Source organism: Scomber japonicus, chromosome 1 (genome assembly GCF_027409825.1).
Source record: "Scomber japonicus isolate fScoJap1 chromosome 1, fScoJap1.pri, whole genome shotgun sequence".
Lineage (NCBI taxonomy): Eukaryota > Metazoa > Chordata > Actinopteri > Scombriformes > Scombridae > Scomber > Scomber japonicus.
In genome coordinates this window covers 28,532,430-28,600,073 of record NC_070578.1, presented here as the reverse complement: position 1 = coordinate 28,600,073, position 67,644 = coordinate 28,532,430, and the positions used below count along the sequence as shown (strand labels likewise).

At 37.6% G+C, this 67,644-nt stretch overlaps 5 protein-coding genes across 5 annotated transcripts in view; 3 read left to right on the top strand and 2 right to left on the bottom strand.

Moving 5' to 3' along the window:
* Positions 1–4,712, bottom strand: part of LOC128360635 (uncharacterized) — a 5,009-nt gene extending 297 nt beyond the window's left edge. Inside the window, exons 1-7 of the mRNA XM_053321108.1 lie at positions 4,692–4,712; positions 4,431–4,549; positions 2,852–2,945; positions 1,501–1,852; positions 932–1,051; positions 585–718; positions 1–231 (exon numbers count right to left, since the gene is read on the bottom strand). The exon at positions 1–231 is cut by the window's left edge and continues 297 nt beyond it. Of these exons, the coding sequence (XP_053177083.1) occupies positions 16–231; positions 585–718; positions 932–1,051; positions 1,501–1,852; positions 2,852–2,945; positions 4,431–4,549; positions 4,692–4,703 (1,047 nt within the window). The 5' untranslated portion in view covers positions 4,704–4,712 and the 3' untranslated portion in view covers positions 1–15. The remainder of the gene's footprint in view (positions 232–584; positions 719–931; positions 1,052–1,500; positions 1,853–2,851; positions 2,946–4,430; positions 4,550–4,691) is intronic.
* A 3,526-nt stretch (positions 4,713–8,238) lies between these two features.
* On the top strand, positions 8,239–15,415 carry zgc:113276 (uncharacterized protein LOC553748 homolog). The gene is made up of 10 exons (XM_053320738.1): positions 8,239–8,244; positions 10,733–10,940; positions 11,666–11,850; positions 11,941–12,156; positions 13,112–13,496; positions 13,663–13,784; positions 13,890–14,129; positions 14,319–14,480; positions 14,936–15,025; positions 15,116–15,415. Exons 1-10 carry the CDS (start codon positions 8,239–8,241, stop codon positions 15,284–15,286), a joined length of 1,785 nt encoding a protein of 594 aa, XP_053176713.1. The 3' UTR covers positions 15,287–15,415.
* A 1,224-nt stretch (positions 15,416–16,639) lies between these two features.
* pir (pirin) lies at positions 16,640–37,165 on the top strand. The gene is made up of 10 exons (XM_053320419.1): positions 16,640–16,737; positions 18,576–18,672; positions 18,788–18,880; positions 22,153–22,233; positions 25,219–25,425; positions 29,046–29,130; positions 29,796–29,840; positions 35,964–36,046; positions 36,861–36,927; positions 37,047–37,165. Exons 2-10 carry the CDS (start codon positions 18,577–18,579, stop codon positions 37,163–37,165), a joined length of 876 nt encoding a protein of 291 aa, XP_053176394.1. The 5' UTR covers positions 16,640–16,737; position 18,576.
* A 1,657-nt stretch (positions 37,166–38,822) lies between these two features.
* On the top strand, positions 38,823–45,409 carry vegfd (vascular endothelial growth factor D). The gene is made up of 8 exons (XM_053321036.1): positions 38,823–38,981; positions 41,350–41,563; positions 41,652–41,772; positions 42,952–43,021; positions 43,145–43,272; positions 43,369–43,484; positions 44,635–44,800; positions 45,247–45,409. Exons 1-8 carry the CDS (start codon positions 38,868–38,870, stop codon positions 45,263–45,265), a joined length of 948 nt encoding a protein of 315 aa, XP_053177011.1. The 5' UTR covers positions 38,823–38,867; the 3' UTR covers positions 45,266–45,409.
* A 6,583-nt stretch (positions 45,410–51,992) lies between these two features.
* On the bottom strand, positions 51,993–60,571 carry LOC128360208 (gastrin-releasing peptide receptor-like). Its single transcript, XM_053320624.1, has 5 exons — positions 60,264–60,571; positions 54,780–55,131; positions 53,888–54,001; positions 53,663–53,665; positions 51,993–52,274 (listed from the first exon to the last, which is right to left on the bottom strand). Exons 1-5 carry the CDS (start codon positions 60,569–60,571, stop codon positions 51,993–51,995), a joined length of 1,059 nt encoding a protein of 352 aa, XP_053176599.1.
* Positions 60,572–67,644: the final 7,073 nt, after the last annotated feature.

The following is a 67,644-nucleotide window of genomic DNA, read 5'->3' as shown; positions in this document are numbered from 1 at the left end:
GATGCCAACTCTCCATCACTTCTGAATGATGAATAGGAATGATTGATCTATTTTCCGTCCATCCAGGGTTGCCATTTCCACTTCATCTGTGTTAACTATCTGGATGAACCAGCCACGGTGCAGCACTGACTCAAACGTCAGCTCTGACCGGGGACCCTTCATATAGAAGACGAACGAAAGGGTGCTCTTGTCATCCTCGGAGATCTTCTTCAGCATCTTTTTGTCACATGTCTACAACATAAAATGTGCAGATATTGTTCATCAGAGAGAGCACAGGTGGCTGGTTAAATACTCTAACTGTAAGATAATTATGTTGGCAAAATCAGGATCCTAATAATATGTTACACTAAAAATAAAATTTAAAAAAGATAGAGCGGTTATTAGAGCGACATGCATTATTAAACTAATGTAAACTGTCTGCTTTAGTTCAACCTGTTTAAATTTCAATGAGTATGTTTTCATGCCCTGCCTCCACTGTATAGTCCCCTTAACTGGAAGCAGAATGAACATACAGTACCTCAAAATCTTGTTTACCTCATGATGCTCATTAAATTTCACTATGTACACATGAACTCAATTAATACCTCGACTTGTAGGAGCACTTTCGGTCCTTCTTTGCAGCACCTGAGGAAGCAGTTGGACCCTGTGAAGTTCAGGACCACTGGTATCCCTGTGAATAATCTGCTGGTTGACCTGTAGTAGTAGATGGTGATATTCTCTAAACACAAAAGAAATAAAATCATATAAATAAGAAACATTTTCCTTGTTAGAGAAAACGTTTTATTGTAAATTTTAGTAGGATAATAAATGATTAATTAAGCATGACAATGGATGAAGAGAGTGTCTGAAATTAAAAACTGAATGTGATTGTTGTAATTTAAGTTTTTCAGATGTTTCGTTTGTGTCATTTTGCTGCATGTGACTGACAGACCTGGGTTCGGTGAAACATAGACTGTCTTCTGTGAACAGATGCCTCTCAGGTATTGCTGGGAAGCCACACATTCGACCATAACATTTTGCGTCCTGTCTTGTCTGAAAGTTCCCCTTGGAACTTAAAGTGAAACAGAACAATCAAACATTGAGTAGAAATGACAGATCTTTTGTATGAAAAAAAGGAACATGGATCACTGGTGTGTTCAAATATTTATCTCAATACCTACTATATGTACTGGTGATTGTGATTAATTCCTCACACATCATTTTATTTGTTTATGACTAGGATGGTCCTCTATTACCAACAGATCTGATCTGATGTGTTATATTTGTATTAATTTATAGAGACTCAAACCTAACTTCATATAACTAACTAACTACTAGCTATGTTAAAGAAAGACAAGAAAAAAGGCAAGACAAGAAAATGGAAGAGAACAGAGACATGAACAGACAATAGTAGAGAACAAATGAAGACAAAGGAAAAGAGGAGATGACAAGAAAATGAAGTCGGATACAACAGAAGGGAAGACAAGACAAGAATAGTTAAAACAAATAATATTTACTCACCAAGCGTCACCGTGCTGGATTCTGCCACCACCACTACGTCATGACAGGTGCTCCCATCGTCACATCCCCTCCCTTTCACAACAGAGATACTAGTTTTCGTCAGAGAAATGACAAGCAGATGCTCCTCCTGTCCGTTCTGCTTATCTTCAGGCTGGCAAACATCCTCCTCTATTGCTCCGTCCTCCCCTCCTTCTTCCTCCTTCCTCCCGTCACTCTGCTCCGGGACTTCCTCTCTCATCATTTCCATGTTGAAATTTAAAACTCTGGTCTCCTTGGAGACTGGATATAAAAAGTCCTCACCTGGGTCGGGCAGATTATTGGGCTCCTTTATCTTGGCCCTATTGTGCACCGTCTGAAGACAGGAAGGAGGAGAGGGGAGATAAGTGATGGACTTTGTGTCTCTCTATGTTTGTACTTATTTAAAGGTTTAGAAATCAGGGACAATGCAATTAATAAAACATTTTAACAAAATGTGAACATGCCAGAATTAGCCAAAAGGCTACTTGACAACTGCTGTGTGGAAATTCCACCTTAAATTCCTAAATACAAAGCTACTGTGAAAGTTATGTATTTTCTTCCTTTGGTGGATACCTTAGACAGTACAATGTCATGTCACATTGTGCTATTTCCACTGCAATTACAGTGTAATATGATAAAGCAACAGTGTTACTAGCAGCTTTTTAGTGTAACATTAACACTTTACATTAACCCTTTTTCAACAACTATAACTCCTTCTGTTGGTGCCTGTAAGTGGGTGCTGGTATAGAAACAGATAATGAATGACTATGCATTACTACGTTGATGCCCTAGGTGAGTTTTCAGATTGAAGCCCCAAAAGATTCTGATCAAAGTCCCCCGAAAAGTGCAACCTCCAGTCCAAGAACTTCAGATATGAATACACACAATGGTACCTCCAGCTCAGACACAGTCCTTCCCAGTCCTCCAGACAAAAAGGCAAGTAGGGGTCAAGTTGCAATTTAAAGAGTGCTTAGTGAGATTGCTTGAGGTAGTACTTGAAGTTTGGTGGCTGTCGTGCGAGAACTAACTGAACAGTAAGCTTTGGAAAATCATACCAGATGAAAACTCATGCAAGTTAACAGACACACTATTTGACCTAGTTCACATTGTATATTCTTACATTCATTACCTGAAAACTTACCTTAACCCTAACCACAGACCACAAAAAACATTTGTCTAAATGGAGGGCACAGCTTTTCTCATACAGAAACACACCATGCCAGAAATAAGTCACTCAGCACATTTTACTGGATGAAAATTACGGTAAATCATTATCAGACAAGTAAACCTAAATACAATATGGAAAAAAATAAATTCTGAAAGAGAAACTCACCAGCATTGGATTACCCTCAGCTAATGTCTGTGCCAACTCCTCAGGTGTGAGATCCTGCAAGTCTTTGCCATTTATCTGCATCAGCTTGTCTCCTCTCAAATTTAGAAAACACACCACAGTGAGGGTTGAATTTCTGAGTGAATAATGAATGAATTTCCAGTAGAACAAATACGTTTGAAATTGGTTCACAATTTTTCAACTCAGTCTTTAAAAAACAGTCAGGTGTCCACATAAACACTCGAAGAGATTCATACTGGCTATTTATTGAAAGATGCCTTTCAAATGCATTTTCAGTGTAAGTGATGGGGGGCAAAATCCACAATGTCCATAATCATTAAATACATTAAAAGTTAATCTGAAGCTTATATGAATCAGTTATATTGAAAATGATGGGAGCCCCCTCTGTATTTAGTTAGTTAGTAACTTTATGTGATCATAACATTTAAAACTAACTAAATAACTAAATAACTAAACTAAACCATCAATAAGGATCATCCTTGAGTGCAACAGATCTCTCTGTGTTTGCTCTGCAATTCCAGATTTAATGGCTGAGTTGTGCTTTTAGCATTTTATGCCTCCATGTCCTATTTATTATTTAATAATGTAAAACCTGCCTTACAGTAACCCAGAGTAGACACAATGTCTGAAGTGCAAACAACAAAACAGAAAAATCTGGCATCACTTTACTTTTTTTTCTTCTGTCTTATCCTTATCCAGCTCTTTAGTTTTACCACTTCTTTTGGTTCTTTACAACTGCATACCTGATGGCTTGTTAAACAGTAAGTAAATCATTAATAAAGCCTCTATAATAAGCCAATATGTCTGCAGCTGTAAATGTTAATCAATTATTATTATTAGAGCTCCATTGTTTTCATTATCGATTATTTGTTAAATCTAGGAAGTCTTAAATATATGTGGGAAATTGCTCAGCTTCCCAGTGTCGAAGATCATGTCTTTAAACGCCTTGTTTTGTCAGACCCTTTTGAATTTACAGTCATACAGGACAAAGAAAAGCAGAAAATCCTCACATTTGAGATGCTGAAAAATGACTGAAACGATTAATCGATTATCAAAACAATTCATTTTCAGTGGCCTTACTTTAATGAAGTTTCAGGTCTAATTGACATGAATTAAACTTCTGCTCACCATTTACAAACCCACTTGTGCTTTATTAGAGAGCAGCAGTTCAGAACCAGTAAATCTCAGCTTCTATAAATCTGCTTTCTGCAGTCACTTTCTCAGTAGTTAGATCACATCTGCACTAACTTTCTTTTTTGACCACTTGATGTATTATCTGCACATTGCAGCTCTATTATAATATTCTGTTTGATCTGGTTTTTGAAGTTGTGTGTCTATTTAACTATTTTCAAACCTGATTTTTTTGTAGGTATTAAAAAATGTTCTTTCTAATATCTGATTCCAAGATCATAATTTATTGTTGTCTTTATATACTGTTTATGGTGTTTATTTTTTTATTTAGGAAATACTAATAAGCACTGAATAATTATTCCATTTTGTTATATGTGAGAAAACTAAGAAACTTAATTTGTGTCTGTCCAACAGTGTCTCTGGTTTATACCTGACAAACGGTTTTCCTCCACTTGCTTTTTTGTCCTTGACAACATTGTCCACTTCATACCGGTGTTTTCCATCTTGGATCTGGTGGATGATCAGCACGCTTCCGTTTACCAGAGAATCCTGTCATGTGGAGATGAATCAACAAAATTTCTCTTAACAAGAAACATCAACCAACATAAACATTCATATCATCACAAATTCATACATTTTTTTCATAGACAGCAGTGTTAAGTGTTAAAATCAGTGCAACTTCATCACTGACCTTCTGATCCATGATGCTGACAGTGTCCACTGCTGATAATGCCAAAGATTGAAGCCAGCGCTAGTGGTAGTGATTTTAAAGCCTGCCAGTATGTTTCCCCTTCCGCTTTTATGAACAGAAGGGGAAGTAGGAATGAGGGGGCCACTCACACAGTCATGAAAGCGGAACTGATGTCAGAAGAGGAACAGAATGAAAATTAGTAAATCTTTAATAAAAAGGGACACTGTATGATTGAGATAACAACTTGTGTCCAAACATGGAACTATTATAAATAGTACACTTTATTTAGTATAGCACACTTCACAGAGCAAGGCCATAAAGAGTAAAATTGTTAATGAAAATAAGACCATAAAAATGGTAAAAAAGAAACAAACAAGAAAACATAATCAACAACAAATTACAGTTAAAGGTGCTAACAGAGGCTGCAAATTGTATCATATGAAATGTTTGGAAGTACCTGATGATGCAGGGATCTGTATGTGAAAACAAGAAATTCAATGTAAAGAAGACAAGTTGGTTTTGATGTGAGTCATCCTGCTGTAGAGCAGTGTATAGGCTCTGTGGTATACCTGGCACAGTGCACACACACACACACACACACACACACACACACACACAGACCTACACATTGACCTAGTTCACCTTTGGGAACGTTAATATAGACAATGATTGGAAACTTAACCTAACCCTAACCACTGATCACAAACTCATACTTTTACTTTCTTTCTTTCTACAAATTAGGGACACAGCTTTTGTCACAGAGACAATTGTGATTTACCAAATACATTTTATTTTAAATTAAAGCTCATATGTTATAAACGTTTCTTTTTCCTATATGTGGACAATATAGACCCATAACACAACTGACATAACAATAATTGCTAATACAAACTGATTATTTTGGGAATTACTTTGTCTATAATTTGCGTCCCATGGTCTTATAATTTGCCTGCTCTCTTCATCATGAGCAGTAAAATAGATACATTGTGTTTTAATCTAAAAACTATTTATACATTGTAAATTAAATGTGGTCTAAGGTAGAAAAATGACAAAGACAGGTTGAACAAAATACATTCATAGTGTAAAAACAAGATCCAAGGTATTTCCTCTGATGTTTGTGGGACCAGATACATGTTGAATACAATTAAAAGACTCAATGACATTAAGAAAATCAGCAGAAAAGCTACAAGAAATTCCATTTACATGAATATTAATAACAACCTTAATAACTCTGTCCAACCTAATGATAGAGGATATCATTCAAAATAATGAATTCAGACATAAAAGAACTATTAGAAACAGGGGGGTCAGTAAATTTATATACAATAAAATGGATTTGAATGACCAACATTGGTCATCTGCAGTGCTCATCATCCAGGACTAGCAGTGAAAACTGAGATGAAATTGGGAAGAAAGAGGGAGATTCCATGGAGTGTGTATTTAAATAGTCAGTCATCATGTGGAGATGACAGCACCACATGCAGCTAGCAATTGTGAGCCCAGTTTGGGTAAATTCCATCCCTCTGAAAAAGAGACAATCAGTCCCAAAAGAGATTAAAAATTCCAATGAAACCCACATTGTGAGCCCATAAGTGGACTGATGTCAGTTGTGAAAGCTAAGCAGTCTGCTGGAACAATCAGTACCGTGGCCTATTGTGAGAATGGCACCTGATTTAAAAACTGAGTCTCTACAATATTAGTAGGACATTTAAAAAATGATTACAATTAGATTTGGTCAACTTGAACTGTTGAAGAACTGTGTAATTTGTTCCCATGTGGGCTACTACTCCGGAGGACAAGAGAGATGGCAGTAAAACCTGAAGCTTTTTTCAAATTTGAGGCAGTGGCACTGAGGAAAGACTTTGTGACTGCATTAAAGACATGCACCATGTGCATTCCTAGTGATGGGATCACCGACTTAGGGGGAGGGGGAGAAGAGCAGCTGAGGAGGTGACGGCTAAACTCGATCAGAAGTATGTTCAGCATTGATAGTGTGTGCCACATTCACCGACTGTGGATGGATGGTCGTAGATACTTTCTGTATCTCAGTAAATTATCATCTACTCTAGAGCAGCATTGTGTCCTACCTGCAGTGCCTCCCAGCGGAGGGTGTCAGCATGCTAAGTAACATATGGTCTTATCCTAAAGTTTAGCCGTGTGGGGGTGGTTCTTCAATATAACGTGCCGTGTTCAAATGTGTGCCTTAAAAGCTAGTGAGACTAGCCCTGTGTGCAGTGAATTAAATGTGTGTTCGGTGCAAGCCTTTTGTGTGCTGTGTTCAATGTAAAGGAAGCTGTGTTCCTCCATGACTGTCACCTCATCTGGCTGAAGCCCTCCACCCATTTTTATACATTTCTTTATGTTGTACTAATAGAGATTGTTCCTTTTGTACGCCATCTCTTCCCTCCGTGTGTTATTCAAGGATTCTGACATTTTCAGCATTTATAGCTAGAGTAAACCCACCTTTGTTACAATAATGAAAGTCTGCTGATAGACCTGGGCTTTATTCTTGGGAGCTGGCAACGTAAAGTCCAACTAATGTGCAGTCCAACTGATTCAGACATTTGTGTTCTCACATACAGCCCCTCTGGGTAATGTCCAGATAACTTCTGGATTGCGGTGTAAGTGTGAAAGGGACACATTCACATACACCTTAGAAACCACATGCACCACGTCCTCCTTTTTCCACACCTCATATAAAACACTCAAACTGTAAAAATCTCCTTTTATTTGTTTACAGAATGTTCTCTTTGTTTTTTAGCACTACCAGTAACAGCTTGGTTGCTGTAAAAATGACCATCAGAACAACAAAATCCTGAACAGAGTGAAGAGGAATTGACAACGCACTGATATACAGTATGCCACTGTAGACATGGGAACTACTGGATGAATATGACTTCCTCTGTGACAATAAATCACTCTGTAGTGATATTATTCTATTGTAGAAACAGAAGAGACAGATTACTGAAGTTACAACGGTCATTTTGCCACATACTGTACCACATAATAGCGTCCTTGGTTGGATTTCAGCAGGGGACTTATGGTCATTTCTCTCTCTCTCTGTTTCCTGTCAGCCTCTTTGCTTTCTACTGTCAAAATAAAAGCAAAAAGCCCAAAATGATGAGTCCACGATGTCCTCTTTATCGCTAACGAATTTAACTGACTTGTTTTTATTAATGCACCTGTATTTCAAGACTGCCCACTAGAAAACAACACAATCATACACAGTAAAAAATATGGATGTAGTCACCATGATAACACTGATTGACTTTGGATAGCTAGTATTACATTGTCTGTCTTTAAAGGACAAAAAATGCATTTAGACTGTCATCTATATTTTGAGGCGTTGCACCCTTGTTCCATTTTATCCTACAGGTTTGATATAATAATAACATAAAAAAAACTGAGTCACCCTTTATAGTTAGCTTTATATTACCTAAAGCATTCATTACGCTTATTCATTTTATCTCTCATATACACACTGTGGATCATTGGTGACAGTTATGTCTGGCCTGGTGCCCAGAGAGCCGTAAAGACTGTGGGAAGCATGGAGGTGCTGGGTGACCCTCACAGTAGACATGACTGTCCTGGGCTATTTTTGAAAGATGGAATCCATTTCACACTTAGGGGAATTGATACGTTAAAAGTACATTAGCTAATTGCCATAAAAACCATCTCCACAATCAGTGAACTGCTTACAGTTGGCAGTGTGGAAACTTTTGCACTTGGCATTTAGGACCAATTTTGTTTGGCGTTAACATAGCCCCGACTGTCATCGCTAATGTTGAGATTATTTTTTCAGTTTTAAAAATTGTCCACCTTTTTGTGTTTTATTCTATTTTTATTTAAAAAATGTACGAGTTAATCTATGATAACGTCTAGCTCACATTTCAATGAATTCAGTTTATATTTGCACTCCTTTTGTCTTTAATACTGACAGGAAATGTTAGATTTCACATTCAAATCTGACTGTCAACTGAAAGTACAACCAAATCATACAATACAGATCACACATCAAGCATTAAAGCTGATCTCTTTTGCTGAGGGATAGAAGTCTAGTTTAACTTGGAAGTGAAAATACGCCCACACAACATTTCAATCTTCTGACCTTTCACAAGACATTGTCTTGAAATGCCTTAAGAAAGGTCTGAAGACTGAAGTGTTGGCAAATAACTAGAGTCCATTTCTTTGTGTGTGGGAGTATTTTCACTTTCTACTTGAAGATAACCAAGGAGCATGACACCCAGCAGTTTTGGTGAGTGTCTTTTGTTTTCTGCTCTGATAGAAGTCCAGAAACATTTAAAACAAACCAGTGGGTCAGGTGCAGGGTGCAGAGTTTTCAAGCCCCGCAGAAGCTATCATTTATTTGTGATATTGGAAACTGTAAGAAGGTGTCCCTCAGGAAAATACTCAGGCACAGGTATTGTGAGGCTTGTATGCAAAAAGAAACATAATCAGCTGATCAAATGCACCTATAGCTAATAATAGCTAGGTACATTAGCCTCAACTGTACTTTTTTGTGTAAATAATGATACAATTTTAATATGCTATCATGGTAAAATTCAGTCACTTTAAAAGAAAGAAGTATTGACCATCAATGCCTTTGGTTCTTTTATGATAACTTTGAATATATGTGTTTTTCTTAAACATCTTAAATCAATATCATTTATATTATTTTATGACCTTAAACAGCCTGAATATTGCTTGAATTATATTCATTGTTTTACTATTCAAATTCAAATTATTATTTCTGGTTAAACAAAGGACAAGACAAGAAAGAAGAGTAGTGTCTCTGTGTGCATTATTGCTACAAAACTATCTGTCGCTGTTTTGATAATGGGATGAGTTGTGTTACTAAATTTATACATGCAAACACACACACATACACACATACACACATGTACACACACACACACACACACACACACACACACAGAAGCTATTTACAGCATTCCCCCTTTCGAGCCAGTGAAGTCCAGCTAAATCTGTAGATGCTGAGGTGGATTGAGTTACATGAGAGGCACACGCCACTGTCGCAAACTTTCAGGTCTACAACCTTACACTGCAGTACACGTTGTTGAGATACGGACCGCGTTTCCACTGTTTACTACTCCTTCATTCAGACAGTGGACAGTTCAAACTCAACCAGGTACAGTGAGATTGTGTGTTTCTGACTGCTGAGAAACGTTTTTATCATTGTGGCAGCTAAAGGTATTGGTGTGGGTGTTGGATAAAGTTACTGTAACACATTATTTAACACTTATCAGAGGAAGCATGGTCAGATTTTGGTTTTGAGGTATGAGGTATTTCTTTTTTTTAGCTGCTTCACAACACAAATGGATCTTACAGAGTTCAAAAGGCTTTTAAGGTTTGGCCAGATATGTATGAATGAATGGTGTTCCCAAGATTTTGTCCACTTTATTAACATCCATGAAGGGAGGAAAATATCAGGAGTACTTGTCAATATAATGCACTCCACTACTCCACAACCAACCACTACAACCTCAATAATAAACATTAACATAAACAGAGCTGTTGTATTGGATTGCATTAGATTGCATGTGTTCCTAATAAAGTGAAGTGACCAGTGAGTGTATGTTACAGACAATATTATGGAAGTGAAACAGAATCTTTTCAGTTGGTCCCCTTATGTTACTTCCTCAACATGAACAAAAAAAAGCATGAGTACCTTATGTTCCCCCCTCAACATGAATAAAATATAATAGAAAGAAAAATCTCAAGTTTAAGCCTTTTATTAATTATTGTGCTGTTCCTTTACAGGGCTGCAAATCTGTTTCAGTTTATATTTGCATCTAAGACTGTATATAGAATAAATCTCAACACCGTTTTTTTCCCTTTTCTTTTCTTTTTTTTTTTTTTACCTGTTATTGACCAAAGTGAACTTTCAATCAAGTACAACTGACCTGTTACAGTTTAAGGAACTTACTGGTTACAAAAACAGGCTGTGAAAGTACTACTTATGTTCCCATGTTTGTTTTTAGATGTATATGGTTTTATACTGTACTATTTGTGTGTTTCAGATGGTGATACTTGATGTGTTAATAATAGGAGGTGGGCCTCATGCCTTGACCTTGACTAGCTTGCTGTGCAACCCTGACCCAAACTCAAATTCTGGGCAGGACTCACCCCCTTCCCCCTTCTGCTTGGACCCTCCAAAACTTCAGTCAATCCCAGAAAAATCCAACAACAAAAGACACAGTGGCAAGAGGAAGAGGAGGGTAACAACTGGTACAGTATGCTTGACTTACTAAATCAGAATTATGTGACAAAATGTTAGTTAGTATAATCGGTTGGTTTAACCAAATTAGTCAATTGGTTTATTGACAGAAAATGAATTGGCAATTTTTTGACATGGGGCATTACACATTTCCTGGTCTATATTTATATTCTAGGACTCTACTTCATATCATCTGTGCAGGGTTTAGGGTTGGAAAAAATCCCTATTCATCATATACTGGCCTTTTATGCAGCCCCTCACTTTGGCCTTGGTCTGAAACAGGTCGTTTTAGCTGCTGTCTCTGTAAAGGCTCGCTCCCAGTTCACCCAATTTCTTCTGATTGCCAGCTCCCAGAAGCTGCCCCTCTCAGTGGCTCTGAAGGTTACAAACAAACAGTTTAACAGTAGTAGTATTTATCTTGTTTGGAATCTCATAAATCTGACTTAATCTTGATTTAAGTCATGATTTTTTACTTTAAATTAAATCCAAGTTTTGATTTTGATTTGGTTTATGAAGTAAAGGTGGTAACTTGGCATCTCATAATTTTGCCAGAAATACCAGTATCTTTCTTTCAAACTAGCTTTGACTGACCTCATTTTTCAGTTGTTATTTTTTATGCATGTGCTTTCATATGCTTACAAAGTAAACCCAAGATAAAATTCTCCTCTTCCTGTCATTGTTATGTTTTTTGTAAGGTGCTTACAGCTCAGGTGCAGTTTGTGATTAACCTCTGCAGGTCTGCTGCTGCAGGAACAACTAGCAAAGTCAACGATTTCAGAGAGGGTCATTTGCCCACCGCTCAGTGTCCGAGTGGTGGATTCCTACGGAGAGTGGACGGCTTTGTGGGAGAGCCAATTCACGGCTCTAAACATCCCTCATCTGCGCTCACACACACTGGTGCATACAGACCCTCTCAACAAGGTATAAACGCAAACAACTTCCCCTTAAGTAGAAACAAGGAAGGCGCTTTTCAGTATGAATTCATATGTGTGTTCTTTTGCTCCTTGACAGAAAGCACTGCAGGAGTTTGTTTTAAAGCATGACCGTTCAGTGGAGCTTCACAGTCTTCCAGACCAGATTTACATTTTGGATGAAAACGCTTTCTTCAATGACATGCGACTCGGCAAGAAAGAGAAGAAACGTCTAAACATCACCTCAACACTCAAGAAGAGTTTGTCCTTCAGTCTGCCAGGAACCAAACTAAGTGTGGATTTCTTTAAAGATCAGGTTGGATAATATACATGTGTATTCTCTGCATGATAGGTTGAATATTACACTGTGTTTTGCATTTAGAAGCAGTTTATTAGTTTTCAAGCACTGTGTTTTTCTTGAATTGTTTGTAACCATACCTCTTTGTGTTAAGTGTTGCTGTGACTAACTTCACATTCATGTCTTCATCCTGAATAAAAGAAGCATGCAACATTGCATCCTGATAACTTTGGTTGTAGTTTTAATTCTGTTTTATAATTTTGTGGGGTTACCTCCTGATGCGTATTTTAAAGTTAAGTATTATAAAGGGGGCATATCATGCACTTTTCCAGGCCTACGTTTATATTCTGTGGCTTAACTAATACATATTTGCATGATTTACAGATAACAAAAAGAAACAACTACATATTTATCTTATGCTGGATTATGCATATTATGCATTTGAGGGAACGTTTTACATGCGATCATTTCAAACTTTTGTACCTTGAGTATGTTAAACAACCGGCATCATCACAGTATGAAAATATCAGAAAATCACAAAAAGCATGCTATGTCATCTTTAAGATACAGAAAGAAAAGTTTTGACAGAATCTGAATCTGACTTTGACATGAAACTTCACATTTTCTCAACAGAACCAAACAATTGCAAACATTACAAAACAAATGTATTTGTATATTTGATCATAAAAGCAACTTTGATTAATTTGATTTAGTCCAATTCCTGAGCCCAGCTACACAGTCACATTGTGAGCGATACTAACACAAGAGTCTTCTGAAATCTGCATGCTGATCTTCTGATCCCTGAATAGATGCTAAAGGTTGGTGTTACTTTACTGTTACTTTTGATACTATTGAGGGTGGCAAAGTCTGACATTTTCAAATCAAACACATGATGACTTTAAGTAACAAGAAAAGCATAATCCATGTACTGCTGTTAACTGAGCTGTTTGAGTTGATCAATCTGAATATGCAGGTGGAGAGATACAACTTGGACAAAGTGCTCATGAAAGGAACAGTGGCGCACATCAGACCTGTGATTGAAGACAAGGACAGGGGCAAAGAAGAGAGTGGCTGTATGAAGGAGGACGAAACAAACAATGTTGCCATGAGAGTGACTGATAGAAATGGAGATAGGGCGAGGAAGAGGGTAAAATATTTTGAAGTCCAACTTCAAGAAGGGGTCATCCTAAAAGCCCACCAGGTTGTTATGGCAACAGGTCCAACTCGTGCCCAGATGGCAAACATCCCTTCATGGGTAACAAGTATTGGAGAGAGCTACCCAGAGGAGCGCTTGCAGCACACTGTGCACCTCATGCACCATTTACCAATTGCTCAGCAAAACCTTAAAGAATCTGATTGTCAGAGACAGAAAGAGACTTTTCCAATAGAAGGTAAGTCTGAATCCCTTCTGCATGGCAGAATATTCAATGTTTTGCTTTTGCCTGATCTTTCACTGCTTCTCCAGTCCTCAGTGGCAGTATCGTCACTTCAACACTTTCCTTTACAAGTACTGTGTGTGTGTAGTGTGTGAGGCAGGGCAGAGAGTAATGGTAGTTGGTGGAGGTCTGACCAGCGCTCATGTCGTCTCCATTGCCCTGCAGCAAGGTGCCAGTCATGTGACATGGGTCATGAGGAAGCACCTCCAGGTCTAGTGACTGTGTGAAGCTGCATGTAGACCAACCATAAATAAAAAAGTTGATATAGATGTCTGCCTCCACTGCACATGTGAGTCTCCACTGTTTCTTCTACAGTTGAAGCAGTTTGATGTGGGCGATGTGGAAAGCCTGGTGGGCCGTTATTCCCACGTGGAGCATGGCATCAAAATGGATGGCCAAGCCTACCTGAGACAGTTCTACAATGAAAGGAGTCTTCACAAACGGCTGGCTATGATTCGACAGGCAAGGAAAGGAGGAGCTGTCACCCCAGAGGCCTACATCCACCTGAAGCCATTCATACTGAAAGGGCAGGTGGATGTGAAGACATACTGTCAGGTAATGGTCCACAGAGTGTAAGGTTGAGGGTGACGCCAGGTGAGCTAAATTGAATTGAGATGAGGTGAAGTGAGATTATGTAAGATTAGGTAAAATAATGTGAGGTCACATGAGGAAACACAATGTAATGTACTGTAAGTGAACTGGTTTACCTGAACTGGTTTACCTGATTCTCATACAACCAACCAGGTGAATGAAGCGAGCTGGTGCTACAGGAGCCAGGTCTGGAGTCTCTCCCTCAGCACTGGGCACCAGTGGACTGGAGATATGATCTGGCTCGCTACTGGGTGCAAACTTGATGTCAAACAGGACCCTTTGCTTTCAGAGGTGATGAGGGAATTCCCCATTCAGGTGAGTTAATCTGATAAATTACTTAATATGTACAGTAATCATAGAAGTATGAACATGAATAGAAAAGAGACTTGGTTGCATGATAAAATGCAATGAACAAATTGCATTTGACGGAGAGAGTCAAACACAAATTTTTCCATAAGACTCAGGATAGTCATCAAAATTAAAATTAGTCACACATTGCATTATTGTTTTTTCAGTGTTGTTTTACTTCTTCTTTTGTAATGTACTGTCCACTGATTAGCTGTGACTATATGATTATAAATAGTAAGCATACAAAGCAACACATACATCCTTTTTTACAAAAGTACTTTTTACAAAATGCAATGAACAAATTAATGAAAGAATAAGGGCAATGTCATGATATTTCAAAATCCAACTATATTTTCATGCTGTATACTGAGCAAGACAATATTAAAAGATTAATAAAACATGTCCGGTTTGTCCCCATGAAGGTGATAGATGGTTGGCCGTGCATATCAGAAAGCTTACAGTGGGCAGAAGGATGCCCTCTCTATCTGATGGGGCAGTACACTGCTCTTCAGGTAGTGTTTTGTAAAAAGAAGTTGTAACATCTGTCTGTACAATCACTTTACAGAGCCCTAATTTATTTTCTCCTGCTTCCCCACCCACAGGTTGGACCTCACGCAATAAACCTGGCTGGCGGTCAGGCAGCCAGTATGAGAATCGCCAAGGACATTGTGCTTCGTCAGCAACAGACTAATGTAGAGGTGTCTGAGCTAAGTGGTGGGAAATCTAAAACTGAAGAATATATTCAACAAATGCAAGGCTTACTGTGGCTTTAATTTTACCATTTAGCTCGAGGAACTCAAATGCACATGTGTGTGTGCCATCATCTATTCCTGATCTAATGGGACTTATGATTTGACGGTGAATAAATGCTGTGAAACTGACTCATTTGGGGAAGTATGCCAACAATCTAAACTCTAAATGGATTAATTTTAACTCAAATGGAAAAAGGGGATCAGTCATGTAATCCTGAATGATGTGGTACTTGTTGTTTTATTGTATCTTTCTTGTTGAGTTTTGTGTCAATTCAACAATTAAATGGAGTGTTGAATTTAGTGTATTTTAAAGGCCCATCTAGGTACAGGCATTGTAAATTATGGGGCATTAGTTAATGTGATATACTTGTCCCTATACAAATCTTGTTTCAAATAAACATATTTGGCCCAATTTTAAACATTGATTAATCCTAGTTATATTCACATATACATTTGATTAAGAAGAAGAAAAACGTCATGGCATCTGAATACATTAAAAACAAATGTTGTATACCATTATTAATAAAAAAAGATTTGGATAAAGAATATTTTCTTATCAGACTTTTTCTGATTGTGTCTCTCTGTAGAAATTAAGACGCAGAGGTTAACTGATTAATTTAATTTTGGTATTTTCTACACTTAGGCTACGTTCATACTGCAGGCCTTAATGCTCAATTCCGATTCATTGCTCAAATCCGATTTTTTTGTTTGGCTGTTCATATTACACTTTTAAATATGGCCTCCTGAAGTGACCCGCATGCTCAGTTGATCATTAATGACGTCACGCACAGAACTGTTTACGGAAGCGAACATGGCAACAGCAACAGCTGGTGAAGTTACTGGTAGTCTCATTTATGGTCTAATGTTAAAAATAGTGACAGGCGGCAGCCGGCAGTGAGCAGGTGATGTTAAAAAGGAGGAAGAGGAGAAAGAAATTTAATACTTTAATGATGTCTTCATATGGAGCATTAGCTGTGTGTTGCTGTGTGTTGTTCTCACAGACTATAAGAAATACTGGTTGTTCCAGAATAACCTAAAAGTTGCATTAAATGTGACCTGACTGTTCAGATTGCGGTCACATTAAAAAAAAAAAAAATCCGATATGTATCCGATTCAGTACCACATTTGAAAGTGGCCTGAATCGGATTTGGAAATTCAATGCGACTTGTGCTGTTCACATTGTCAGGAACAAATCAGATATGGGTCACATTTAAGTGAACAAATCGGGTTCAGGTCACTTCAGTGTGAACGTAGCCATAGTGGGCCTACTTATGCTCTGATAAAGCTGCTTACCTTAAACGTCACACTGAGGAAATGCCTTTAGCCACTCCCCCTGCCTGACTTCCGTAAAGTAAACCTACCTGTGGAGAGGGTGTTGTCACGATCATAAATCGGGGTTTTCTTCAAATTACACCAGGAAAACACTCAAAACAGTCAGAATAGTGTCGGGTCTGGCTGTCTTGTACTTTCAGGTGGGTTTACCAGATCAGCTGGTTTGCTTTGTTTGGCTGCAGCCTTCAGAAACTCGGTACATCAGTTGCTGCCACCTAACTTAGGAAGCATTCATGTAATTTGACATCTTTGGGCACTAATGTAAAAATATTGCTGGAACGGATAAAAATGTAAGCTTCCGTTATGCATAATGTGAATATCTCAAAATATACAATTGGGCTAAATAGGCACCAGTGTTGTTGGAAAAATTCAATATTGGCAGATGCTGATTCAGCGAGGTGTTCTTGTTATTCTGAGGGTCAATCCTTCAAGCTCGTAAAATATAAGGCCTAGATACAGAGGAGGAGTTACCCAGCAAAAGAAATTTTGTAATATACCGTGACAACTCTCTAAAATATAGCGAAAGCTGTCGGCGGCAGCAGCCTCTGTGATCAGCTGATGACCAGCTGATCTGCTCAGCTGACTGCCCTGCTGCTGCTGTGATCCACTGAAGTTTCAAATTCCTGTGAACAGTATTTTGAAACCAGGAAAAACCCCTGCAATTGTGGAACTGGCTGTTTTGCCACATCATGTTACTTTGCAATATTTAATTTTGAAATGTTCAGCTAACCTCCTCCATCTACTCACATAGCACCTGTTTGATTTGGACAAAAACAAGGGTATGGCGATATATTCATAATATATTAATATGGTATTATATAATATTGTCTTAGATTTTGGTTATCGTAATATCATGATATGTCATAAGTGTTTTCAGGTATTAAAGGCTACATTACAGTTACACTAAAATGATGTAATCTTCTGAACTTACCAGACTGTAAGACTGTTCTAGCTGTTGTATTATTTGCCTTTACCTACTTACCCACTTGTCATTATATCCACATTACTAATATCAAAAAATGTTGTTGTGTAAATATTTTGTGAAAAAAATAGGGTGATATTTGACTTTGTCCATATCCCAGAGCCCTAAACTAAACTAAGACATAGCAAGAAAATATACTAATATTATTATATTTTACCTTCAATGATGATAATAATAATAATAATAATAATAATAATAATAATAATAGTTATAATTCATTTCATTTATAGAGTGCTTTTAACAATACTCAGAGATGCTTTACAGAAACAAAGACATTTAAAACTATAAAGAATAAATGAAAAAAACAATCAATAAAAGCAATGTAGAGAAAAACAAAACAAAACAAAAGAAAAAACATCAAAACAATATTAAAGGCAGATTTGAAAAGTTTTGAAGAGTCTTGAGGAGAGATTTGAATTTGATTAGGTCAGTACAGTCATGGAGGGATTTAGGGAGTGAGCTCCAGAGAGTGGGGATGGCAACTGAGAAGGCTCTGTCCCCCCTGGTCCGGTGCTTGGTCCTGAGAGGGTTGGAAAGCAGGTTAGCATCTGATAAACGGAGGTTACGGGAGGGAGTGTACGGGTGGAGCAGGTCAGTGAGGTAAGAGGGGCAGAGGTGAATTGTAAACTCTTTAATTCCTTTCACCCACTGTATGCTGGGACACTGTAACTCTGAATAGGAGGAAGTGAGTGTAGAAAATGATTTGATGTATGAGGCTGTAACACATCTTTATCATAACTCACAGTGGATCAGTTGTCCATGAAAAATGTGAAAACCAGCAATAAAACAGGCATCTCAATACATCAAATTTACTGTGGTGTTTTTCTGGCAACTTGAATATAAGAGTCAAACTAGTTATTTAGCTTCTTTTTTTTTTCGAGACCTAAAAAAGATGAATTTGTTGCCCTTAAACAAACCACTTCATTTTGTCCATAAAGCTTTTAATTCTTTAATTTTTTGGTTAATGAACACTAAAGCATATTTTATGTTCCCCAGCATGTTGAATGTGAGGAGAGTTGACAGAACAGTTTTGAGTGTGGAACAATCTGAGGGAGTCGGTGCTCATGTCCGAAGGAGCATCGGTAGAAAGGAGGTAAGTGTGTCAACAGGTTGATTTATTATAAATCTTGATCTCTTTTACTAGGACAGCAATATTTCACTTGCAAACTCATATAAACAGATTATTACAGTACATATGTTATTTCCAGCTGAGGAACCTGGATCCTTTTCTGATGTTGGATGAGTTTAGAGTGAGCAAGCCCTCAGGTTTTCCAGACCACCCTCACAGAGGATTTGAGACGGTAAGACTCTTTGACTGTATGTTGAAGACTGTTTCGTGTGGCAGCAAATATTCAGATCATCACAATAAGTCGGAGAGAGTCAAACACAAATTTTTCCATAAGACTCAGGATAGTCATCAAAATTAAAATGAGTCACACATTGCATTATTGTTTTTTCACCTTACCAGATGTTTATTTCATCAGTGTTCTTTTACTTCTTCTTTTGTAATGTACTGTCCACTAATTAGCTGTGACTAGATGATTAAACATAGCAGGCATACAAAGCAACACATACATCCTTTTTTTAGGAGTACCTTTTACAAAATTGATTTTTTAGGAGAAACACAAATAACCATAAATACAAAACATTTAATATGACTTATTCTTTAGCAAACACAATGATTAATCTTAACCCACCAAGTGGTAAAAGGTTGAATGTCCATTTTTCAGTAAAACAAAATAACAAATTCTATATGATTTCAGCCACACTTTTCAAAACAAAGTGAAAGAAATTGTTGAAGCACAGGCTTTGCATCACAATGGAAATAACTACACTTATGTTGTGGCTTTTCTACCTTAACAAACAAAACAATTAAAACATTTTCTTCTCATTTACAAACAAACTCTCACACACTCTGATTCAAGATGTTGGCCCAGCCATGATAGGGATCAAATCACCACCCTCACAATGAAATGACAGCCATGCGGCTCTACCTCCTGAGTCACAGCCTGAGGGACTGTACGAAAATGATTGGTGTTAATTGAAATAGTACGGCCTTCGCCAGTATTAATAATATTAGTATAATGTTAATATTTTCTTTGGACCCTCTCCTTAATTTAGAGAAAAAATCTCCCCCTAACATCTCAAAATAAAAATGTTCAATTGACACAACTCCTTCAACCAAATACACAAAGGAAACAGTTTAATAACAAGCACTGGACCAAAATATTTTACTGAGGGGTGTAATTCCGATTTTAATCACTAGATGGCAATAACAGAACAGTGTCTAGAAGGAGAGCACACTCAAGCACTTCCCTCATGTAATGATATAAGTTTATAGACTTTAAAAAACATATAGAAAGCCAGAGATTCAGTATTCACTGGTACTGTTGTTATTGTTGCCTAAACTCAGGTTTATCACAGAATGCTTTGGGTTACATTTTTAACCCATAGTGACCACAAAGTGATCACAAAAAAAATCCCCTTCTTATGAAAGAGAGGAATACCCCAGATTTCGGAGGTGTTTTTTTTAAAATCATCTGTTTTTCTATGCATATGAAAGTGACTGTTGTCACTGACATACTGACATGTGGACTGGTCTAGTTTTATTGAAAACTGAAAGGTGCCTGAGAGATGTAGCCTCCTGCATACACATGCATATTCAACATAAACCCCATCTATTTTAATACAGCATTTCACTGCTTTTCTACCCATTAAATCCTCACAAGCTCTCTTAACAGCTGAGTCTATTCCTATTGCCCCCCACTTCTTTATACCAGTTCATCATAATTTTAATTAAGTAGATTTAGCCTCAGTGTGATGTAAAATCTACCCATTTTAGACTGTTCAAACACACCTTAATTCCCATCTCATCTGCTTTCCTTCTGTATGTAGGTCACTGTTTGCAGTCTTGATTTCATGCCTTTCTTTTCTTTTATATAAGTAAAAAAATGAAAGTTTTGCTGGTTACACCTTCTAAATGTGATAATGTATCTGTTACTTGTAATTTAAATACATTTGGGTTTCTTAAAAACAATTTTAAGACATAATTAGGGGCTTTATTATGATGTGGATTCCTTGTCACTGTTGACATCTTATAGATTTAATGATCAATTTATAAATCATAAAAGTAACAAATGGATTAATGCAGTAATTGTCTTGTATGCTTGGACATCCAGATTTTTCACACCCTTTTAAAAATTCATAATATTAAAAACCTGTTCATGACTGATTTCTTAAAGCTGCACTAATTAATATTTTTATTGGATCAGATTTTATATATGAACAACTGAAAGTAACAAAGCCACAAGGAATGATCACATCTGCAGTTTTCCTCGTCACTGTGGAGCATTTTCTTTCAGTTCATTACTTTACTGCTTTGGTTCACTCTCACCACTCTCCTCAGTGTTGATTCCAGTTGCTGCAGGAAACCATTTTTAAGCTAAAATGGACAAAAAAACAAAAAAAGAAAGAAAAAAAGGTCTGATAAACCCATTGCACCCCTGCTCACAAACAGATACAATTAGCAACTAGCTGGTGAACATAGTGAAGCTTTTAGCAGCTAAAGAGCCTCATGCTTCCCCCAGCAGTGTCTGAAGACCAAAAACACGACTGAAAAGAGAGAAAATATATGATCACCATGTGAACAGAAGGACAATTCTAAATAAAACTAATGTTGTTCTGTGTTTTTTGGATTTGTAAATAGGCATCTGTTTCCTAAAATATCAACGATCAACTTTAAATTATGATAATAAAAAGTGATAGCAAACTACATTTGAGCATGGTTTTCTCTGAAAAATCTCTGATTAAAGAACTCTTTATTCCAGGAATCAAAGAATATAAAATACAATAATTTGGTCAGTTTTAATTGTACATAGTTAATTAATAAATTCATAATTCATAAAATATTTGAGCCTATTTGTTGTATTACATTCACCATAAACCTGTTGCATGTTTCTATAACATTCTGGTTCAACTCCATTAAATGTCACCAGGTTTTCTAAAGTTTTTCTTAAATTTGTATGTCTGTACTAGCAGTAATACAACTACCACATTGATGAGTGGAGCAAATTTTAAAAATCCAGAAATTGTCTTTAGATTGCCAGACGTTCCACCAAGTTTATTTGATTTGGCAGATGCAACTTAAATCTCCCGGTGTGGGTGGACAGGACTAGGCTATACTCCCAGCATGCCTTTCAGCAGGTGTGTTTTCTCACACTCATATGACTTTTTGAAATGACACAGCTGTGGAGACGGATCATAGGAAGCTCGTGGCAGGGGCCTGAGCTATCCTCCCTTACACAGATGTTCACCTTTGAACATTTGACCCCCTACTCTTCCTGCCAAGCCTGACCACTGGGGCGGTGAAAATGAGCACACACGTGCTTTTAGGGTCAGCACTTGTTTGTAAGCTTGTGGCCTGAGTGAATGAAACTTAGACCATGATATTTCACTTCATTTTTATAATCACAGGGTATCATTAATATAATTATTAAGTCATCTTTATGAGTCAGTTGTGCATGTGTCTGCTACAGCTGTTTATGCTACATCTGTGCCCGTGTCTTTCAAACAGGTGACGTATGTTTTAGAAGGGATCAACGCCCATGAAGACTTCTGTGGCCATTCAGGACAACTGAAACCTGGAGATCTGCAAGTACTGCAAAACTATATGCTTGTAGTGTCTTATATATTATTATATTTATATGTTATTTTACAACATTTTTATAATATTTTTCGCTCTTTATATTGTTGTGTTTGTGTGTCTTTTGATCTTATTTATTGAGAGAAAGCCTCACAAAAATGTTATTGTACTGCTGGTATAATGACAATGAAGTTCAGTCATTCATTCATTTTTTTAGATGAGAAGATACCACTCTCCTGTACCACCCACTGTATTTAAATATGAATGGCATGGCAGTTCCCCAAATGTGGAGCCAAAACATCTTTATTGCCCCCTGGTGACTGGCTGCAGTATAGGTCATGAATCCTGTCTACTTCATGTTAGCGGATGGGACAAGAGCCAAACTATAAAAATCAAAGTACACATCAAATTAATTTATCCCAAAGATGATTTCTGTCATTTTAGGTAGTTCTTGTGATAATTATAAAATAGGGGTGTGACATCATGATTAACAGCTGTGACAGCCACCCTCAAACCTCTGTCAGGCATTGGGCGGGCTGGCGGGGGGGGGGTCATGTCCCACGGGGTTCGACTCTACTGAGCAGACAAGCAAGATGGCAGATATTTTGGCTTTGCATATTTTGGCTTTCCATATTCATATGCAGTCTGTATGGTCAATATGAAGCTACCACCAGCAGCCAGTTAGCTTTACACCCACTTCCAAAACTCACTAATTAGCATGTTTTCACTTGTTTGTTTATTTTGTACAAAAAACTAAGTGGCACATTTTGGTTTTACCTGGGGGTCATACAGTATGCCAAACCATTTTCTGGCTGGGTGCTGATTTTTGTGGCAACCTCACAATCATAACATGACATCTAAAAACACCTCACAATTGATTGTTTTTACACTTTGCTTTTTATAAGTGTCACTTTTTCTGTAACTTGTTAATTAGTTAGGCTTGCTGTAACTTCATTATATTGCACAGACATTACATGAGAGAGGTAAAAATCTTGTTTCTCGCTTGACAACAGAGTGAATAAGTGTATTTAGCAAAATGATAAATTATTCCTTTCAACTTTGCTATTGCCAAATGATGTGGTCATATTTTCTGCTCTTTCAGGTACTGCATACATGATGTATAATGATCATTATCAATATCAGCCTAATCCTCTGATTGTTAATGGTAATGTGCTTGATTTAAAGCAAGTCGTGACCTTTTATCAGTGGTGTCTGGTCTACTGGCTCTTAACTTGAACCTACAAGAGCACATTGGCTTACACATCCCCATAAACTCATTATATATTATACATTACAGTCTTGTGCACTCACACTAATTGGATATCATGCCCTGTGGGTTGTTTCCTGTGTTTTTAAAGTAGTAAAACACACACACACACACACACACACACACACACACACACACACAGAGGCTGCTGACTCAGCATCAATATACAACAGAGGATCAGTCATTTCAGCTGAATTTGCCGTACCCCACCATGTAAACTCTCTGTAGACTTGGACGTCACGTTGGAGCTGCAGATGCTCAAACAGACGCCTGCCTGTCCTTCAGGGAAAGCTCAAACATTGTCTCTGATTAAAGCAGTGCTTCATTGGGGGAAGTGGTGAAGGGATCACATCAACATATTGGAATGGAAAGAAAAAGTCTTACATTTCGTCCAGCGTTTTTTAAAATCCCAGTTTATTTTAAATTGTGTTGTATTTATTTTATCAGAGTTTTAAACAAATGACGGTCTTCATATTCTTATACAATGACTTTCTTTATCAGGACTTAATGTGCCCATGTGAGCTTCTCCCCAAGTGTGTTTCTATTATATCGTTGTAGATTTTTAATTTTTTTTAAACATCTATTTATTGCAAATTTTGTTAATTTTACAAACAAGGAACAACAGAACAAGAAGGCACATGTAGGAAGTAAATAATAATAACAAATAATCATGATAAATAAGATAAATAAGTGAGTATATATCTACATACACACATGCACATACATACACATATACATACATAGATACATACACCCAAACACAGGGTCAGCTTTCTAAAGGTAGAAAATGATATATTATCTGCATATACACACACTCATATCATTATAGATATTTTAAATTTTATTTGAATCACAGATTAATTTCACATCAAATGCTGATCTCTCAAATCAGCTCCTCATTGAATTCTGCACGTTTTATCATCCTTGAGTAAAAAACTAGCACACAGCAATAAAAGAAACCAAGTAGCATGATGAACAGTCACAGATGAATTATAGTAGGCTGGCGATGTTGAAGCAAAGCTTGAGGGTAGAAATTTCCAGCTGGCCCAAAAAGAACTGTTAAACTATACTTCATTGCATCCTGTTTCAAATCACTACCTGAAAGCAACCTCCAAAACTGACTTTTAAAGAACATCTTGTGCTAAGTAATCCTTCTACTTTTATTTTATTGACTTTTATTTTTAATAAGTTAACTTGTTATTGATTTGTTCTGTTGACTAAAAGGCTTTTTAATGCGGGAACATTGTAATGTTGAAAATCAAACCCAGAAGAAAATGTTGGCAGTAAAAAATAATCCAACATGACAGTTGTTTATTGTGTTATAGTTATATCTCATTATTAAACAGGTTAATTTTCCCCCCATGTATGTCTTAGAACAACAGTGCCCAAATAAACACTGACCAATGTTTTTCTGTTTGTATTCATTCCTCCTGTTCATACTTGACATAAAGAGATCTTGAGAGAACTGAGAGAAAGATGATTAGACAAACTCCTGAGAGTCCTCACATTAACTTCGGATAACAAAATAAGGACTGTCTCTCATCACTAACATTGTAAACACATATTTATAGGACATTTTAATGGTCGGTATGAACAGGAGCAACAAATACAGTGAAGAAAAAACAATCTGTTTCATTGTTCATATGAGTACCTAACTAAGAAAGACAGAAAAAAAACACTCTTTAATGGTGATAAAAATCATGTACAGTATACACCTCTCCTTATCCCAGTGGATGACTGCAGGACGGGGGGTGGTCCATGCTGAGATGCCCATCTCAGAGGAGCCGGTGGTGGGCTTACAGTTGTGGGTGAACCTGTCGAGACGAGACAAGATGGTGGAACCAGCGTACCAGGAGCTCCGAGCCTCAGAGATACCCAAACCAAGCCAAGGAGGGGTTACAGTCGCTGTGATATCTGGAGAAGCTTTAGGAGTGAAGGTGTGTGTGTGTGTGTGTGTGTGTGTGTGTGTGTGTGTGTCTGTGTCTGTGTGTCTGTGTGTCTTCACATTTCTTCTACAGGGTTGTGATATCACTATAACATTATAACTACAAATCAAGCCACAACAAGAAGAGTGCTTTGACACTGATCGTGGCGTTTACTTGCTGATTTCATGGTAATCATTTGCTCATTTGCTGGATGCTCAAGGCAAACTTGAAAAACTGGATAAACAATGACATAAATGTGCATGTCTTCATTTTGTGCGTGTGTGTATGTGCGTGTAAGGGAATGGTAGTTAACCGCACTATTTGACCAGTGTAAGTTTAAGGAGTGTCTTTCAGAAAAGAGGAAACCACAAATGAGGAGCAGATTGTCCAGGCCTGCAAGGATGACTTGGTAGTGTTGTAGTCCTTGACGTGTGTATGTACGTGTATGCGTGTCTGTGTGTGCACGTCATTACTGGAAATTTTATATGGAGACTGTTTAAGGAAGTGAGGACTGATGAGAAACGTTAGGCCAACATTAGTTTAAAGAGTAAAGGTAAACTATGCTTATAATGGAATGGTTGTGTGCGTGTGTGTGTGTGTAGAGCAAGGACAAGGTTACTACAGGGCAGGAGACACAGCAAGCTGTCATCCGGCATTTAAACCTGTGGGTTTAACACAGGTCATTGAACTCCAAAAGCCTCCTTCTCCTCTAAAAGTCAAATATCAGTTTCTCTTCATAGATTGGATTAAAATCATTTTGGGGTTTATGATACTTTAATTTGACTTAAATCCCTTGATGAAATGTCCCCACTCTAAATATTGTGTTTCCTGTGGCAAGAAGATGCTGCGCAGTTTACGGTTAATGAGGTGCTCTTTGAACAATTACAGTTCACAACATCTGGTGATAAAAACTAAACAGGAGAATGGGAGGAAGTGCAATTAGTGAGTCAATGATTCTGCTTTAAATCCTTCAAGAAATCAATAAATGATCAAACTATTGAGTGTATTATGATATAATTGATGTTTTATTCATTTTACTGTATAGAATTTGAACATTTTGACTTAGGGTGCTTTTATAGGTAAGAGTCACTGCGACACTCTTCACAGGGATGGTGTACTTATTGAAGGTATGCCATGAGAATACTTTATAAGGTATAAAAAAAAATTCTATACATGGACAGTGTGGGACAATAATGCATTACTGTAACACTTTTTTACAGTTGCACAACGGATAACAATAGTCCCAGTACGTCCCTGTTAATTCAGCAATTTGAGGGTCTGCTTGTTGTCTTATCAGGCGTTTAATGGAGGGCCAATATTGTAAGGAAATTACTCGATTACTTAACTTCAGTAACTTTAAAGTATGTGACTGACAACAGAAGTCATCGAACAGCCAACTGGGATCTTCATTGATGACACAGTCAAATACTGCACACATCAATGAAACATAACACAGCAAAACAGCCCCGAGGCATGCCCTTTCAGGCTCTTTAGTTTATACTATTGTCGGCGTGTGGGTGTCATACGTCATTGTGTGTGCATCAGGTCAACTTGACCTGGAACGTTCCGGCTGAGATTCGGTTTCGATATGTGATAATGTGAGTACAACCTGTGTTCCTCACTAACATGGATATATGGTGTGAACTTGGTAGATATGTGACAATGTGAGTACAACCAGTGTTCCTCACTCTCATGGATATATGGTGTGAATTTCTTAGCGTGAACATGATACACATAAAAAAAACACATATATGATGTATGGTGATATATGGGCTTAACATAATCATATGGCACACATGAAATACTGAAACATATTTTAACGTCTGTCATTCATGATGAAGGCGAAAAACCTGACTGGCTGTTGAGTTCAGGAAAATTCCTCCATCGCCCCCTCCCATTGGGCGGCCTATTCCAAATTATTGGACTTCTGACAGATGGTCGAATATGCTATTGATGAGTTAGTAACATAGCTTCAGATAAAACTGTAACATGACTTCATTTGGGTTATAGTAAGACTGCAGAGATCATTTTGTTATACTGCAAACTAAGACACATATTGAATATAACAAGTACAACTCAAAAATGCAAATATGAGTGTGGAATACAGAACACAAATCAAACACATAATTGATTACATGATATGATGACAATGGTATTGTATTCTGATCACAGTCTCTCGTTTATATATGTGGTATGTGGTTATAGTATATCTCTTTTTTGTCCAAAGCCATTGCTCATTTTCCTTTACATCAGGGTTCATCCTCATCATCTGAAATGTTTTTGTCCGTCATGGTCCTTCCTGTTCGTGAAGCCAATAATGTAAGGAAATTACTTGATTACTTAACTTCAGTAACCTTAAAGTATGAGACTGAGAACAGAAGTCGTCGAACAGCCTACTGGGATCTTTATTGATGACACAGTCAAATACTGCACACATCAATGAAACATAACACAGCAAAACAGTCCCGAGGCATGCCCTTTCAGACTCTTTATCGTCGGCGTGTGGGTGTCATACGTCATTGTGTGCACATCAGGTCAACTTCACATGGCACGTTCCGGCTGAGATTCGATTTCCTGGAATTCTACTCATAAGTGTTGGCGACCTGATCTTCTTTGGAAATATTAGACATGGTAAAAACAACTCCTTACAAGGAGTTGGTGAAATCAACAAGGTAAAAACAACTCCCTGTAAGGCCTGTTGCGACATCTCCAAACTGATCCTTCGCCTCTTCTTGTTGTTTTCACATTTCACTTATGATACACACATATCTGCCTCTACAATATCAGTTTGGTTCCTTTGCATTATTTTCACAGGCTGTTGCAGTATGTGTTAGCCTGGTACAGGAAAGGAGAAATTTGAACTCCAAGTACCCTCAAAGTCATCATTATGCTAATGTTAGACAATAGGCTGGTTTAGTTCAGAGTTGACAAATATTTGAACTCAGCTTTACTTAGAGGACTAGACTTCTGCTGTTGAGCAATTAGTAAAATAATGTAATTACTATCTGAATGAGTAATATATAATAACTATTTGATTACTAGGCAGTGTCATCCCTGAAAATATCCTGTAAAAATATATTTGTTATATTTTAACAGATGACAGCAGTAATTCTGCACAAAATGAGAACAAGGAACTCTAAGAAAACACAGGTGCTTTAATTTTCCGTATTTTGCTGACTTTCCCACTTATGTTTCCTTTTTGCAAAACCGCAATGTTGAGAGATTTTTATAAAGGTAATTTGCAACAACTGCAGATGTGGAAAAAGCCAGAGGACACCTGGTTAAATGTCTCCCTCATGGTTAAAAAAATAAACACACACACATGCTCTATGGTAAAAAAAGAAAAAAGAAGCTGTTTATTGCAAGAAATGTAAACCACAAAACTATCAATAATAGAGACTGACTTTCTCTGGAAAATCCTGTGACGATCAGTAGGGTGTGAGGCCAAAGCACGGCATTGTTGGGTGGTAAAGCAATAGTTGTAAGTAAATGACCATGACAGTCACTGGCGCCACTATTTCAAAGTTTGCATACTTGTGTTTTCTGTTTCATACAAAATATTTAAAGCTTGTGGCTTTATGTGTGAGAGAAAGTGCATATTTATTTAATGTTTTATTTATTTTTTTCCATAGTCCAAGGTCTTCACAAGGACACCGACCCTGTACCTGGACTTCAAACTGCAGGCAGGAGCCCAGTGCATGCAGCCAGTCCCATCAGGTAATATAGAATAACATTTCTAAATACACTGTAGTGTTTCTGTAATTTTTTGGTTTGTGACATATTTCTACAGTGGTCTTTAGGGATAATTTTCATTGCATCGCATGGCATCTTTGTACTCTGACTGACCTCGAGCCATCTCTCCTAATTCTACTCTTAAATTACTGTTACTGAAAGCACATATACACTGAAGTAGCCTCACTAAAGGATGACCCAGTTTACTACAAAATGTACTGAATGCCGTCCTCTTGTTGCAGGGAATAGACAATTATATGATACCTGGGAATATAATATTGAAATGGAAAGTAGTTTTTAGCGCCTGCTTTTAAGAAAAAAAGTCTTTGACACAAATCATGTGCCTTTTGAAAAAAAAAATAAGACTCCTCTTGCAAATGAAAATGGGAAGTCTTGATAAATAAAACCACTGTGATTTGTGATATTGGGCTGTACATATAAAGTTGACTTGACTTGAGAGCGATTAATGAACAGCAAGAAAGCTTTGTATCACGAAGCACAGGAAAACAATTGTACAGTTAAATTAATTCATTAATTTTAGTTTCTTTTTTTTTCCTTTTTGTTTTTTAATTGATATATTGTCTTTAAGCAAAGAGCAATCACCCAATTCATTATTATATACAGCTTGAATAAAAGTCTGCTTTTGACAGGATGGACTACATTCATCTACACACTATCGGGATCCATTCATGTTGGTGAGTTTTAATGTTCTCCTATAATCAGAATCAGTCTTTATTCAGCAGCAAGTACTGTACATGTTTACAAAGAATTTGTTTGGTACAGGTGTCAGAACAGCAAAATGAAGAAATATGCAATACATACAATAATTAAAATATACAATATAAAGACTGTTCAAAGATACAGGTAATGTTGATGAGTTCAGAAGTGAGCTCATAAAATACACAGTACAAGTATTTTAGAATAGTATAAACAATGACAATAAAGGATAGGTTTAGATCTTTTCCAGTCTATTTTAATTTAAATTGACATTAATTCCTCTTGTTCATGTTGTCCTTGAATTGATGCGCTTGACATGACTCCAGTGTAAGAGATGAGGAACAAAATACACAAATCTTTTGTGTGAAAATCTATCTCAAAGTTAAGAAGTGCCTTCTCCTCAATCATGATCCCAAGTTCAACAGCAGCAAACACTTTTGTTTACACTCCTTTCCTCTATAGAAATGTTCAACACACATCAAAGCAGCCCAACATCAACTATGACTTAACTCTACTTTATGTAAATCAGATGACCAGTGGCTCATTTTTATTTGAAGTTTTAGTTAAAAAAGTTTAAATAAAAAAAATGTGATGATGCAAAAGTTTGCACATCTGGCCATAATTTGCGGCCCAAAGGACTCCTACAGGAAGACGCTGAATGATGAACTCCAGCAGAACAATGTGAGGGATTTGTGGACTGGACTGAAGGACTGGACTGGGTTCAAGAGACAGTCAATCAGTGGGCAGCCTGGAGCAAGCAAATGAGCTAAACTGTTTCTACAACAGGTTTAATTCACAGCCCTCAACTGTCTCCTCCACCATCATACCACCTCATACGTAGACCTCCACACACCCCACTGCCCCCAATGCTTTTACCCCTCCCCCCATAATCTCCTCTGGGTGAGCTCCTTGGACCCAAACCCTGCACCTTTGAAGTCCCTTTCCTCCATTGAGATGACAAGCACCCTCCCCCACCTGACTGTGTCTTCTGGCCAGGTTTGGAGACAGCTGACGAGACTCCACCAAGACAGTATCAAATCAAAGACTATTGACCAGGTGCCCTCCCATCTCATGAGAGGCTGGTCTTGGCCGACCTTAGACACAACACTGGCCATCCTATATGCTGAATACACAGATGTGCAGGGCCCCTTTTTTATATTAAGAAAGTTGCTGGGAGACATAAAGCCAATCAATGGCTCTGACCCAATTCAGCCCCTCTCTAACCCCCCTTAATTGGTAGATCATGTCAAGCCAATCAACATCTCTCTGACTCAGGGGCCCCCGCACCAATGGATAGATCATCAGTAATGCAACTTGTTGTGTAGCTCCTGTTCTGCCACTTGCTGAGCCGACAGCATTTTACTGTAGCTAATGTAGTATCAAACTAGAATCTGTTTTTATTGTTTGTCACATTGGGCCACATGTTTCTCATATATTGGATTTGCAAGATATTGTCATGGGTAGTTGAGAGCCCATTAAGTATAATTAAATCCCTTCATTCATTCTGGCAGTTCCACTTAAAGGACATTGGAAACCTGTTTTCAATGCACTGGAAAATACTGCTTTTGTGCACTCATCATTAAAGGAATTACAGACAACATCTGTGAATAATACAATGTTAATTATCTTCATGCTTATACTCATTCACACCTCAGATCACTAGTATTATTGTGTTGAGTGAGGTTTGTTGTCGTTTCAGATTATTTTGAATTTTATGACTCCTGTTGAGTGTTGGCTGGGTTTTTTTTTTTTTTTTTTTGTAGTTCTACCAAAGAGTTGTATCAGTCTGAGACCTCTGATTAAGGACTGAGGGCATGATTCTTATTGAGCATCAATTGAATGAGAGCATGTTTACGTTTACTACAAATGGGTGCTTTGTGTATTAATGTCATGTAAGGATTATGTCCACTTTATAGATACAGGAATTTACAGGAATGTTCTTGCCACATTGTGGTAGTACAATATCAAATCATATCATGTTGTACTCATAACCTAACAACACATAAACCTCACAAACACCAGTGCATCTATCTATCTATCTATCGATCTATCTATCTATCTATCTATCGATCTATCTATCGATCTATCGATCGATCGTTCAACAAATAATAGTTATAGTTTTATTTCATTGTTCTCAGCTCCAGGCAAAGTAAGGAGGTTATCTAGGCCCCCTGTTGTTTGTAGCCAGGCCTGCTTAGACTGCAGGTGAAATCATTGCTGGATCCTCTGTAGTTTGCCTACCAACCACATGTGCGAACAGATGATGGAACACCATCCAGCCACTGCTGCTGAGGGAGAAGCTTTAATGAGGGTAGACATGTCCACCATTTCCTGGTTTACCAACTACCTGACAGACAGACTGCAGTTTGTCTGACTGGGCAGTGCTCTGTCCAAAATGGTGTAGAGTAGTACTTGAGTTCGCCAGGGGACAGTGCTGTCTCCCTTTTCACCTTATACACCTCAACAACACAAGGTCATGCCACTTGCAGAAGTTTTGGGTATATAAGTGATGGGCAGGAGGTGGAGTACAGAACAGTGATGTGTGGAGTGGTTTGGAAGAAATCATCTACTTCTGATTGTGGCCAAGACCAGGTAGATGGTGATCAACTTGAGAAGGAAGAGGACAGCTACACAGCCCATGTGTGCGCTGTACTTTGCTGTGGCCTGCTGGTGGAGCAGCATTGGAGTTGGCAACATGAACAGACATAATATACTGATTTAAAAGGCAGGCTCTGTAATTGGCTGCTAACCAGACTCCTTTGAAGTTGTGGTGGAGAGGACTACACTGGACAAACTGTTATCCTGACTACCCTCTCCACTGCCTACTGGATAGACAGTGGAGCACTTTCTCTAATAGACTGATTTAGCTTTGCTGTCACAAGGACGGATAGAGGAAAACTTTCCTGCCCAAAGCAATAACCCCTCTACACCTCACCTCCATCTAACAGAGAAGTTTTATAGTTTCTGTCTCAACCAAACTCTAGTCTGTGTTGCTCCCTTCAATAATTTATTATGCTCTACTCATGATGCATTTGCACATCTGTATTCTAAACTACTTCACCTCGTTGCACTTAAACAATTTTACAAACTTGTCTAATGTATATAATGTTGTTATGTTTATGTTTATAAATTATATTTTATTATACTTATAGTGTATTTTGGTATATTATTTGTATATGTATCTTTATTTTTATTTTGTCTTCTAGTGTTGAAATATGTAAATGGGTGACAACCTATTAAACTCATTTTCACCTCTATAATTTAATTGCGGGGCTCCACTAGAGTAGCTTTGCATGATTCACAATTTAAAAAAAAACATTTTTTACACTATCTTTATGCAGTGCCTCATTTCAGCCTCTGTCTGTGACAGGCAGTGTTAGCTCCTTTCTCCCCTCTGAATGAGCCCACTCTGTTCTGATTGGCCAGTTTTCCAGAAGCCTGCTAATCAGAGGTGTGTTAAGTTATCACTGCTGCAAACTAAATATTTCCTGCTGTACAGGAAATAAGCTTTTATATGACTAAATAATGGGAAACTTTTATTGTGAAGAGTTTACAGGCGATTAAACATGTTCCTCATTGAATTTGAGCTTTGTTAGCATCACTAAAAAACAGTCACCACAGATAATGCAGGGACAAATAGTAAAAGTAGAAAAAAACAGTGATGATGATATTTGATGAAGAGCTGCAGACAACCAGCCTTATTTTACTTTGGTGTACACCACACATGCACTCTGAGAATATGGTGAAGGGTGACTCATCTGACTATATCACTTTTTCCCACATCTCTTTAGTGTCTGTGGTATTTTCAGCACTGAACTTTCAAATGTGCATTCATCTTTTCTAATGAGGGGTTTATGTACTGCAACCTATTATAATATCCCTCAGTATGTAATTGTCGGAAGACTGTTCCTGCTGACACAGTCTGAAAATGCCTGCATTGACATTCTCAGTCACCTGAGAAAAAGTTACTGTTCTGTTTTTCCTTACATATCCCACTAATGAATGAGCATTACAGTTATAAAATGTCTGAATATATTCTCGCCCATAGATCTAAATGCAGATGTCACCCTTGTCATTGCTTCAATTGAAACACCAGCCAATTGTGCAATCTTTGTATCTGAAGCCATCTGTGTCCCAACAATGAGCCCTCTTTCAAAGTCACTTGAATCTTTTCCTCTTGCTATCTTGATACAAAATCAGAATCAACTTCTGTAGGCCTGCTCAGCATTTTTATACATGCCACAGTGCATAATTGGATATTAATTGCTTAATTGTACCATGAAATGTATTTGTGTGGAAGCATCTGCATTTGTTATGTTTCTCCACTTATTTATTCAGGTTTCACTCATCTGTGTATTTATTATTTACTGTTCTATGCAATGCCTGCTGCTGCAACACAATCATTTCCCAGTGTTGGATATAAAATACCTGCATCATTATATGATATGTATAATGTATGTGTGTGTATCTTTCTTTTCTGTTTGGGTACTTTTGTGTTTAGATACTCTTGAACCTATCATTTAACAGAGAAATACACTAATAGCCAACCTAATACCAACATACTTTGGTTAGATTGGTTCACTTTTTTCTGCCTTTGATCAGTCCCTCACTTTCTCCCTGCTCTTATCTACGTTATAAGTATGTGTGTGATCTCAGTCCAATTGCAACTTCTCCTCCAAAGTCAGCCAAAACCCCCATGTGTTTCACCTTACATCTTGATGGATTTGCACTCTCATTAAACTATGACCTATGAATTATTTGAGCTACTGTTAATAAAATATGACCTGTTATATTTTAGTTTCATATCAATCAAACCTACAGTTTATATCAAAGCAGTACTGTGCTGTATCAATGTTTGACATTAGAGGTGTGAAATACTGCATTTCCTGCTTATTGGACAGCATCATACGATCAGGGAATCCCCCTTGCATGAGAAGAATCCCTTTCAGACAGTGAACTTCTATTGAGATTTTGTTGCTTTTTTGAAACCTGTTGTTTTCAGTCAGAATTCCCCCTTTTAATATTCCTCTGTAGAATTTCATTAAGATTTGATTACTCCCCATCATTACTTCGCAGGATCTCTCAGACTGGTTGTAATTGCTACCAGATGTTTTGATGACACGAGAGGATGAAAATGGCGGCTAATATAAAAGAAGTTATTTGAATCGTGAGTCTCCAGCTCTGCATGTCGTCTAGCCAAATCAGGACCAGCTGGTTTTCATGGTTTTGAATGCGTCCACCGCAAGTGGAAGTGTCAGGCTTTCCTAGCGTTTAGTTTCCATAAGTAGTGCAAATAAACTGCTAAACCAGGTCAAAATGAAACATGCAGGTGCCTGTATTTCTACTTTATTTATGCATAGTTGTGGCATCCTGGAATTGTTTATGAAACTTATTGCTACTAATGATTTACATTCCAGCTCATAAACAGCAAGTAAGGTTGATTTGAGTGAATAATGTCCAATGTCTTAACTGTTTTCTGTTTGTTTCCCACCCTACTGCTCCAAATGACATACAAGACTTAAGGTCTACCAATTTTTTTTTCTTTTTCCAAATTCAAAGCTCCTACTCCCAGATGTCCTAGATTTCCACTTGTTTTCGAAGTACAACAAAGAGAGCTCACAGACCAGAAACCCAATGGATCATCTTAAATAACATGTTTATTGTGTTGTTTCTTTCTTCACATGACTTGAAAGGGAGTTCCATTTAGTCACAATGGAAAGAAAGGGAAAAATACTTCTATCTGAATCTAATAATTAGCTGCATGATTGAGTCACGTTGAGGGACATAAAACCCAGTGAATTTTATCTAGAATGACAAATTGTGATATACTGTACATGAATTTGGTATATGTTTGAGCTGTTTTTTGTGTAGTTCTGAAAATAACAGGAGCCATGAGAAATGAATTGGTTGGTTCACAATTTTATCTAATGCCAGACTTACACAAAATATCACAGTGGATCAGATATGTGACTATTTGAGTGAGACCCAGATCAATTAAAATCATGATGAAGTAAAGGTCAGATTTCAGTTTAGATTACGAAATGCTGTCATCTCACACAGATTTGTATAAAGTCAAAACAGTGTGCTTTCTTGTTTTCAAGGTCCGGATCGGGAGCAGCAGAAGGTAGAACCTCATCACACAGTGGTGTTCAGAGATGGAGACTGTGTTAAAGTTGAAAACAAGGTGAGAGATGTACAGTAAGTTTTCAGTAGGAAAACCAGACCAAAGTGTTTCTATCATCTTTGGATGTCATACATCATATTGAATTGACTGTGTTTGTTTGATGAGCATAACCTCTTTTATTTTCATCCCTGTAAAGTCTGTCATGCTTTAGAAAGATAAGAAACAATTAGGAAAGGAGATCATTTGCAGTTATTTAGTTGTTTCACAGTAATAGATTTTTCTATTTGAATAAACCTTACTAACATGAATCTTACTTGTCCTGCTAGCATCAAATCACTTTTGTGTGGTTCTTGTCCCAAAAAGAATCAGATAAATGTATTCTGCTCCACTTTTACCCCTTGGTTTTGATACACTGCTGATCTAATGTTTCCCATCCATTATGGCTTATGATGACCACTTAAAATGAAGCTACTTGTGACCCGTCCTCATATGTTAAAGTCTGTGTGGACATGAGTTGTGACCAGTTTGATTAAACAGTGATTTTTGCTTGTCAGATTATTAATTATAAAAGATTATTCATAGGAAAAGGTTAACATTTTTCAAATCAAAGCATAGATAAAACAAGACAATAAGTTTACAGGCATTCATAGCAGCCATGTGAAACCCATTAGCACAAAACACACTTGAGTCTGATAGGGATGTCATTAATTTTGCAGGTCTTTGGTCATAAACCAAAGTAGTATTGGACAAATTAAAAATGTTACCAAATAAAAAAAGTGGTAAACCGGTGATTTACACATGACAAGTGAAGGCTTTTAATCAATCCACTTCACACACAGACAAAGTAAATAATTACCTCTTATTTTCTCCTCAGGACCCTGAAATATCCCATTTTGTGCTGATTGCTGGAGAACCAATCAAAGAGCCTGTTGTACAACATGGTATGTCATGTGTGTTATTCCCTCAAGTCACTGAACAAACAAAATGCTTAAGTAGGAACAAACAAACTATAATCAATACCTGTAATGTGAAACTTATCTATGTTGTGTTTGCCCCTCAGGTCCATTCGTAATGAGCACAGAGGAAGAGATTGAACAGGCAATCAAAGATTACAAAACTGGCAGAAATGGCTTTGAAAAGGCAATTACCTGGAGATCCAAGATCAGAGATAGTCTCTGAATACTACATATTGCACTCTGGCCCCTGGTGCAGATGTGTGCCTTACATGTTTGACATATTTATAGAGATATTTCCTTCATGACCAGTGTGTGAAAATACGCATATTCATTTTTCAGAGCACGTGCTCTATGTACTTACATACTCTGTTTTAATATGTTACATATTCAAGTGCTTCATGTGGGAGTGGATGGCATGCTCCTGTGTTAGCATGGTTTGTGGTTTACCCCTTCTCCCTTGTAAAACATAGATTTTAGGGAAAATGTGTTCTCTACTCCCCTTGTTAAATTTAAGGTTGATGAGATTTTTCTTCTGCTATTCAAGATAACATTGTAGCTGAGCTGGTATTAAATTCTGAAACAATGGTTTGGACGCAATGGCGCTATGAGGAGAATTAATAATACTGTAAGCATAAAGGTTTTACAAGGTTGTCTTGATATTAAAGAAACATTAACAAAACAAAAGTAACCAGTTTTCCAGCTGCTAGATGACCTACATAACCAAAACCTCCATAGACCACATAAAAACATTGTATTAAAAATGTTTTTATACTGTTTAATTGTTCTTAATTGTTTTTCAACTGGCAGTAAATATGGCCAAGCAGGGATTTCTCATTTGCATATAAATTATCAAAATTGTCCTCATATTTCCTCCATTATGTATATTCCCAGCAGATTACATTTAGAATCAAATGGGCCAGGATGGGCAAGTGGGTGGGGTGTCGGCAGGACAGGGGTGGTGCCGGCATCTTATTTCTCCTCACGCATTACGGAGGTCTGGATCACATTTAAAACACATGTTACTGCACTTTGGCTGTGTGCGGTTTGGCAACTCCAGAGGAAAAGACATTGATAGGGGATTTAACAGGCAGAGGACTTGATCACTTGACAGACAAACAGACAGACATTAGAAAAGAGAAGACGGGAACATACAAGCAAATAAAAAGGCAAGAGGACCATCAGCAAACACTAAGACAGACACACCAGCTTCTCATAGAAACTTTCCCAGCAGTATCCCAGATCTTAGGGGAAGTATTTGTGCCTTCTCTTGCACCCCAGGGTCTTTTTACACTGACAAATCACAGTGTAGCTGGACAGCCGTACTGACAGAGAGGAAGTTTCACATACAGATATTGTAACCACTGAAATTAGCAGTTTATGTGTCTGGGGAAGCCAGCCGTCTACATGCTTTTCAGGAAGTGGGGATATTTTTAAAAAAGGCTCTGAAATATCTCTCAGGCCTTCAATCCATTTGGACAAAAGAGAGTATGCGGATAAGAAGTCTTCAAAGGAAACTTTAAAACATTTTTAAAGGTAATTTTAAGCTTCTAATTCCTAGTAGCCTTGTTACTTAACTGGACACCTCAGGTTCTGCATCAAAGTGTCAGCAGTAAGACGTGCATGTTTTAAAGCCTCTTTAGCCCTCTCCATTTGGCCCACGGGTGTCTGGGTTGCTGTGACAGGTTACGTCTGGCTCACACACACACACACACACCCGCTCTTCTGCGCAGCTGGAAGATTGGGAGTTTCTGTTGCACATACCTGGACTGAGAGGATTGAGTGTGTGTGGTCTGAGGGACTCAGCTGGTCTGGGAAACTGAGTCAGAGAGGCAGCCAGCTCTAAGTGGTTTCTTCCAGCAGTAAAAAGGAGTCAACTTCATACTGCTGAGTGCTTCTCAGAGACAGCAAGCAGAGTCAAGAGGACAATGATGATGAAGATGAAACAGACTCTTTGCAGAATCTCCTGCTTGGTAACTCTTTTGGTGGAGCTGAGCTGGATAAATGTGGGCCACAGCATGCACAGAGAAGGAGGAAGTAGGGTAAGTGTGGCATGAGGCTTTATGTATTCAAGTGTAACCTCTGTCTTAAAAAAAGCTTATAAAGGCAGCAACTTAAGAAGCTCCTTGAATTGTATTGCTTTTTGTAGTTTATAAAGATAGATTTTGTTTCTCATTTCAATAAAGATATCTTTAATTTATTATCTAACACTGTCCGTTGCAGTCCTCTTAAATTCTTGATACACTCAAAGGATTAATTTCACTCCCTTTTTTGCAATTTTGTGGTAATGCACACTCTACAAGTGTAGCCTCTTCCCTCTTTCCCCTCACTATCTCATAAATCTCACACTTGACCAGTTGCTGCCGGTGCCACACACTAACATGTGCTAACTGTGTTCTGTCCCCTGAAACTAAAATCAATATGAATCATGCGTGTGCTTGCATGTGGCTCTTCTTAAGTAAACAGTCAAATGCACGTCAGACATAGTAAAAATGCACATTGTATGTGCATCAGAGGGATTATTGAGCCACTTCACTCCCTTTGTTCATGCTGTTACTTAAACTGATTGATTTCATCTTGCTGTCATTCATCTTCATTATTGTAATCTCCCCATTCACTTCCTTCGCTTTTACCTCTCATTCGATTCCTGTCCCTCTCTCAGGCGTTTGTCAGGCTGTTTCTCATTAGCGGGTCTATCCCCCGGTAGAAATTACAGAGGGGAAACCTCCTTATTTTCTGTTGTTGCTTCTCTGATTTAAGTGGAAGCAGTCAGCCAGTCAGCCTGCCCCACCCTGTTCTGCAACACATTGAATACATCAGAAGGATCATTACAGTTGTCCAGAGGAAATAAAGCAAACATTGTGCAGACAAGTGCAATATTTCATAATCATCCTCTCTGCTGTGCCTCCGGCCTTGTTGTAGACTTCCCATCCAGTATCAGGCTTTGGCTTTCCTACCTCAAAAATGAGCCTGCAAAGTCCTAAAATTTTAACTCCTCTCTCCCTTAGATTAAACTCTTGTCCCAAACTACCTATTAATAACAGTAAAAAATGATTTATTTCATTAGGGCACACACATTATTACATTAGATTTCATCCAAAACAAAAAAATACACTTCAGCATTTGACTCTGCATTTCATAACAATCTCATGCGAACCACCTAGTATTAAAATCTACTCTGCTTCGATTTTGTTCTGGTTTGTGTCATCATGGGAACTTTGCCCTTTTGTGGTAGCATAACAGGTGTTTTTATGGTTTTCTCCCACTCCTGAATCATAGCTCTTCTCCTCTAGGGCGAGTTGCCAAGGACAATCTGATACTGCATGCTGGTGGTTGAGGCATTATATGCATGTCATCGTTCTAGTGTATAAATCCAAACTCTTCAGTGGCAGCGTCATAAGACTTCAGAATGAGCAGTGTTTAGAGACAGAGAGGTTTAAAGGCAGACCGGAGCAGCTGTTGATAATCACACTCTAACTAATGGGTGTGACATCAGGCCAAGTGCTCCAAGTAACTCCACACTGAAGCAAACGTCATATGAATTCAGCCTTAGTGTAAGACACATGTTGGTAATAATAATGCATGGTAATGTAGCTATGAATGCAGTTTCTTATGTTTTACTTATGTGCTTTTGCATGAATATTTTTTGAAACAGTCTACAGTCTCTCTAGAGGCTCTGTGAGGCTGTATAAATAAAATTAATTCACAATCCATCCAATAGTTGTCAAGATTGTTTGTTGAATGTAAACCAAAAACCTGCTGGTTGCATAAGAATTTAAGTCAGGGTATTAATAAAACTGGACTATCTCCATAGGATTATATGGCAGTCTACATAGTTGCCAAGGTATTCACTAAGAACCACAAATGTAATGTTGGATCTAGAGGACAAGTCAGAAGAGCACCAAAATCTATAGATCTATCTATCTCTCTATTTCACAGTATACCTAGATTTTTTAATTTAGTGTCTCTGGTATGACATTCATGCACAGACACAACAGTAGTACCAAAAGCAGCCAGCAATGGCAGAGATTAAAGCCGGGCTCAGAAAATTTGGGCTGATTTATCCCTAATTCACCCCTCCTGACAATCGGAAGAGAAATCTGGTCTGGGACCTTAGTTGATACCGATGTTTGGCCCACATTTTGAGGGGTTTACAAAACCAGTCTTAAACCTCCAAAACTGTTTGCAGCCTCATCAAGTCACCCCAATGATTTCAAACATATATGATATTTACAGTAGGAGTTCAAATCTGGATGATTTCATCATTACTTTCCAAGTGGGAGACAGCTAGTGACCGCATCTCCCCGACCACAAAGTTTCCATCCCCAAAACACATTCAGTTACATCAAGTGGAACTTAGACTTCATTGAGGAGGTTTTTCTTATGTATGACTCACTGTGATCTCTGCAGGTAATGAAGCAGTGGGAAAGGAAGGTGCGGTCAGCGTCCAGCCTTGATGAGCTGCTGAGGCTCGCAGACTTTCCCGACTGGAAGCTGTGGAAGTGTCGTATGAGACTGCAGCAGCCAGAGACCCAGACAGAGACCCTATCCTCTCCTCCTTCAGCAGGGTCTCACCGCTCTACACGTTACGCTGCTGAATCTTACAGCCTGGAGATACTTAGAGGTTGGATAAAAAAATACAGCACATGTTCAAGTGTACAAGTCTGTATGTGTGTCAATGTGGTTGTAAACATTGTCCATCTCCCATTTAGCCATAGATGAGGAGTGGCAGAGGACTCAGTGCATGCCCAGGGAAACATGTGTCGACGTGGCCAAGGAGCTAGGCACCGACCCCTCAATGTTCTTCAAGCCTCCCTGCGTGTCCGTCCACAGGTTTGTTAAACATTAGTCTTTAATTCCCCTTACGTTATCTGAGTGTTACTGTTTTCAAAATCCTTGTTGCTATGAGAAGTTTTTTATCAGCAAAAATTATATCACATAGTCGACATATGTCTTTTACTGTTTTATGTTGCATTTTAGTCACTTTAATACTAGGGCTCACCTCCCCACGTGCAAATGTTCAACCAAAACAAGCTGCCCACTCCCACTGACACTATTTTGCAAGGGCACCTTTGCTGCATCCTGGGCTTAGCACCACCCAAGAGGGTTGTGATAAATTTATAAAAAATACAAACAAGTCAGTGTTTTTTAACCCTATGGCAGAATGAACAGACACAGTGCTAAAACAAAGTGTAGAGATTGGTCTGGCTATGCAAGACTAGTTGAACACGAAACCAGATTCAGATGTGGAAACAATGTGCAAACTTGGGCTAATGTTAGCTATTTTAGCTCATTTGTGCCAACAGGGCAAGAATCATAACCAAGAAACAGTAATCTTAAAGAAATATCACAACAATAATCTGACTCAGTGCGAGTCCCGGAGCTGGGGTGAGCAGCAGATGAGCCAACTGTCAATCACAGTTGTCCAAACCCACACGGCAGACATCAAAGCTCCTAGAAATCTTCAAATGTTATTATTGGAGCAATCATTTACAATATGGCCACTAATACTGTTATTAGAGCGCATGAATGTGGCAATTGAGACCACAATGACTTGTTGAAGAACTATTTGTGACTTAGTGCATCTAGAGAGAAACACTTTTTCAATGTGAGTCAGTTGGAGCCAGGGACTTTTTGGAGCCAGTATCTAGCAGCTGTTGGTGGCATTGAAACACAAACAACAAAAGCCCATTTTATGTATAATATGATACAGTAAATCTCTTAGCTTAAAACTATTTACAAAACCATTTTCATAAGATTCAAAGTGTAAAAATTACTTGTGGTTTTATGGAATGTTATGTGCTAGACTACAGTGTTAGATTGCATATTGATTTATTGGAATGATTTATTTTAATCAGTATTCATGTACTGTAGATCAATTTGACCTCTAACCAAACATGATCTTTTAAATATATTTTTAAATTTTCCACAGTTATAACAACCCACTTAATTTTCTGCATTATGCCACGCATGTCACTTTACCCAGATGTGAATTTGTTTTCCTACTGACAGGTGCAGTGGCTGCTGCAATCAAGAGGGTGTCACCTGCAGAAACACAACTACTGTATATGTCAATAAAACTGTGAGTGACCAAATCCTTTCGAGTATTGGATCTTAGATGGTAGAAACAGCTTTCAGTTTTCAGGAGTCAAAAGCTCTTAGACATATGTGTGTGTGTGTGTGTGTGTGTGTGTGTGTCCTTCAGGTCCTTAGTGTGATTCCATTCAAGTTTATACCAGAGCCTGTGCTTATAAAAGTAGCCAATCATACAGAATGCAGATGCATGGAGCCTGCCATAATACGACGTGATGCTCAATCTCACAGGAGCAGTGGGTGAGTCCAAAACCTCCATCAGGCTTATTTCCCAACTGAATTTGGTAAGATTGTTTTTTTTTAAATTCTGTTCTAATCCATCTGTTTCGTTGGCAGCTGCTCGCCGATCGGACAGCTGTCAGATGCAGAGGACTCCAGGAGACTTTGCGCCAGTGGGCTGATTTGGGATTGTTCAAATGACAGATGCATACCTTACCCTTCCAGCACACCAGGTGTGTGTATGCAAATATATACTGTATATAGAAAGGCTTCTTGGATGTGTGCTGCAGCTTTTTAGAAGAAGTCCAAAAAACATAATGTTTTCAGATTTTATGTACACCAACTGTATTTTAAATTGGAATTCAAAATAATAATACTCTGGTCCAAACTGAAATGTCTCTACAAATGTTGAAGAAATTGGCTTAAAATGTTGTACAAATTTGTGGCTCCCAGAGGACGTATCCTAATAACTTTTAATGCTAGCATTTAGCCCAAAGCATCACTGTGTCCTAGTACATTCTCACAGAGAATTCTCCATCTTGTCTGTTTAAAAAGCATTTTGTGATCCAAAACCCAGCATTATATCTAGATTGTTTATTGAACACTAGTTTTAAAGTATAACCACTGTTACATTTTTATAGTACGCACTATGAAACAAGAATCTGTTAAAATACCATTAATTACTCCTTAATTCAAGTGGTGGATGGACAGCACTTATATGGAGCCTTTCTAGTCTTCTGACCACTCAGCATTTTAAACTACGTGCAAACATTCACACACGCATTCACACAATGATGGCAGAGGCTGCCATGCAAGGTGCCAACCTGCACATCAGGAGGAGAATCATTCACACACACACTCTCACACTGATGGCACAGCCTTCAGGATTAAATTAGGGATCAGTATCTTGCCCAAGGACACTTGGAGAAGTTGGGATCGAACCTTCAACCTTCAGCCTACACAGCTTTCCCATTGACCCACAACTTAATTTTAAAAGTCTTTGATTTGATAATTAGGTACATTTATGGGTTAAAAGCAAAAACTTATAATGGACTAAAACTTAACAGAACAGAAACGAAAACAAAACAGAAATTTCCACAAAGGCATTTTAAGATGTACATTAACAGGTGGTTTCATTGTTTTTGCACATATTTTAAAAGGCTTTTAAATCATGCAAATTACCCATTAAAAATACCTTAATTAATTTCAATCTATTAATTATCCTCTTAAAAACCCATTAACAAATATTCTAATTCCATCATTATTATTTGTGAAGGAGGTTTTTTTCATAGTGATGGAGACTCAGCTGACAAGATGGAAATTAATTTATTGTACTTATATTGTCTTTGTGACTTGAATAAACCATTTTTACATCTTGCTTAGAGTTTCCACTCACTTCATGGATGCCAGACTGTGAGATAGATGTGGAGCGCTGTGACTGTCTTCCGAGGCCTGAGCCCATTCGTCAGCCAACATCGATCCATCCCTGTCATCTCAACTCTTCCGTCTGCGCCCTAAAGCATCAACGTTTTGATCAATCCGCCTGCAGGTAGAAACCACAGAGAGACTTTGATATAATGATAATGATTTGCTCTTTTACCATGGACACATTCCCCATATACTCTTATCTGTACTCAAAAGTGACATTAGACACATGAGAAGGACCATACTTACTGTAGACATGTCCTTGTCATTATCATACATAGGAAGTATAAGAAAAATGGAAATGCTGAGAGGAAATCATTCAAAGGATCAAGCATAAGTAAAGGGGTATCTTTACCGCATTAATTTAATATTAATTTATTTACATTTGTGTGTCTGTTGAGCGCAACATCACATATTCAGCAGCAGAAAATGGTTTTGGAAATACAAAAAACTTCCTGCTAAGTCACACATCATCCAGACTGAAAGCTGGCAGAGTGGAAGACTTTCTGAGGTCTGCTGTGTCTAAATTTATGCTTCTTTTTTTTTGAGTGATTCCTCTTTTCTTCACAGATGCAGACGGCCAAAGTAGAAGTCCTGTGGTGGAATAAATTACGACAACCTGCTGGCCAAGGGTGTTTGGAGGCAGAGAAAAAAACGCTCATAATTTATTTACAATCCTATTTATGCTGATCATTTTAACTAATTAAGATATTAACTCACATGACCATGTTAATTGATTACCTTTATGTTTCAATCAATGTGTGAACTTTATGATTTGTACATTTGTTCTGTGCACTGAATATGTAGTTTATATTAAAAGATTATTTTTATAGTTTGAACTTGTTATGGATGTATGGATTATTGTTCATCTTTTGATGGACTTTTCACAAATATTCCTGTTTGTTAATCTGTATTTTCTCTTGTTATTCGAACTCAAACAGAAAAATGTTAAACTTGTTGCATGATTTGAGGGCAACAAGGGCTGCTAAATTTTGACGTGAAAAATAAAAATGTCAAACCAAGTCACTTAAGCCTTGTTACTCAAGTAAGACAACAACCCAAACCTGATCTTATTCTTCAAAATTTCATTTTCAAACAGCCTTTAAAATATTCAAACTGTTTTAAAGTTTTCATGTTTTATAAATGTACAGCTTTTAATTAAACCTTTCATTAATAAGGTACCTTTGTGATGCTGATTAACAGGAAAACACTCTTTAAAGTGAAAGTGGAAACAGATCTCTGCAAAGTAATCTAAATTAATGACAAATATAACACACTAAACATATGTTTGCATAAGTATTCACCCACTTGGGACACACCTAAATCACCACTGGTGCAGCTGATTGGTTTTAGAAGTCATGCAATTAGTTAAATACAGATCAGCTGTGAGTAATCAACTGATTTTAATTGATTGTAACTATGTGAGAGGCACCAAAATAGAGGAAAACCTGATGCAGTCTGCAAGAAACCTGCTACTTGGGAGAAGATTTGTTTTCCAGCAAGACAATGAGCCCAAGATTAAAGTCAAAACTACACATGACTGGTTTGAAAACAACAACCAAGGTTAATTTCCTTTTTTAGTCAGAGTCCAGATCACAATATAATTAAGATTATGTGGCAGGAACCCAAAAAGGATTCTGACTGATGTTTGATTGGTTTTGCAAAGAAGTGTGGAGAAAAACTACAGCATCCTTACAGTAAATGCAAACATTCAAAGGGAATTTTCCTCACTGACTCAATACTGCCAGAGGTGCATCTACTAAATACTGACTTAAAAGAGGAGACTACTCAAGCACAAGTATTTTGTTTATTATAATTTTAGTAAATTAGCTACATTGAATCTACTTTTCTTCACCGTTGTAAAATAATAAAACATAAAAACTTCCAGGGGAGGGGTGAATGTTTTTCATAGGTACTATACAAGAACATGCTATCCTCCAAAGAAAGCTTTGTTAGCCAGATGGTTGCAGAAAAGACAGAAATCTATGCTTTTGTATGTTTGAGCTTGATCTTGTGTATGTATTTGCAAGGCAAAGCCACACCGTCTCTAATGGTCTATGAAGACCTGTAGCAGCAACAGCAGGACAGAGTGGATAGTAAATACGGTACTTCATAAAAACACACTATAATTGTAAATGTGCTTAATTTACTGTTGCTTGGTGAATGTATTGATTTCTTGTCTTGTATTCCTCCCCACTCTATAAAATGCACACATTAGAGGGTATAATATATGTCCTTCATCCAAGTGATTTCACAGCCATCATAAAGTGTCCAGATACCATTATTTCCCAGTAACCATAATGTCTCATATAGTTCCACAGAAGCTCTTAGACATGATAACATTAGGCGCTTGTCCTCTAAAAAGCAACATTAGCAGCATCCGTGCTTGAGCTTTTCATTCATGGCAGGCTCGCTCTGTGTTTCAGATCCATGCAGGCTGTTACCAAGGTCTCATAAAAATTGTTAGTTGGAAATAACGGGCGGACGCCATGTAAAACCACTGTTGCCCTTTTAGTTTTGAACTCTGAGACTGATCCTTGTAATAGAACAAAAAGGAAAATACAATTTTCTGTGTATTTCATTACATTAATTTTAAATTATTACTTTAACCCTTCATATATAATGAACATACTAAACAGGCCTGAAGTTACAAGGAGATTTGCCTCCCTCTTGCTGCACTCATTGTGTACTGCTGTTTCCCAACATACTTTTCTGGCTGTTTCTCTGTTACATAATCAAAAAACTCAATTTTTAATAGTGTAAATTAAGAGTTTTAAGTAAATTAGGAGAAGAATGTCCATCCCTGTGTTTATAATTTCCCAAATAACACATTAAAATTCCCATTTCGGTTTTGTTTGGCTAACATTTATTTTTCATGACGAGAAAATAGCAAGCAGAACCATATTTTGAAAATATGAGGCCAGAGATAAATGTAAAGGTACATAACCATAATTTCTATCAGCTTGATTAAGTAACCCTCATCCTACCAATATTTAACATACAAGGACCACCGACTACCCTCGGGACGCCAGGAATAAATTACACATAGCAACATGTAAATTTGTTTCTTCTCAAAACATTATTAGTTATGTAATTCATGTTATCTGAAATTATTATTATTTTAGGAAAGTTACAGTTACTTTCCATATTGTTCAAAATTAGAATATGCAGAACGCTTTCCTTTAATACAAATTTCAGCTTTTATCCCAAGTACAATCTTTCCACAAAGCTTTCAAAATGACTGGTCCGCCAGGACACCAATACATCAAAACAGAAAACAATAAAGTCATTAGTAATAAACTGATTGACAAAGTTGTGAAAAATTGGAATGATGGAGTAAAGCCCCTGTGAGATATGACAAAAAGTATACTTCTTTTGTTGGCAGGATTAAGTTTAGCTCTCGAGGTCCAAATAAAGAATGAAGTACTCAAGCATGGTACACTTGCGCTCACAGTAGCCAAATAATCCGGATTTTAGGGGGCAAACGTGCTTGGGCACAGTACGATTGCCCAGTGTGAGTAAGTCAGTTACTCAATTCAGCCTTCCATGTGATAATCCTTCTGCGACATTAATTAATGTATTATGTTCCTCTTTGTCTCAGGGTTAACATGTTACTACTCTCTCACACACGCGCACACTCACTCTCACTTTCTCTCTCTCTCTGTCACACACACACACACACACACACACACACACACACACACACACACACACACACACACTTCTGGTGGTAATAGCGCCTTACTAGCAGGTTACTAGGTTTATAACCAACTTCTTCAGCAGACAGCCAGCAACACAGGCCACCATTTCTGACAATCAGATTTTGGTTATTTTTCATTTTTCGCTTCACCTTTTCATGCATTGGGTCCACTTTATTTCAATTTTCAATATTTATATATAATTTTTCAATATTCATATATATATATATATATATATATATATATATATATATATATATATATATATATATATTGACTTTGTTAACCAGTGGTGTCATCATGCATTATCTTATTTTAAAAAACTGTCTTGACTTTTCAGCAGTGCACTGTGAGGACATTGCCACAAAATGAGACAGCAGAGTTAATCGGAGCCGCCTGAGGCTACAGGTACTCATACCTTCTGATTAACCCTTTCATGCCTATATGCATATATTTCAATTAATGTACAAATAAACATAAACATATTGCTGCTTCACTTTCCTACCTACCTGCTAGCATTACCATGCTAATAAAATACCTACCTATAATTCATCCCACAGCAACTCAATAACAATTCTCATTTACATACACCATCTCATTCACACATGGCCTAACATGTCCTTGGTTATGTAGATCTAACTATTTGACGCAACTACTCATGGATTATAATTTACTCAACAGCATATAAAACGCTTTTGAAATATTTACTTTTCAGCTGAGCGACGCGAGAACCATCGCCACCGAAAGACACTGAAGAAGACATTGGAGCCACTTCAGGTTATAGGTACTCATACTTCCTGTTTTACAAACACAATCTTATTTACACATGGCCTAACATGTCCTTTGTTATGTGGATCTAATTTCAAACAACTATCTGATGTAACTACACTCATAGATTGCATTTGAAATATTTATTCTATAACTGAGCGCCGTGAGAACGATCGCCAACAAAAGACGTTGGAGCCACCTCAGGTTACAGGTACTCATACTTTCTGATTACCCCAGCTGATTCATCCCACAGTGCAGATATTTTAAAAAAAACAATGATGTGACCTCTGCATTTTGCTGCTATTCTTTTAATCTTTTACTGTGACTCCTTTAGGACTATTATAAAGGGATTTCAGACATGTGCTAATGTGCTTTTATTAGTCTCAACTAAACTCATTTAATTTATGCTCCTTTCATTCCTTAAATTAAAAATAACAAATCGATATTTATATTCCAGGCTTTCCACTGAATGAGCACGACTAGAACGTGTTAAGTAGATGGTTGAGACCATGCAGGACAGAAATTTGGCGAGGTGCTCACACCACAATTAAACAAACACTATCCAGACTGAATTATACACCCACTCATCACAGCCTGGGCATGATCCTCAACCTTGTGTGAAACACCAAATTAGGACATTGCGGTGTGATAGAGTGACTGTAAATCTAGCATGTGACAGTGCAGGATAATCATGCTCTGTGAAGCCACGGGTGCAGGAACTCTGAGGTGTATACACAGTCAACAGGACTAAGACTGAACATAACCATAGTACAAAGACACCCATGAGTATCCAGCTTCACTATACATCTTCAAAAGTAATGTAGAAAGAAATATTTAGCACAGTAAATGGACCACCATTTTTATTGATTTTATATTACTCTTTTTTTGACCAGTGATAGAAGTGCATGGTGTAACATGTGCAAGCTAAACACCAACAGTTTTAACATTCTGTAAATGCATGTACATTGCGTTAAAACACACACACAACTACAAAAATATAAACACACATTATTAGTGTAATCCAAAGATACAAATATGATTTCAAATGCACACATTTACATTCACTGTTTAGTTTTCACACTGTGTGCAACTGATACCCAGATCAATAAACATTCTGCAACCAGAGAACAACTAACATTTAAATACATAGCTGAACTTCACAGTTATCACAGTATCTGACATTTAGTAATATTGTACATATACAGTGACAAGGGACAGGCAGAATAATATATAATATACATCAACATTAAGTTGAATGTACACTAATATAAAAGAAACTACACAGCACAATGATTCAACTTTTATATTTTTCTCAACATCAGGTAAAACTTTAATCTGGTACTAAAACTGTAACAAAGTGCTAATGTTTATTATCTAGAGGGGTTTATTTAATTATTTTTAGGTGTCTTTATCTTGATACTACACAGGTGACTCGTCTTTTTCTGCCTTTTCTTACATTACACTTACAAGACTTTTCTTTCTTTATTGTTAATGAAAAATGTTTTTTCACTTAGTTTCATTAGAGATGATTATTGTTCACAGAAGCAAAATGCAGTCCTTTCATATCTTTCCTCTCCCAACTTCTGCACCTCTGTCAGAAGTTGTAAGCTCGGATGAAACCCATAAAGGGACACTCCACCAATTTTACACATAGAGTTCAGTTACAGCCTGCAGAGACAGTTGAATATACCCCAGATTCCAGTTATCTGAGTTTGGCCTTGGAGACTACATACTTACTACAGCCTGCATTACAAACTCAAGATGTGCAGTTTCAAATTCAGGCACAGACTGTATGTCAAAGATTTTATTGTGTTGCATTATGGCGACGGTCAACCCTGTTTCCTAGAAACACATTACATATTACTGATTTGCAACAGGAAATACTTTTTAAAAGAAGTATCTGGCATTTGCAGATAGGTTCAGTCAACACTGCAAAACATCACCTGAAAATGTATTTCCTTTGCTTGTCCACAATATTCACATGCAGAAACTAAAGCATGACTACATTATGGCAATGTTCAGGAATGCACACATGCAATGAATGTTAAGGAAAGATTGTGGGCTTCGTTTAACAGGGAAAACCTCCACAGTGACTTGAAGCACGACACATTTACAGTTAAATGACACATCAACATTTAACCAAAACCACTTTCTTTCTATAATCTCTAACCTTAAAGGGGGCATCTTTGCATGATTTACAAGTCAACCCCCCCTCCTTGGTTACACGGTCAACACGACTGTAAACAGATTTATGTCCCCACAATATGAGGAATAACTGGTAAACACACACACACACACACACACACACACACACACACACACACATATGGCGCTTTTCCACTACATAGTTCCAGCACTGCTCGACTCGACTCGACTCGACACGGTTCCAGGAAGGACCTTTTCCATTACAAAAAGGTACCTTCTCAACGTGGGCGGGGTCATCATAGCACGGCTCCGCGAAACTGCCGTGACTTTGTTTTATACGCGACACAAACACATATGGACATGGAGGCAGTGGTGTACTTGCTGCTGTATGTGGCTTTTGTCACACACAAAATTGAGCCGTATGGCTGTAACGCTGTTGCCGGTATTTAAAAATGCCGGGTTTGATTCTTGTGTGGGATGGCTCATGACTCTTCCAGCGACAACTCTTCTGACCAATCAGTAGCCGGCAGTCTGTTGACGTCACATTTAGTATCGGCTCAGCTCACTTGGAACCTCAGCAGAGCAGGTACTAAAAAAGTACCAGGTACCAGGTACTATCCCTAGTGGAAACGCAAAAACAACCGAGTCGAGTCGAGTCGTGCTGGAGCTGTGTAGTGGAAAAGCGCCAATAGACACACATTTCCCTTACACACAATCCTCCTGATAGACCTGCCTGCCATTTATCATGCTCAGACTTGCCATGGAGTGATGTGTACTACGGACAGAGGTGACACGTGTGTTATAATGTGTCGGGCTCTGTGAGGAGTGCCTGAGGATCATATGGCAGCAACAGCATAGCTGCTGGTTAAACTGCTTCTGGAAGGTCTTGCTCAGCAAGTAAAGGGCAAATGGGTTGAGGCAGGAGTTGGTGAAGGCCAGGATACGAGCCACGACACTGCACACAAAGTGAACCAGCGAAGTGTCCACCTAATGCATGGGAGAGACACAGGAGGTCAAAGAAAGAGGGTTGAGAAAAACATTTTCTCTAAGCTTTCAAGGTGGAGAGCCAGGCAATATGGACCCTAACCCATACAAACATAAATACATAATTTAGATACAAGCAGAATCACAATTTGTGTAATATACCATACCATCTCTATTTTCATCTGGGCTGCCTCCCTGCATGCACAAACTTCTTTTTGAAATAAAATTATATAATATGGCACACTGAGCTATAATGGCCCACTTTTGTAAGTACCCATAAACTTGCTCTGGCAGAGTTTGTGTCACTATGCTCAGATAACATTAGGCAACCAAGAGCATCTACAAGAGGAAACTGTTGTGCAGCATAGGTCCACTGAATCTAGCTAGCCAGCTTTCTCCGTGTATATACAATACCCAGGAGTATCAGACAATGCTCTACCTTTACAAGTTTTAAATCACAGTTGAAGGCATGGCAGAAAACAACCAATCGTGACCATTGAAGAAGAAATGCACGTATGGCCAGAGGTGTGATGTAATCAAATGACATCTGAGAACAACACCTTGAGCTAGTGACGTCATAGCCCTTGATCATTACTGCCCCCTGATTATTCCACCTACGGCTTTTGTCTGAATGTAGACCCTCCTTGTGTTGTGACTCCTTGCAGTTAACATTGTTAACTGTCCACCTAAGAACCACCTCCCCCCACCGAGTTATCATTTGAACTTGCCTGTGTGTCGCACTGTAAAGTCTGAATGCAAATGCTCTCCCTTCCTGCCTTTTGTTTATTTGCTGATCACTGCCTTGGTCTTACTGTATAAAATGCTTCCATTTCATTTGCTCTGGGTCAGTCCACTGTCTCAGACTCACTCTGTGTCACTGTGCTCACCGATATCCTGGGTTATCAATAAATATCCAACACCACAGCAAACTTTGAACAAGGACTTGAGTGATTTTTCTTCAACACCATTAACCACATAGCTAGTAAACAGAGTATTTTATTTTATTTTTGTGTGATGTAATGCTTTAATTGGGTAGTGCTTTTAGTTTTGGATGACATAATCATTATTTACTATACTTGTATTGTACCATTTGATACTAAAACTCTTTTGTAAAATCTGCCTGCTGATGGGTGAACTTTAACCATCTAGCTAACTCTGGGAGAGTCAATAACTGTTTATTATTCCTGTTAAACATTTGTTTGGTTGTTTGTTTCTTTGCTTGTTTGTGTGTGTGTTTCCACACAGACCATTAACAGTTACATAGCTGGTTAATGACTAATTAATTTAGTACATGTCTAAAATATTATATTACAAATGTCACTGTATATTGTATATATTATTGCATGTTATAGTAATGTTTCATATATTTGGTGGATAGCTTAAATCTGTACATACTGTGTATGTATAAGGAGTATAAATGGCAGTAGAAAACAATTGATTTTTATAAACCCAGTCAACTACAGGTATAAATCTGGATCCAAGTTCAAATACAAATAATTTTGTAAAAAACAAGATATACAAAGTAGCTTTATGAAACACAACTAGGGTATACAAACAGATAGAAACATGTAAACAGGTGTACTCTATATAAATATAGAGAAGTGCTTTCTGTCTACCTGGGAGTAATGATAGGAGCGGTATAAGTAGATGGCGTGGCTGGGTAACCAGCATACTGCAAAGAGGCCAACAAACACCAGCACAGTCTTGGCCAAGCGCTTTCTTGATTCAACCTGTTGGTTGTAGAAAAACATTTTTATGATATTATATTTGATTAATCATTATTTAATTAAAAAATAAACTCATCAAAAATGAATGTTACTAATATTTCTGAACCATAAAATGTACAATCCATTGATCAGCTCAACTGAAATCATATTTAGTCATCCATTATTGCAGTCAAAAATCACATTTTCTATCTATTGTGAATATTTTTACTGTTAAAAAAGGGGGAAAAAAGTTTGAGTGGCATGTCAGTGTTTGATTGAAAGTAGGTGACCTGTACTGTAGCCCACTAGTCATGGGCAGACTGGGTGTTGTTAGCAGTGGTGCTCAAGAGTAAGGACCACACCAGCATTTAAACGGACCAAAGTGATGTTTTCAGGTATATTTTATTTGCAGCCGACCAGCTAATTATCTACCTAGTGTACTAACTGATGTAAATGGTGGTCTTTTCTCCTTTGCATGTTTGTCCAAGCTAACGTGCAGGAGAAGGTGTGTGTCCATATTAATAAGTTAGATAAGAAGAGGAGTGGAGCAGGAAGCAATCAGTCATTGTGACCATCTGCTCTGCCTATGATACAATGCTGACGTTACTGCAGAATAAGGTGACTTGCTTGGCTATATGAAAACAACTTCTTCAAATTCCTAGATAGATAACAGTAAATGTGAATTTCTACCATTTAATTTCTTTTTTATTATTGAAGATAAGAAAATGGTTCACATGGCAGACATATATGCTGTAGCAGACAAAAACATGCAATTTGATTTCAGATAAACTTAGACACTGGCCTGTCGCCTTGCATGCACGGTCCCTTCCACAGGCAGGTTGGAAGCGCTAGTCATCAAGCTGTAGGCGATGAAGGTATAATAAACAGATATGACCAGCAGGGGAATGACGTAGAAAATGAGGAAGGAGGCCATGGAGTGGATCTTGGGATGCAGTTCCCCAGCATGGGGATAAGGGGCGCAGGTGATGAAGCTCTCATTAGTGGATGGGATGTTGAAGGTGTGAAGGTCGGAGAACACTGCCTCTGGAATAGCCAAGACCAGTGAGAAGAGCCAGATAAGTGCTGCCCGCAAGACAATGCTGGTAGTAGAGCTTGATGTTTGGATGTCCAGGGGCTTCACAATAGCTCTATACCTGAAAGATAGGGGGGGAAAAGTTCTTATTGTACTGTTGCGATAAAACTTGATTTGAACTGTGTATTATGGCTTGCAGCTTGATGTTTGCAGTTCAGATGTTGGATTTTCTGATTTGATTTAACCCTCCTGTTGTCCTCAGGTCAAGGAAAGGAGGAAGGAAGGAAGGAAGGATGGAAGTAAAGGAGTAAGGAGGGAGGGAGGGAGGGAGGAAGGAAGTAAGGAGAGAAGGAAGGAAGGAAGGAAGGAAGGAGGGAGGGAGGAAGGAAAGGACGAAGGAAGGAAGGAAGGAAGGAAGGAAGGAAGGAAGGAGGGAGGGAGGAAAGGACGAAGGAAGGAAGGAAGGAAGGAGGGAGGGAGGAAAGGACGAAGGAAGGAAGGAAGGAGGGAGGGAGGGAGGAAAGGACGAAGGAAGGAAGGTAGGAAGGAGGGAGGGAGGAAAGGACGAAGGAAGGAAGGTAGGAAGGGAGGGAGGGAGGAAAGGACGAAGGAAGGAAGGAAAGGAAAGGAGTAAGAAGGAAGGAAGGAAGGAAGTGAGGAAAGAAGCATGGAAGGAGGAGGGAGCAAAGAAAGAGGGAAGGAGGGGGAAAAACAAAGGAAAAATTAACTAAAGAGGAAGGAAGGAAGGAACAGTCAAAAGAGATCGGGTCAATTTGACCCAGGAGGACGACAGGAGGGTTAATTTATATATGTATGATTATCTATATTTGGTCTTGATTGTTGTTTGCTGCTCTAGGCTATAGTTGTTTAATTTTTGTGGTTAGGATTAGGGTTAGGATTAGGTTTTAGTTTTCACCAGCTTGTTTTGGTCTTTGTTTTGAATGACATGAGTCAGCATTAATCAGTGTTGAGCAATTCAACAGCCTGGATTCAGACAATTGATCCACACAATGTGTGCTTGAATATGGCATTTCTCTGTCCCAATATGAAGAGCAGCGTGTATTAAATAGAATATCCAGTTGGATAAAAAGGATATTTTTACTCCACTTCTCTTCTCAACACAAAGAAATAGTTGTTACTTCCATAAATATATCTGATATATATCGAGTACTGCTCAGAAATTTCTACTAAAGTATTGCGCACAAAAATGTTACTCATAAATTGTAGTCCTACCAATAGGGGCAACATTGTCCCCCATCACTTACACTGTAAGTGTCGATGTGATTTATTGCAGGACTTTAGTATTAGACTGCATTAGTTCTAACTAGGTGTGCCTAATAAACTGGCAACTAACCGTGGATCCAGCTGAAACATGATGTCAGATTGGTGAATAGTAAGTAACATTGAGCACCTATGGCAATGAAAACGAATTAAATACCCATATAGAGTCACAGGATTGCTACAGTATCTTGGCAACACTGCTCGAGCCATAGAAAACTCTAGCTCCTCCCGTTTTATCAACATTATGTGCATGCAAGGTCAGCCAGAAAAATGCACATAACATTTTTCACATTCATTTTTTTCAGTGCTAAAACAATACATCTGTACAGTTTATCATAGTAATAGATGCCATTTGGACCAATTTCTGTATTAAAATACAAATTAGCCAGACATTATTTCGGTCATTTAAATTCATAAAAAATTGCTTTGGTGTCACATAAAAAGTCCCATCGAATTTGCAGGGTCCCTCTGAGAACAATACACAACTTGTGGCCCTGACAATCTGTATATAGATTTAAAATCCTCACTTGCTCCCTTTTCCAACAATACTATACAATAAAGTCTTTCTTTCACAAAACTCGATTCCAACTTTACCTTTCAAATGCATGTCCAATCTTGCTTTTATCATCTGAGAAACTTTGGTAAAATCCATTCATATCTGAGCTAAAGGACTTCATGGCCTTAACAGACAGTAAGATTTTGGCAGTTCCCATGTCCAGGTGTAAGACTAAAGGTTACAGAGCTTTTGCTGTTTAAGTACCTGAGCAGGTGCTGAGCAGGTAGAGCACAGTTGGTTTTTAGGGTTTCCTGCCGCTGCCAAAAAGAAGCACTATGAGTGATGAGAGTGAACTACAAGAATCAAGTTGCATCATGATAGCTAAATAATAAGTAGATAGTCATTAGAAAGCTCTGTAGAGTCCAGGGGAGATGCACAGTCAGCTACAAGCAACATTACACATTATCATTTGATGCATTGTTACAAAAAGTATGATGACTATGTCTGAGATCAAAATGGTTTGATTTTCTTATTTCCAGCAAGACATGTTTGACTGAGGGCTTAATTAGTTTCCCTTTCTATCCTGGTGGAGATTTCTCCACATACTTTCAAGACAGCACTGACCCATTGTGTTTGTATAACATAACACTGGTAGCTTTTAGCTGACTCTTAACTGTTACCTAGATTGATATATTGTTATTGCATTACAACCATTCATTCAGATCCTTCAGTGAGACCTGGTCCACTTTAGTGATCACGCTCACTGTTGGACAACTGTAACACATCACTGCACTGGTATTGCAAATCATGAAATGTGCTAAGATATTCTTTAAACATCATTTTTATTACACCAGCAGGACACATTAAATTAACTCACAAACATAGAGGACTTCTTCTTAACGAGTAGAATTAAATAATAAATAATAATACATTAATTGAGAACCATGAAAAAGAAAAAGAACAGAAAGACAGAAGTACTTTTATAATTAAACACAAGCTAAGTCTGTTATTGGTGCCCATTTCTTCATAAATACTGCTGTTTTTTGGTCCAGTTTCAAATGTTTCCCCTGACAGTATCATATTCATTTTGACACCCCTTTTGTCTTTAAACATTTTCAGCTACAAAATATATAATTAGCATTAATTGAAATATGTAATTAAAGTACATATCATTTGCAGAAAAACAAATCTCTTCCAATCATTCAACTGCAGGCAGCAGGCATTAGTTCTTGTCTGGGGTTATCCCCATGCCACCACAGTCTTTTTCATTTGTGTCACTACTGGATGCTTCCTCCTCAATGATGCTGCTTGGCATGCTGCCAAAAGACAAAAGACACTGAATTACAGTCACAGGGGTTTGCTGAACTGTGAAATCTCCAGCAGGTAATTAGGACCCATTAGCACTCACCTCTGCAGCAGCCATTTCACCTCAGATCTATTCTTACCCACATGTTGAATGCCTTCCTGCCACTGAAGATACACAATTAAAGTTATTGATAACCAATAATACACAAAGATGCTTATCCAACTAAATAAAGGTACACCTTGGAGCCTTGTCGCTCATTTCCTCTACCCTCACTCCCATTATTCCACAATGAGAAGTAAACAGTGATTACTTTAGCAGAAAAATACTGTAGCAAACTAGAAGCTTGCAGGCAAGTGGCTAGTAAATGACATACATTGTTTTATTTCTGTAACTATAGCTATGATAAATATAAATAAATAAATATTTGTTTTTGCCATTGTGAGGGAAATCCAGGAAGAATTACAGGATTTTTTTTCTTATTGCTCATTAAGAGAAACTGGATACTGTGTTCCAACATGGCACCCCATTCGTTGCCAAAAACAACTGCTAGCTTCCTCTTCCTTCTACACTTTTGGGCCCACAGTGTTAGAGTTCCTTTCTCATTTCTCAATATGTGATGAATGTTGTTTTATAATAATATCAAAACCTTTTTCAGTGTGATTTAGACTGATTTATACTAATGTTAATGCAAAACAATTAGTGTTCTTAAAGATACTTAGATTATAATGTGATCACTTAGTTTAGATGGAAAGTGAACAAACTGCATTTGATTTTACAGTGGTGGGTGCAGTCTGTAGAAATATTGGATTTACACTTTGGTTTTACAACATACACATGTTTTGACATGTCAAGTAAACAGCAGACATCTGTAACATCATGAAAATGCCTTATTCCTTAAAGATACAATCTGCTGCTGGATAACAGATCAGAAAATTATGTCTGCCTTGCATTACAATTAGTGTGTCATCTATAAACTTAGGGCCCTGACAATAAATATTTTTTTAGGCTACCCTTCATATATTTGTATGTATGTAAACGTGATGATTTACGTCCATTTAATCATCTGGAGAGGACTTGCAAAAGACAGATTATACATATATATATATATATATATATATATATATATATAGAGAGAGAGAGAGAGAGAGAGAGAGAATAATTAAAACTGACGTTATCCTGACTTTCATGCTTCAAGTTCCAAAAGCAGTGTCCTACATTTCCCATAACACAACTTGATAGTGTCTGTCTAGCAAATCTGTCACACATAATGCAAAAATGTGTTTACAGATAGCTCGCATGCAGATCTGAGTTTGAAGGTTGTTATGCAACCTTGAAGTATAATGCAAAATTGACTTACCTCAAGAAGGAGAAATACACAACATATGTTCAGCGTTACAGGAAAATAGCTAATGTTGTGAAAGAAAAGACACAGCATGCCATCAAACAGTCAAGCTTTTTTCTTTTTCCTTTTTTTGCAGTTCAAAATAGATGAAATTGAATTAATTCTTCAAATTTTCAATTATTTGATCATTTCATTTAATAATATTAAACTATTTTTTTTTATAGAAAGAAAGATTGTGTAGTCAAAATTGCCTTATTCAAATTATTCGTTTCATCTAGTTTCTTTTGTTCACAAGTTTGTTCATTTTTAATGGCAAGGTCTGATGGGGCACTGCTTAATAAGATTCCTGCTTCTTTGAACGACAAAAACGACGTGTGAAGTCGAGGTAATAAGAGGATGAACAAAATCTCACGCACACACACACACACACACACACAGAGAGAGAGAGAGAGAGAGAGAGAGAGAGAGAGAGAGAGAGAGAGAGACTAAAATATAATTTTCCTACAAGGTTGTTGTTGTAGCCTTTTATGAATTTAAAATGGAAATGTTTTTTCTCTCTCAGGTATTAAAATTGTTCTCTGGTTTTACGCGTGTGAACAGCCTTAAAACAGACGCACTCGGCTCTGCCATGCGTAATATCCCCTGATCAATACACGGATAAATATTTGCCATGATTGTCATGATGAATATGAACTTTGGACATATGTTAAGGTTGTCAACATCAACCAAATGACGTTTGGGTCATTTGACTGGCATTAAGGCTATTTTAAAGTTATGCATGTTATAGGGTTAATATTAAAGATTATAACAGCAAAAACCGTATCCTACCTGTCAGCAGAGAGGGCTGTTAGAGTAAACACAGACACTCCGACAGAGGTGAGCTGAATGAAAGGGATGACTTTACAGCCCACTCTCCCGAACAGCCACTCCTCTGTCAGGTATCGGCTGGCATCCACCGGAGCGCAGGTCACCAGCAGTAAAACATCTCCAAGCGCAAGACTTGACATGAAAAGATTCGGCACATTGCGGATGGATTTGGCAGAGCAAAACGTCGTGATGAGCGTGATGTTGCCGATCAGCCCCAACACACTGATTATACCATAAACTGAAGCGATTGCCACGCCGGTGTACCACATCGTCCGTGCCGAGTTTTGGAGAGAAGTGACGCTGTGCGATGCATTTGAATACAGATATGTCATCTCTCCCAGAGTCAAAGCCAAATAAAAGTGTGTATCACCAACTAGGAGATACACGGGCATGTCCTTTGGGATTTCAGAGAAAAGCCAAAACCAATGTGGTTAAAATTGCACGTTCAACTTCTGAGTGGAGTGCATGTCAGTGTTTGAGCGCTGTAGTCCGCTATAGGGGCTGCCTGCCACCCAGTGAGCTCCTAGTTACACAACATGCACCAATAAATATCAATCAATGTGCGCGCGCGTGCGTGTGTGTGTGTGTGTGTGTGTGTGTACGTGTGTGTGTGTGTGTGTGTGGTATTGAATTTAAGAGAGAATGGTATACATGGGTTCAAAGTGCTTGGGAAAAGTTAAATGTTAGCTTTTGTTTAGGGCTGCAACTCATAATTAATGTGTTGATTGCTTCCTGGAATAATCCATTAGTTACTGTTTACTATCATATATACCATAAGGAAATGTGAAATATTCACATTTAAGGACCAGATATTGATTTTTCCTTAAAAATCGCTCAAACTGATGAATTGATTGTGAATATAGTTGTCAATTAATTGCATTGATCAACTAGTTATTGCAGCTAGTCTTTACTTTTCATACTGTCAAATCTATCATTCATTTTAAATAGTTTACTGTTAAATATTTTGTTGCAAGCAGCTTCAAGTAGAACAAAAAAGTGGATTTACAGCTTAAATTATTTGTTGTTGCAATATTACAATACAGTGTTGTTTTTTAAAACTTTTAACACTGTAATGTATCCTATTAGATTTTTTTTGTGAATATTTTTTCCATTACTGGTCATTGACAATGGATGAGTGACAGAAAATAATGGTGATGTGAAATGACATGCAAAACAGGCCCCTAGATGGTTTTGAACAAGTTATGTTACAATTACATGATCAGTGTCTAAAATGTCAAGGTCACCAGGACTCCCCCAACTGCATAAATGTCTCTCCGGCAGGATGAAGAACTGGATCATGAGCTTAATGTATCTAAAACTGAAAACCTTATACAGGTTGCGACAGAGAGAATAATAAACACACAGAGAGTGTTTAAAATTCAAACAGTGTCTGATAATCAATTCAAGTGGAATATAAACACAGAGGTGATTGTTGAGCATGGATAGCGGCTTCTTAGACTTTATTGCTTCGTCAGTGCAGTCAGTTATTGTTGGTCATTTTTAGCAATCTGCTATTGATTCGTCTTTTCATTTATTTGCCAGATTCACAGCACTTTGCTAAAAAACAGAATCAGCATGAGCAGCACTGTTATTATCTGTTGAATGATTGTTGGAGTGAACTTGATGGATTTGACTTCCTTTTCTTAATTTTCTACCAAACAAATCAATGAGTGCAGACATTTTCACAGTTGCCACCAGGACATTGTTATGCTCCACTGCTTTTTAAAATAGTAATTTTTCATTCTACTATCCATTTGAATAGCTTATTTATATAATATAACTAAAAGCACCTATACTATATATTTATGAATAGCTCATTTAATGCTTAATATTCAGTGTTTTGTCTGTTTATTTTCTGACAGCCAGCTGGGAGTTCATATAGCCTTTTAAATATATTGTTTGTGCTTTTTCCTCTTATTGCCATAATGGAGACTGTGCTGAATAGGTAGAGGCTAGAGATCCCAATCAGGTTAGAAAACAAGCTGTATGTGCGGTGGCAGCACACATCTTTCTCCTCAGCCTGGAGAGAGACAGCAATTTTCTTTCACAGCTTTTTGGGTTTATAAGTGTTCTGTGGAATGATTTAATTTTCTGTGTAAAGTGTGACTGCTGCAAGTTTAATTCCAGTATCATGGACTCATAATTTTGGGACTCTTTGTATTTGGTTCTTTTGGTTTTGGGTCATTTAGTTTTGCTCATGTATGTTATTTGATTATGTTTGAAGGATTTTCTTGCATTCTTAGTTAGCTTGTGGTGTGGTGTACTTGAGTTATATTTTCTGGGACAGTTTAATTCATGCTGGGTTGTTACTGAGAGGTGTTGTGTTCATGGGTTTTGGTTTGTTCTGTGTTTCCCTTATGTGTTCATGTGCTACTCCTCACACAATAAGAGATGCATCTTCCTCATTAGCCCGGCACTGCACTGTGTCTTTAGCAGCCAATCACTCCCAGCCTGCACTTGTGTCTAGTGACCTGTTCCCTATTCCCTCGTTAGTTCAATTAGTATTTAACCCTTAAACAGGTAACGTGCACCAGGAGAAGCAGACTCTTTGTTCAATAGTATGTGCTTTGAATTGGTAGAACTGGAGCTTGTGGTAGGTCTATGCTTGGATAGCAATGTTAAAACTCAGTTTAGAAACTATGTATGTGTGATATTAATGACCAGACAAAGCAAGAATGTATCACTTCTCTTTATATAACATTAAATTGTTTTTACCATTATGACCATTTTTATATCTCAATAGGGGCAACGTATCCTGGTGGAGATACAAGCCATAAAATCCCAAATATATTGAAAGTATTTGTGGAAATGTTTTACTTTAGGTGCTGTAGCGGCCCCTTGGATTTATAGATCGAGACGCAGAGAGTTTCAAACGGGTGTCGATTTATTTCTTCCTCTCAATGAGCACCATGCACCATAAGCACTGTGAAAATTACAGAATAAAACAGAAGAAATACAAAACGCTTCGTTGTAGTTTCACAAATAATTTACACATAAATCATGTTCACATATTTATCATGTTCACACCCAATACAAATCATTTTAACCAACTAAAAATCATGAAATATGAAATGAAATGTTTTTTAAGCTATTATGACAAGTGTATCACATGCTTCTGAACAATATATTGTAATTGTTCACAGAAAGAATATATTGCTTTAACCTGATGACATGTGCAATTAACTAATAAACAAGTAATGGCATTCTCTTTTTTCTTAAACAAAATCCCATCTAATAATTATACACACTCCACATTTTCCATACCTCATTCCGGGTAAAGAGTTTCCGCCATTAGCTAGCATGCTCTGTAGCTCAACACACACCTCACAGTTCGGAGCTCTTAGAAATAACAGGTACAAACAATACAAAAATAATGAGGTAAATCACAATGTAAACTCTTTTCTTACAGGATTCAAACAGATGAACATGATAAATAACTAGTGTGTTTACAAGTTTTTACCGTTCCTCCGATGATGCCTGAGCACAACATTGTGAAGAGAGAGTAGCAGGAAGAAGAAAAATGCGCTCTTCAAAATAAAAGCGGAACAGACCACAAGGTGGCACTGTTGGACTACATTGTCTTGTTAACACATAAAAACAATACTGTGTAGGAGAATATTAATGCAATTTATCAGATATTTACAGGTGCAAAAGAGATAACTTGTAACATAAAGTTATGTTTTTTTAACAGTTCATTTTCCATTCCTGCATATTTAAGGGTTAAATCTTGGTTTACCGTTCAGTTTTGTTGGATCCTTTGTTCTGGTTCTGCTCTGTGCATGAAGTCTTGCTCTGTTTTGTTCCGAGACTAAGGACATTTTTCTTCAGCTTTTTCATAATATGGATAAATTAAAATGTTCTCATTTGAAACAAACTGTACTGTTATTGCAGTCTGTCAACTCGTCAATAGTGTACCCTGCCTCTCTGTGTTGAAATAGAATAAATTTTGACCTCATTTAGGTGCCAGATGAAATGTCAGGGGATCACTCAGATATTAGGATTCATCCCCTGGAGACCATAAATGTGTATACAAATTGGTATGGCAATCCATCAAACAGTTCTTTAAATCTTTCAATCTGAACCAAAGTGGTGGTCGGACCAAAAGGAATTGCCATACAGAGCCATGCTGCCAAATAAAATAAAGCATTTAAGTATAATCATTTGGATTCGCTAAAACCTTTGAATGGCAGTAGGTTTACAGTTTTAACCATCTATTACAGCCTTTCCCACTGGGCAGTGCCGAGTGAACTTTTAAAAATTACATGCTCAGCTCAGAACCAGGCTGTAACACTGTGACCTAGGTACTCCCAAAGTGGTTCTGATGCATTAACCACAGAGTGAGTCATGTTATGCTCCTGTGAGGACTTTGAGATGCGGTGCTTACACAGACTGACAAGTCGCATTTACCTGATCTCCTGGTGGCTCCACATCCTGCAATTACCCTGAGGGTTCATGTTGAAAGTGGTGTTTACATGGACCTTTTGCTGCCTCAAGATAATGGAACTTCACAGGTACCAGAGATGAAAAAGGGTTATCAGCAGGCACTAAAGAAAAGAAATGATCCATGAAAATCCCCTTACAGATGATGCACTGAAATGTCTTTTGAACACAGACCTCATCAATACAAACACAGAAACAACGATGACCAGTAATCCAGCGAGGTGTAATATGCCATGGAAAAAGAACATCTGTAATCCCTGTGGTTTGTCAAGAGCTGCCAGCCAATTCTGCATGGTTTAATTGTATGAGATAGAAAATGAAAGGTGCCATGGGGTCCAGAGTCATTATGTGGAGGCAAGATAAGACTGCCAAGAGCACAAGAGATGAGATTGGTTACAGTGTAAAGCAGAGGAGAAGGAAGGGATGAGGGCCAGATAAACAAACCTGGAGGAGAGAGGATAGTGTAATCTGAGTAAAACACAAAGTTTTTTTGCATACATACACACATATACATGTGTGTGCAGGTGGAAAAAGCAAAAATGTGTGCAAACAAACACTTTTTCACCCTTTAAAAAATGGCCTCTGGCTGTTTGAAAATACGATAAAGGAAATTATTAATTAAGGAAGGAAAAGGTTACATGTGAATCACAAAATGTCACGTAAATATCAAACAAAAGATGTGAGGTGCTTCTGATCACGCTTAAGCTGCACATGTTTATAGCAGAAATAATTATCTTTTGTTGCAATTTCCTGCCTGTCATATGGTCACAAAATAGTATATTGAAGGTAATGTGAACTTGCGATTAAACGAAATGATGCAGGATTTACATTAATTCAACTGTGTGTTGAGACAGCAGGTGTTACAGGAAACCTCCCAACTGAAGAACTAAAACAGCTGCGTTATGGTCTTTACTGTATCTTCAGTTAAGGCACAGTGTTTCATCTTTGCTCCACAGTTACGAGTGAGTGATGACACCTAAGGAAAGAAAGCTTGATGCCATATATGTCAGCTTACCAACCAAGTATCCCTAATATTTTGCCCACCTCATGTAAGTTAATGGAGTGGACAGAATATTAGAAATGGAAATTGGATTGCATTAGATGTCACAGGTGTTCCTAATTAAGTGAGTGTACTCGAAAATTATGTGTGTAATTTTCAAGTACACTCACTTAATTAGGAACACTGAATTCATATGTCATACTTATTAATGATCATCAACCTGCAAACAGGCTCTGACAAAAGCAGGCAGAAAACCAATGCTAACTCTATCATACCTCACAGTTTAAAACATGAAAGACATCTATAATATCTATAGCTTAAAAAAATGAATAAATGTTTCTATATATATAAATTATAGAAATATAGAAATAATATGCCCTGCCCAAACAGGCTTAGAAGACACCATTATTTAGAAAAGGACAGAAACCAGAGTAGCAACATAGATTAGAAATAATAATAAATAAACCATCCTGATGTCCTTTTCCAAGCAAAGGTAACCAACTTATAAACAACCTGGCTTTGAACAGACATTTTATTAAATATATATATATTTTCAATGCATTATAATAAGGGCAATACAGAAAAAATGTAATACACTTTCAACTTTTTCTAACTATATTTGGATTGTTTCTTAAAAATGCTATAATGAGTAAGCATCTAACAGCATCTAACAGTTTTCAGTAACACTATTTTACAGATCCCTTACTTTCCTGCCAATTTCCAGGACATTTTTCCAAGCAGTGTTTGTTCTCTGTAATAGTTCTTAAGTAAATGTGTGTAAATAATGTCATGACTATTTTACTACATATTTCTTACTATTATTGTTCTTATAGTTGTTTTTTGTACTTTATTATTATTTATTGTTCTTTATTCTTTTTCTTATTGTTGCTCTTATATTCTATTACTGTCCAGTTGCTGCTGTGACAATGCAAATTTCCCCATTGTGGGACTAACAAAGGAATATCTTATCTCTTATCTTAAGGGTTATGTAAACTAATAATACAGGAGAAATGCATTAATCATAGAATTTTAAAGAAACAATCAAATATGCTTGACACATAAAACCACACAATGAAAACTGAATTATAAAACTGTCAAGAGTTTAACAAATTAAGAACTATGTTAACCTTCATTATTTATGTATTATACAAATTTCAAATTAACCTTAGTCAGAAAAAAAACAATTAACTGACATCACATCAGAAGCTCACCTTTTTACCTATTCATGCATTTATTTGAAACTTAAGTAGCTAAGGGTTAAGAGAGGTGCATGTAATATTAATGAACTGGTTTCATCTTATGTGTGCAGCAGGATGTCGTAATCACATCCACTGAGGGGAGCAATAGTACAACACAGCAACATTGTATGACTCAAGATAAGGCCACAGACAAACCTTTAGGATGAGTGTTTTCCAAGTGGATTTATCTGGTATCACAGTACATTACACGGCACATCCACTTTAACTCATACTCCTCCCTTCTCTTTTTTGTTGTTTCACTGTTTGTTTGTTTGCTTGAGTGTGTGTGTGTGTGTGTGTGTGTGTGTGTGTGTCTGTAAGTCTCTAGGAAATTAATGTGTATGTAAATACCCCTAAAGTGACATGGGTGTGTCTGTGTGTGTGTGTGTCTGTGTGTGTGTGTGCCTCTAGGTGACAAATCCTTGTCAAACCAGTCTGACAGGGTAAAACCTCTCTCATGTTCCAACAGCACACATCAGTTTTTCACATCTCCGCCCACATATACTGAGTATTTGTCACTCCTTCAATGCCCTTTCTCGTTTTCTCTCTCACACAACATTTAGCTTAAAGTTAGAATTTCGTTAAAGTTGACCAAAGATATATGAGCTGCCACAAATAGACATGTTTAATCTTGAGCTCTGCAGCATGTAGTGTCAGCCAGTAG

Coding starts and splice junctions, on each gene's coding strand:
- zgc:113276 (XM_053320738.1), top strand. Junction 10,941..11,665: donor GAAGAGGAGGGTAACAACTG/GTACAGTATGCT, acceptor TAACCTCTGCAG/GTCTGCTGCTGCAGGAACAA. Junction 14,481..14,935: donor TGAGGGAATTCCCCATTCAG/GTGAGTTAATCT, acceptor GTCCCCATGAAG/GTGATAGATGGTTGGCCGTG.
- vegfd (XM_053321036.1), top strand. CDS start 38,868: ATGATGATGAAGATGAAACAGACTCTTTGCAGAATCTCCTGCTTGGTA. Junction 43,273..43,368: donor CAATCTCACAGGAGCAGTGG/GTGAGTCCAAAA, acceptor TTTCGTTGGCAG/CTGCTCGCCGATCGGACAGC. Junction 43,485..44,634: donor TTACCCTTCCAGCACACCAG/GTGTGTGTATGC, acceptor CATCTTGCTTAG/AGTTTCCACTCACTTCATGG.
- LOC128360208 (XM_053320624.1), bottom strand. CDS start 60,571: ATGTGGTACACCGGCGTGGCAATCGCTTCAGTTTATGGTATAATCAGT. Junction 55,132..60,263: donor ACAGCCCTCTCTGCTGACAG/GTAGGATACGGT, acceptor CCTATCTTTCAG/GTATAGAGCTATTGTGAAGC. Junction 54,002..54,779: donor CCGTGCATGCAAGGCGACAG/GCCAGTGTCTAA, acceptor TACAACCAACAG/GTTGAATCAAGAAAGCGCTT.
- pir (XM_053320419.1), top strand. CDS start 18,577: ATGTTGAATGTGAGGAGAGTTGACAGAACAGTTTTGAGTGTGGAACAA. Junction 22,234..25,218: donor TGAAACCTGGAGATCTGCAA/GTACTGCAAAAC, acceptor TCCTTATCCCAG/TGGATGACTGCAGGACGGGG. Junction 29,131..29,795: donor CATGCAGCCAGTCCCATCAG/GTAATATAGAAT, acceptor TGCTTTTGACAG/GATGGACTACATTCATCTAC.